Below are 71,028 nucleotides of genomic sequence, written 5' to 3' on the forward strand. Positions count from 1 at the left end.
CCCGGGGACGGGAGCCGCGATGGAGCCTTCGGCAGCGCGCCCTCGGCAGGTGTGTCTGACGGGAGGTACGCACCAGCGAGGAAGGAAAGCGCAGGGCCTCTGTGTGCAACGACCCAAAGCTGCTCGTGGAGAATCTCACTGTAAATCCGGGCTCGGCGGGGAAGTATTTCGGAAATGCATTGATGTGCCGGCTGTCCCCCCCCGTCCCGGAGGCCCCTCGCACACCGCCCGCCGCAGTGGGCGAAGGGGCGGGGGGCGGGCTGAGGGCCGGTAAGGCACGGGGACCAGGTGAAAGAAGGCCTTACTGTTCACGCTGTTCTGGCCCCAAGAGGGTGTGTGACCAGCAGGACACAGTCTCGAGAGCCAAGCTGTGCTGAGACAAGTGGTCTCACGAGGCAGGTCTGGCACTTTTCCCTGGCGGGGGGTGGGGGGGTGGGGTGGGTTTGTCACGTGGCTGACTTTGTACGGATATTACTCCAGCGATGAACAAATATGAACACTGAATCCCCCTTATAGCCCTAGGAAGTAAGTATCGCTGGTATCTTTGTTTTGAAGATAAAGAAACCGAAGTGCCCTGAGGGACAGAGCTGGTTCAGCAGAAGTCACGCCCCAGGCAGGGACTCAGCCTGGCGCAGAGCATCACGGGAGCAGTGCTCAGCCTGGCGGGTGGGCGTGGCCGGGGGCCTGGGCAGAGCAGACCTCCTTGGTGGCCGGATGCGCTGGACGGTCGAGGGAGGCTGGGCAAGAGGGGCTTCCGCTCACCTGCCAGCTCCAGCCCAAGCTCAAAGGAGCCTGCCCGGCCGAGCGCCCATGCCACCAGGGAGGGCCGGGCACCCGGCTTGGCAGAAGTTACTGCCTCACTGTCCCCTTAGGCTCCTGCCACATCCTCAGGTCCCGAACTGGCCTGCGGGGAACCCAGGCGGAGCCAACTTTGAGGACCAGCCCCCTTGGTGCTGACGGTGTGGCCTGCGACAGAGGCTGCAGTGCAGACAGCCCTGGCCTGGGGCCACTGGGAGGGTGTGATGAGTCTGGTCCCCGTGGAGGGTGGCTGACCCAAGGGGGCAGATGGTGCGAATTCAGGAGAACAGGCAGCCCCACAGGCCATAAGAGAGAGCCAGGGCCGGGGACAAGTAGAGGCAGCAGGGGGCTGGAGGGACCCGGGAAAGCCTGGCCCTGGCGAAGCCCGTCCCGGGAAGGCTGCTCGGGAGGGCCGGACAAGCAGAGGGGAACACTTTCCACCCTGGGGCCACAGAGAGGGTCATATGTCATCAGGGCTCAGTCAATAGAACTGGTGTAAGAACCGGGCAGGACTCAGCTACGCACATCGGGGCCCAGGTTCTGAAAGGGCCCAGCCTCAGGGCTGCCCTGTCCTGAGTCACTGAGCTCCTGACCTACGGCTCCTGCAGCCCCCCAGCCCGAGGTCAGACCTCAGGCTCAGACCTGCAGGGGATGTCAGGGGCAGCTCTAAGGGCTTGTGGAGGCAGTTAGGCCCTCCCCGGCCCACTCCCTGCCCTAGACTCTGACCTCCAGCCACCCCTCCCGCTGTGACACGTTTGCAGTCAGCTTTGCTCCACCTGTCTCTCGCCCGCCTGGCTTCCACGTGGCTGCCCTCTGGAAACGTTTTTCTTTCACTAATACATCCATCAGAGGTGCTGCTGTTTCCAGACTTTCTTATTATTGTAAACAATTTGAGGAATTCTTTTTTCTTTTCTTTTTTTTTTTTTATGGAACTGTTAAAAACAACAGTGTAGATTATAGATGACAGAGACTTGGAACCATCTCCAGCACATCTTGTGAGATGAAAATTCAAGTTGCAGGAAAATAGTTTTATCTAGCATGATTTCAATGCTATTATTTTTATGTTTGTCCGTGTAAAGATATATTTCTCTTTTGTTCGACATCTGTATGTATTTGGTATTTGTATGTATTGCGAAATGATCACCACGATAAGTCTAGTTAACACTCTTAGTCACACATTTTTTTCTTGGGATGAGAAACTTTCAAATGTGCTGTATTATTTATTAGCTATAGTCACCCTGCTGTACATCGTCATTTTGGCAAACTTTAGGGGTAATCTCTGTGGTGATTTCTTCCATGAAGGAAGTTCTGCTCTCACAAAAATGTATCTGAACGAGAAGAAAAATTCATGTTTTTCTTCCTTGTGAAAAGTGTCCCGTCATGGGGGCGGGGAGGGAGGGGCGCCTGTGAGCTGGGGACTGAGGGGCAGGAGGAAGGGTCCTCCCCACCGGGCCCCAGGGACCCTGAAACACCGCTGCTAAAATGTCCACATGTCCTGGTGGGCTATGTTTAAAAGTTTGTGACGAATGGTTTGGAATTGGGAAAGCATTTTTCTGTGGAAACAGTACCATCAGTGGAGGATTCACTTTTCAAACAAATCCACACAAATGCATTTAATCCACGTGGGCCTCGCTGGCTGTGTCCCATAGGGCGTTGGTGCGCGTCTGCCCATCTGCGAAGCCAGGGGTCCCGTCTCAGAGGGTCGCTGGGAGGAGTCCACGGGTTTCTAGCTGTAAAGTACTTGAGACAGTGACTGGCACATAACTAGGTATAGGTGTATATATACCTTACGTGGGTATACATATACCTATGTGTAGGTATATATATACTCCTGGGGGGACTCAGGGCCCGGAGTGGAGCCCTCAGAGGGGAGGGCTGGGGGCTGCACTCCCACTTAGGGTCCCACGGTGGTGCTGGGCAGGAACCACAGCTGAGGGGATGCGATGGAGGCAGCTGCTCTGCCAGGGGCCAGTGGTCGGCTGCGTCCCCGGCGCTGGGCCCGGAACTAGCGAGGTCGAGGACAGGATGCTCTATGACAGAAGGGTGCAGGGCTGTGGGGGAGAGCTGGTGGCAGGACGGGCTCTGAGCACAGGTGTGAGTCTGGGAGCCACTGGGGCACCTGGAAGGGGACTGTCCCCTGAGTTGGCCCAGGAGCCCCGTCCTGCCTTACAAGACCCTCGACTAAGATGCCCCCGACCCGTCCGTGGAAGAGTCTTCATCTCTGCGGGTTGCACTTTGTGGCAAACACCTCTGCCCAAGGCCACCAAGTGGCTGTTACAGAGGCCAGGCTTCCGGGTTCCTGAGCCCCTGGCCCCCTGAGCATCCCTTCCAGGGCCTCTGAGTCACAGAGCACCAAGGACTCGAGTGGGGATGGGAATGGGGGCCCTGGCTTCCCGGGGGGTGAGGCGTCTCAGGACCAGGGCCCGAGGGGCCGGGGGGCGGGGCTGCGCCCCACGGGGGCTGGAAGGGGGGCTGGGAGGAGGGTCAGGAGCACGTCGTCAGGCCCCAGTGCGGGGGTCCAGCTCGGGCTCCTGCACCTGGTCCTGCCTCCCAGGTGGTCCTCCTCCGACCCCATCTCAGCCCTCAGCCCCGGCCGAACGTTTCAGCGGAGCTCTGCTGTCTCATGTGGTTTACAGAGCTCAGCCTCACGTCCTCATCTGTGTAGATTTATATGTCCTAATACTTCGTATTCTTTCACACATGCACGCACTTCTACCCTACCGTCTGCACACATAGCAATTCACACTCATAAACACTATTTCCACGACGTTCTGGAAATGGGGTTGGCGTTGTTTCGAAGGGTTTTGAGTACTAACGGGCGAGGCCTCTGAGGTGAGGCTCCTTCTCAAAGCTCCTCCTGCAACGCTACTTCTTTCGCCCGCAGCTATGTATGAAGCATCCACTGGGTCATCCCCAGTTTCACAGAACCTGGCATCACTCCAGGTGACGTGGCATTTCCAGAATCACACAACTTGCTGTTGTACCTTTTCTCTGCGTCGGCTCCCAGCACTGTTAGTTTTTGTCTGTGGCAGGTGTTCTTTCGTAGAGGTGAGTGGTCGACTGTCATGACTTAGGACAGATGTCTCTCACTTCCTGTGACACCCAGCTTTCACCACCCCCCAAAGTCAGACGAACTTGCCTCGAGCCCCATCCACTATGGTGGTAAAGATCCAGGTGTCTGATGTGGGGGGACGGCAGGATGGAAGTCTGCGGGGGGTGCCGTGGGTACCACGGGGTCCCCGAAAACCTAGGCTGAAACCTCACCATGTGGGATGTTGGTTTTAGACCAGACGACACACCTCTCTCGTGGGTGCTGTCCTGTGCCTGAGACATGAAGACTCTCCCCTGCTTCCTAGGCCACACTTTTATCAGTCTGAATTGTCCTGCTGTGGGATGTCTAGCAGCATCCCTGGCCTCTGCCCACTGGGTGCCTGGAGCACCACCTGCAGTCATGACAACCAAAGATGTCTCCCGATTTTCCCAAGCTCCCTCCAGCTCCTTTGTAGTCAAGCCCTGTCCCAGCTCCTGGAAACTGCCGCTCTGTCTTCTGTTGCCATAGTTCTGCCTTTTCTAGAATGTCACCTACATGGGATTACACGGAACGTAATCTTTTGCATGCGGCTTTTGTTCTCTTAGCAGTTTCTTGAGATTCATCCATTGGCCTCCGTACTTCACGTGAGATGATGAACCGTCTTTAACGCTTCAGCTGCTGTCACGTGGGTTTTCCACGCCTTGAGGTTGACATCTCTCTTAACTGGTAATTGTACTGGATACCACTTTGGAAATTCCACTCATTGTTTGAGGTCCTCCTTAACACGATTCCTCTGTTTTGAATCCTTATGGCATTTTATATTCCACCCCACACCCCAGAGACAGCCGTATTCTTCTCTGTAATACAGTTAACTGTGCTCCGGTTTAATCGATCCTGGTATTTCCAATCCATTAGACGTTGGGCTTCTAAAGCCAGGAGCTATCTTACTTGACGGCAATACCTTCCCATCTACACACATCACCCTCTGCTGCTCTGATGTGTGAGAGCGTTGCCGTCTCTGCTCTGGTCATTCCGGCCTCCTCACTGCCCCGCGCGTGCCGTGCTCACTCCCGCTCGTGTCCTCAGGGGGGACAGCGGGCCGCAGTGTCCTCAGGCCTTCTGGTGGCATGTTCGTGACGGGTCAGAAGGCCAGGTGTCTGAGTCTGGGGACGGTCTCTGCCCGGCACGTCGCAGGACAGGCTGGCTCACAACGTGCTTCTCGGCAGAGGTGGCCACGGACCCTTTCGAATTCTCTTCTCCAGCTGTGGCCTCTCCAAGCTTTGTTTTGGACCCCTTAAGAAAACCGACAACTCAACCCATGTCCTGTGTGGCTATGCCATATGGAAGTGGGTCCCAAGCCGCCCCAGGACCCCCGAATGACTCTTGTTGCTCTGCTGCGGGACTTCTCAGAACCTTCAGGAAACCGTGAGCTTGGTGCGACCCCAACAGAAGGATGGTGTAGCCAGCCTTTCCCAAGTGCTTTTAACCACAGACCCTGCCCCATTTCAAAAATCTTCACTTGGAAATGATTCCAGGCTCTCAGCAAGCTGCAGAAATAGTCCAAAGAGGTCCTGGGTTTGCTCCCAGTTTTTATTTTTTGTTGCAGCAATCTGTCAGACTCCGAGACTTTTGGAAACTGCCTTTGAGAATTATGCGCTGCTTGTAACCTAAGGTCTCCTGTCAACAAAGACAGAGAGGATTAATGAGCTCCTGCAAGAAACCTGAGGGGTTTTCACATTTAGCCATGAACATATGTTTATTTGTGAACCGCACACACAACTGCTCTTTTCAAGCTTAGCTTCTATATTCCAAGGGCCAGACCCATAACATGTATGTTTCCATTTTTAGCAGAAGCTACAGGCAAATTAAAACCCAACCAAAATACTGTATTTTCAGAGTAGAATGTGTGTCAGATGGCTTATTCCTTCCTGAGAGTTCGTGGCTGACACTGGTCATCGGCAGAGGAAAGCAAGCCCTAATCACAGAGGGGCCAGGACGTGAGCCGTCGCAATGAGAGCCAGAGTCCAGCCACGCGCAGCCCCCTGCTGCCCTACAGATCGCCACTTGCTCGGGAGTAACTTCTACTCAAGGGCAGGCTAAAAGGATGGCACTCCTGACCCGGGTTTTAGGAACACCTCTCCTTCGAGCATTCCAAGCTCATCACAGATGCTCTGGCCTCACCCTGCCTTCGAGTGTTTCTCTTTCCCTGGTCCTCTCCGGCCCTCCCCACACCTCCCATCACATCAGACCTGGGCCTCCCCCCGGGTCAGCCCCGGCCGGCCGTACCTCTGCACGTGCCAGGCTGCTGCCTGGCCTGGCCCCCACCTCTCCCTGGAGACACCCTGCTACATCTTCAGCCTCAGCTGGACGCCTGACCGGGAAGGCCTCCCTAACGCCCCAGTGAGAACCAGTCCCGTCTCTCCCCTGCTTCCTTGGCCACATTTTTATCAGTCTGAATTGTCCTGCTAGGCCCGGAAACCCAACCCTGACTGACTTGTGCAAAAGAAGGCAATTTACCGATCTTGAAGCCAAACTGCAGGAAGAACAGAGGTGCCAGGAAGCAGAGCCTGGGCCGAGGTCGAAGCTCTCCTGGCCTCTCTCTGAGTGTCATCAGCCTGCGTCCCAGGCCCCGTCCACGGGAGACCCCACGGCGGCCGTGTTCCGACCCAAGGCCACAGCCTCACCCCCAGGAAGGAAGGGCTTTGTCCTCTCAGCAGCAGCTCAACAAGTCCCGGGGAGGAACCCTGGGATCCTCACTGGGGCTGGGGGCAGGAGGCATCTGGATGGGGCCAGGGCAGGTTGGGGGTGTCCGCGTCCATTCAAACCACTGACAGGGTGGGCGGGGGCAGGAGGCCCATGGTATTGGTAGAAGAACCGGGAAAGTGATGGGAGACGGAACAGTAGCCACCGGGAACAGGACAGTTCTGCTTCTATTAAGAGCAGATCGCATCTGAAACAGACTCACAGACGTAGAGAACAGACGGGTGGTTGCCAAGGGGGTGGTGGGGGAGGGCTGGAGGGGGAGTTTGGGATGAGCAAATGCAAACTAGTCTATACAGGACGGCTAAACAACAAGGTCCTACTGTAGAGCACAGGGAGCTGTATCAATATCCTGTGATAAACCATCATGGAGAAGAATATGAAAAAGAATATATGTATGTACAACTGAGTCACTTTGCTGTACAGCAGAAATTAACACAACATTGTAAATCAACTATACTTCGGTAAAAAAAAAAAAGAAAAAAAGAATAGATCACATCAGATACATCTGGACCCACAGGGAACCTCTGTGCTTTCACTCTGGTCTGAGAGCTCTTTGAGGGAAAACACCTGGTCTTTCTGATCTTTCTGGTCCCCTGAGAGCACCACAGTGCCATGCCTTACACTCAGGGGGCCCCAATAATGTCTGCTGAGTTGAATAGTCATTAATAAGGTTATTTTGCAGGGATGGACTTAATGTAACAGGATTCATGAAGTTTGTAAGATTTAGGATCTCTGCATATTTTCATTGAACCATGGGGGTCAAGGAGGAGGTTGAGTGAGCAGTTCCTCAAGGTCATCTTTCCCCCATAGCACACTTATATACCGGCCCAGAACCTGTCCTTAATTCTCTAATTAAAATTAAAAAAATAAAGCAAAGATCTACCGTCAAGCGGCTACTTTGTGAAATTATTATCTGTTAAAGATTACATTGTCTGATAGGGCTTTATTCTGGGTTAGTTCAGTCATGATAAAGATTAAGAAAAACACTTTCATAGATTTCAACTTGCCAAGTTCAATATTGCTATATTTTACATAAGTGGCTGGCCCCCTTTTGCGTCCTATGGCAGAATTAGATAAAGTAGTTAATATTCCAATAAACTAGTAACTCAAAAAAGAGGTGTTCATTTAGACATATTGTCCCAGGCTCTCCAGGACAAAAGGCCACTCACATTCATACAGGGTTGTTTTGGAAAAACATATAGTTTGCCTATTAGGTCCAGGAAATGCTAGGCCTGGTGTGTACATAAGGGTGCTTGGGGTGGGAAAGATGTCCCTCCCTCCCTCTCCGGAGAGATTATCTTGGGTCTTATCCCCTGTCTTTCTCCCTTTCTCTGTCCCCATTCTGCCCTGCAAATCCCACCCCCTCAACTTCACCAGGCTCTGTGTCCTTGTCTTTATCCTGATATGAGTGCCATCGTCTAGGTCTGCATTCTCTCCTCCGAGGCCAGGGACTGGCAAACTTTTTCTGTAAAGAGCCAGATAACAGACATTTAGGCCTTGTGGGTGTACAGTTTCTGTCCCAGCTTTTTAGCTCTGTCGCAGTAGAAACGGCCATAGACAGCGTGTCTGTGAATGGAGGTGGCCCTGGTCCAATAAACCCCAGGCTGCGGGCTGCGTGTGGCCCTCAGGCTGTAGTTTGCCAAGCCCCGGAAAGCATTCTCCAGCCACTTCATTCCGACGTCAGTGGCCTGTGTGTTTTTCGTCTTTATATCTCCAGGCTCTTACAGGGTGTCTGGTACCTAAGAGACATGCAATAAAAGTTTGTAGGGGGCCTCCCTGGTGGCGCAGTGGTTGAGAGTCCGCCTGCCGATGCAGGGGATACGGGTTCGTGCCCCGGTCCGGGAGGATCCCATATGCCGCGGAGCGGCTGGGCCCGTGAGCCATGGCCGCTGAGCCTGCGCATCCGGAGCCTGTGCTCCGCAACGGGAGAGGCCACAACAGTGAGAGGCCCGCGTACCGGAAAAAAAAAAAAAAAAAAAAAAAAGTTTGTAAGAAGAGTGCTGAGTGCCCCAGCCCGAGCATACAGGCCGAGGATGTCGGTCTGTTACCGAGCTGTTAAATATTATTTCAGTTTCAGTAACTGAAAAGACTTGGAGCTCTTTTTAGATTTACTAAAAATTAGAAATCTATTCCCCTTCTAACAACACAATTACATGTATATTGTTTTGTGAACAGTTGTTTCAGCAACATGGCATCCAGCACCTCTAATTATAAGCCTTTTAAAACGCATTCCTCTGGTGTTAAGTTTGACCAAGCCTTAGACAAGAGGCGTTTTGTTTTTTGTTTAAACAAGAGCATCTCAGACACAGGAGAATGATGAGATCTGCTAGCTGCCAGGAAGAATGTCTATCATTAAACTCATTGTTGGCTCAGGCGTGTTTTGCTTATCTTTAGGGTTAATCATTGTTGGAAGAAATTCCTCACCTTGTTCCTCTAAGTCACAGCAAAAAAGCTTTGCTCTAAGTGTTTGCTCTTAGGAGGAGGGGTCGCCGGGGGTCACGCAGCTTCTCGCTGCCCAAACACAACTCCATGCTGGGTGTGGGCGCGCCCCTGGGGCGGCCCGAAGCCATGTGTCCTGTGCTGGGCAGGCGCAGCCACCACCAGAAGGAAACCTTGTGTCAGAATGAGATTTGGGTAAATTATCCACCAGCCCCATCAGCAATCTCCTCCAAGGCATTGTGCTTTTGAGAAACTATTAGAGGATCACAGAGCCAAAATACCTCCCAAACAAAGCAGCTTTGGGGCTATAGACACCCTGTGATCTGCCCAGGAGCCAGGGAGGTGCTGCAGTCCCTTCCACAGCCCTTGAGAGCCAGGAAACGAAACTGAGTTATTTGTAGTGAGGTGGATGGACCTAGAGTCTGTCACACAGAGTGAAGTAAGTGAGAAAGAGAAAAACAAATACCGTATGCTAACACATATATATGGAATCTAAGAAAAAAAAAAAGGTCATGAAGAACCTAGGGGTAAGACGGGAATAAAGACACAGACCTACTAGAGAATGGACTTGAGGACACGGGGAGGGGGAAGGGTAAGCTGGGACAAAGTGAGAGAGTGGCATGGGCTTATATACACTACCAAATGTAAAATGGATAGCTAGTGGGAAGCAGCCGCATAGCACAGGGAGATCAGCTCGGTGCTCTGTGACCACCTAGAGGGGTGGGATAGGGAGGGTGGGAGGGAGGGAGACGCAAGAGGGAAGAGATATGGGAACATATGTATATGTATAACTGATTCACTTTGTTATAAAGCAGAAACTAACACACCATTGTAAAGCAATTATACTCCAATAAAGATGTTAAAAAAAAAGTTATCTCTTAAATTCCAGTGGGATGGGAGAATTCTCACGGTAGAATTTTAAGCAAAAAAGCAGGATTTAAAACTATATATAGAATATAAAGCATAAATCTAATTGTGTGTGAAGAAACACACATACACATATACACACACAAATACACACACACATCAACTAAATCAAGGTGTTAACAGAGTTGTTATCTATAGTTGTGGAATTCTGAGCAATTTTTAATTTTCAATTCATTCTTTTGGTTACTTTCAAAATTTTCTACAGTGTCCATATGTGCATATATTACTAAATTAATTTTTTAAATAGAAAACCCCATAAACACAATTAAAAGTGAAAAAGGGTACCAAAGAAAAATTTTGCAATATACGTGTGTCATAAAATTACTATCATTCATTTATAAAGAACTCACATGCATCAAATAGCAAAAGATGAACACTCTCATAGAAAAATGGGGTAAAGCCTATTGTGGTAGAGATTAGCTTTCCACCTAAATCCCTCACCCAGACCCCGAGGTCCTGGTTTCAATCTGGGTGCCTGCCCAGCTGCACTGCATGTTCCAGCATCCCTTGGAGGAAGGTGTGTGGTCTTGCGACCAGGTTCTCTCCAGAAGAGAATGATGAAAGTGGCATGTACCGATTTTATGACTGGCCCCACGACCCTGGGGGTCGTTTATAAAACAATAGAACCCCGTTTCTAAACTTAACGTATACTGAGCTATTAACGAGAGCTCAGCACTTCACACACATGATCTCATTCAATCCTATCAACAACCCCTTTGAGAAGTATTATTATTCTCCACACTTTAGAGATGAGAAAACTGATACCAGAGACTGTTTACACTGTGGCATGTGGTATATGTATGTACAGAAATGGCCTGAAGAGTATATTCAAACACTTTAGTGGCTTTTCTGGATGTTCAGATTGTAAGTACCATATGTTCATATTTTCTCAACCAACATATATTACTTGTATAATTTTTAAATGGTAGAAAACTTTTAAGTGACAATAATTCATTAGAATTTCATGGACAATAGACTGCACAGCTAAGACATTAGCCAAAGAGCTTTCAGAGGAGTATAAATTACCCTTCCTCTCTCTTTTTTTTTTAGTACATTCTCTGCACAAAAAACAATTTTCACTTCCACAATTGTAAACCAAATCTGAAAGCTTCAAAAGGAGGTCAGACGATCTAATAATTACTGTGACTTAAAAATGTACCTTGCCCCTCTGAGGGAGGGAGACCCTCTGAGTCACCATCATCTTATAATGATCATGACCTACAGCCTGGGTCATTGAGTTCATAAGAGATATACCAGCATTAATTAACATGCTTTAAACCAGGGTTTGGCATGCTTTTTCTGTAGAGAGTCAGATAGTAAATATTTTAGGCTTTCAGGTCATATGGTCTGTTATGACTACCCAGCTGGGCATGGCTGTGCCCCAATAAAACTATTTACAAAAATAGGCATCTGAGGGACTTCCCTGGTGGTCCAGTGGTAAAGAATCTGCCTTATGATGCAGGGGACACGTGGGTTCGATCCCTCATCAGGGAACTAAGATGCCACATGCGGTGGGTCAACTAAGCCCGTGAGCCTCAACGAGAGAGCCCGGGTGCTGCAGACTACAGAGCCCACGTGCCCTGGAGCCTGCGCACCACAACTAGAGAGAAAAAACGTGCACGCCACAGCTAGAGAGAAGCCCACGCGCCATAACAAAAAATCCTGTGGACCACAACAAAGATCCCATGTGCCACAACAAAGACCTGATGCAGCCAAAAAATTTTTTTTAAAAAAGCATCTGGCCTCTGAGCCACGCTTTGCCAAGCCCTGTTTCAGACTCGCTATTCAAAGTGTGGACAAGCAGAATTGCATCAGTGGAGAGCAGGTCAGAAATGCAGGGTCTCAGGCCCATCACAGACCTGCTCTTCTGAATTTGCATCTTTAGTAGGATGCCCTGGTGATTTGCATGTTCATTCAAGTTTAGAAGCTGATTCTCAAGCATGTCTGCTCACTGGTGTCACCTGGGGAGTTTCTGTAAAAAGCACCGATGCCCAGAGATTCTGATTTCTTTGATAGGAAATAGAGCCCAGGCATGGGGATCTTTAAAAGCTCCAAGTTGATTCTAATGTGCAGCCACAATTGCAGACCTATAGACCTGGTCATCTGAGCATTCCTAATCGTGACTCAAACCCAAAGGACACCGCCCATGAGAAAGACAGAACATTTAGCATCCCTGGCTCAGCTATTGAGAACGAAATGCGCCTTGTTTGCCCCTAACCCTGAGGATGAGCCCTGTGAGGACCCTTCCACCAAAAGGCAGAACTGCCACTGCTGGTTCTCGTCATCTCTAGCAGGTTCCTGCGTGGCTTTCACAGACTTGGCCACAGAGTATGCCGGGCCCTGGGAGCTGGGCCGGCCGCACTCAGCGAGAATCCGGCTGCCATGATTCAGCTCCAGGAGAACATGGAAATGCCTACATGTCACTAATCCAGAAAGGACGGATGACTGCGGGAGTCGGGAAGGATCACGTGATCAGAAAGCCTAACCTTAATTTCACTGCAGAACATATTTACAAGAAGAGCAAATGTAAAGATGCTGAATGCCAGATGGAGTCCTTCGGAAGTTTCTTGGGGGTGGGAAGGGGGCATGTGATAGCATGAGTTGCACTGCTTAGATCTGTTGGGAACCAACAAGGCAAGGCACCAGTGAGAGTTTACAGTTTATTAGAAAATTGGAAGCTGCTTGTGCAGAAACTCCAACTGGGTCAAGAACAGCAGTGCTACCTGGCAGTGATGCTCAAACCTGATCCACGGGACCTGAGACTGCATCCCTGTTTGGAACGAACCAACAGGCCAAGGTTCAAAGTCTCAGAACGATGCCTGCTGAGGTGTTCAGGGGCCAGGTGTCATAGGGGCTGCGACTTGGACTCAATAATTGAGTCTGGGTGCTGCAGCTACTCTTTCAACTCTTCTGTGTGCTAGTAAATTAATAAATAAAATGGGCGGAGTTTAAAAGTCTCTGTACTAGTTACCAGGAAAATGCAAATCAAAGCCACAACGAGATACCACCTCATACCTGTTAGGATGTCCACAATCAAAAATCAGAAAATAACTTGTGTTGGTGAGGATTTGGAGAAATTGTGACCCTTGTGCACTGCTGGTTGGGACACAAAATGGTGCAGCCACTTGGGATAACAGTATGGAGGTTCCTTAAAAAATAAGCAAAGGGCTTCCCTGGTGGCGCAATGGTTGAGAGTCTGTCTGCCAATGCAGGGGATACGGGTTCGTGCCCCAGTCCGGGAAGATCCCACATGCCACGGAGTGGCTGGGCCTGTGAGCCATGGCCGCTGAGCCTGAGCGTCCGGAGCCTGTGCTCCGCAACGGGAGAGGCCACAGCGGTGAGAGGCCCGCGTACCGCAAAAAAAAAAAAAAAAAAAAAAAAAGCAAAGAATTCCCGTATGATCCAGCAATTCCACTTTCAGGCATATGTCCCAAAGAAGTGGAAGCAGGGTCTTGAGTAGGTATTTGTGCACCAGTGTTCATGGCAGCGTCGTTCTCAACAGCTATAAAACACGACCCAACGACCTTGGCCCCCCGTCAGGTCGTGCTGTGTGAGGGAGGGCTGCCCCTCCACTTACCTGTGCGTGCAGGTGAGGGCATGTTCATTCATATTTGCACCTTCTACCTCTGTGCAGAGCTCCTGGATCAATTCAGCTGCTTGGAAGACATCTTAGACGGGAAGTGGTCAGGGAGTGAAGGGGACAGAAGCTTGGTTAACATCGATGCTGAAGGTCCCCACCGCGTCCCAGGAAGGCCACAGAGACTGCTATGCATTGCAAAGCTTCCAGACTGGCGGGTAATTAGCCGTGGGCCCCCTTGGTGCCCTGGCCTCCCTGGCCCCTCCCCTAGCACCACCAGATCTCTCCATAAGCTGCATCTAAGGGGTCACAGCTGAGAGCCTCTGGAACCCTCCTCAGCCAATGCCCAAGCTGACCCTTGGGTGCCCCTGCCTTGCATGTTGTGGTATATTTTGCGGTAAAAGTTCCATTTGTGTTCATGGTTTCAGGTAAGAACAAACAGAAGAGAAAATAATGACAGCTAGGAGATCCACAGGTGCAGAGTACGCTGGCCTGAGCCTCTCAGGGCCCTTCCACCACGACCCAGCGGAGCCCTGGGCCCCGGCAGATGAGTTTCAGATGCTCACCCGCCGTGCAGAAGTGAGACCACCCTGGCAATAAGCAAACAGGGGGCGGCAGCCTCCTGGCACGAAAGTGCTCTTGGCTCTGTGCCAGCGGGGTGAATCACACAGGGCTTTGGAAATCTTCCTGGCGAACATGCACCTAGGACGGATGGTTCGTGACAAGTGCCGGCTGGAACCGGAACAACCAAGCATTGGAGGGAGCCCACCGCTCGGCCAAGGGCAGGCTTGTCCCACCTGAGCGGACCCTGCAGAGCGGCAGCTCCATCGCCGCAGTGCACTTCAGGTCATACCAAAGTGGTGAGCACAAAAATGATGCATACTTCGCATTTTAAGAAGGAGAGCCATCGCTGTTTACCGTCAAATGCAGACTCCCGGAGTAACCTCAGGCTGGTTTGGACATGCAGGACGGGAGGCAAGAACCGTAAAGGTGGTTGACAGGATTAATTAGGACACAAATTAGTGCAGTTTTTCAGATACCGCAATACGGCCTTGCACAGCACGTTTCCCAGGGCAGAGGTGATGAGGGGCTGGAAACCATGGCTGGGATGAGGGGAACGTTGTACGGAAGATCCACTCCACACCCACCAGGGGACGCAGTCCTGGGCCTCGTACTGGTACCCAAAGCTCAGCTCGTCCAGCAGGACGGGGCTGCTGGCGTCCAGAGCTGTGGGCAGTGTGAGAGATAAAGTGTCTCGCATACACTCACACACACACCTAGACACACACACACACTCACATACACACTTACATACACACACTCACTGTGAGGCCACAAGAGGTTCATGCCTGGATGGCGTATAGAAATAATGAGTTAACGTGGATGTGGTTTCAAACATAGACGCCGATTTCAGTTATGAGTAAGGGATGCAAGTCGGCTGAACTGGGTTAACTCAGACTCAGACAGCCTTTCTGGTAAAGAAAGGCTCTATTTTCATGCCAAGCAGGCGGCCTGGGCAGGACAAGCTTCCGGAGGCTTTGGCGGCTCCCCCTACCCCTCCCACCCCCATGTCTGGCAGCGTCGAGCGGCGTGTACTCACACGTCTTGCTGACTCCACCTCATTCTGTTCTCTTAGAAGGAACTTCAAGCTGCTGCATGAAAATTACATGTTGGTGACGGGAAAATGAAGCTAAACCCCCAAAGCCACTTTCCCGACCAGCTTTCCGTGGTGGTGGTGGAGGGGGTCCTACGGGAGGCTGGGAGGCTGAGGAAGCTTTCTTCCTGCCCTGCTGGCAATCGTCACTTACTGATCTATTTACTTGGAGGAGAAAAGAGCTGACAAAAGAGGCTGTCTCCCGAATTCTGTGTTGAATAAATCAGCAGAGTGCACCCCTCCCGAGAAGAGGGGCGGCCCTCAGGGCATCAGGGCCATCACCCCCAGGCCCTTGAGGGAAGCTGCTGCTGGGGGGGCGGGTGCACCTCGAGGGCCCTGATGTGGGTCCCCCCGAGGCACAGAGCCGGAGAAACCCCAGCAGGCCCCGCAGGCGCTCACCCGCAGCCCCTGGGGGTCTTCAGGGCAGCTCGGCAGCTCTGCATCTTCCCTCACCTTCTCCGCCGGTTCAGGGTCCTGACTGCTCCCTTCATCACATCCCAAGGACAGTGAGCTGGCCCGACGGGGCCCCAGAGCCGGACACGCTGCCCTGGGCAGCTACCCCTCAGGCCCCTCCTGTTCCTCGCATTTTCCTCCCCGTCCCGTCCTCTCTCTTAGACGATGTCTTAACTAGTGTCTGGAGCTCCAATTTCCCTTGAGTTCGGCATCTCAGGCTCAACCAAGCCCCACCTGAGCTCAGGGGCTCTCCCATCCCCTTGGGTGCCCCTCCCCCATCAGAGGTGCCGTCAGGCAGGAGCACAGCTCACAGCGCTGCTCCCCTCCCCCAGGCCCCGCACCTGGTTGGCACCAAACCTGACATCAGTCCCTTTTCCACGGTCCCTCTCCCACCCCTTCCCTTCTGTTTCCAAGGGAACTTTCTGCCTCAACGGACTCCTACCCGCCCGCCCTGCCCCACCAGAGACTGTCCCCCAATAGTGTAGAGCACAGCTGCTACCGGGGGTCCCCCAGGATAGGTGTGCTCACGTCACACATGCTCTCCAACACACTTGCCTGGGCACGCACACACACGCACCACACGCCACTCACCCACACGCCATACACCCAACACACACATACACAACCACCCTCCCCCAACGCACGTGTACACACATGCGCGCACACACACGGCTCTTCATAACATTCAGAATTACACCTCTAAACGATGCCCAGCCTGGCATGCAAAGCTCCCACGTTAGCTCCAACCCACTTCCCCAGCCTCTTGTCCCACGAGCCCCCGATCCAAAGATGACACGTTTAGGCACTATTTGAAATGAGCCCATTCCTTGCAGTGGAAGAAGTTTTCCATGGGATACTTTGCGGTTGTTCGTCTGTTCTGTAGACAACAACAAAAGCTGTATATATACACACCCACGCAGGTACACATACACAGACATGCACAAAATAGACGTGTTATAGATATTTTAATGTATTCTATAGGTTTCTATCTAATATATCTGAATGTACGAAGAAGGTGAAATTGCTCAAATGCTGGCTTCCCACCCTTGTCACCCTTGGGACGGTGGCAGGGGTGAGGATGCTGTCGGCACCCCCGTCTCGGCTCTCAGCACAGTGGCTGTAACCCCTGGTCTGCTCCTCTGTCCCCGACTGGATGGAGGTTCTTGGGGCAGGGCCACAGCTTCATCTGCGTGTTGTCAGTGGTCAGTGTGAGGCTGGGCACAGAGCCAGCGCTCAGGAACGCGTGTGGGTGGAGCTTGCGTCTCCTATAAGACACTGTCCTCAAGCGGGACCTGGGGAGAACTCTGTACTGGCGGGGGTGGAGGGGACAGTGTGCTCAGTGATGTGGGCGTGGCCTCCAAACGCTGCATTTGCAAAGGTGTCATCTTTAACAGTAACTTGCAGGCAAGTTTCAAAACCCTTCAGGCAAAATGCTTTTTCGGGTGTGTGTGCTTTCCTCAAGCCGCTGTGGACTCCTTGAGGACACGGAGCATCGGGTGGAAGGCCGGGATCCTGATGGGGTTTCAGGCCTGAGGCCTAATTGCCCCTAAACTCCTTCCACCGCTAAGCCTGTCACAGTGTCCGATTCATCCCCTTGGGCGGCTGGCTCACAGCCACACGTTGGAATCACCTGCGGAGACTGGTCCTGACACTGGAAGCTTCCACCCAAGAGTCTGGTTAATGGGCTGCGCTGGGCCTGGGCACCCATTTTTTAAAAGTTGCCCCGATGACTCTGATGGGTGGTCGGGACCGAGAACCTCGCTGAGGTACCAGAGCCACAGAGCCTCCCGACCCCTTCCCGGGTGCCCAGGAGCGTCTCTGAACCTGTTCCGGAGGGTCGTGTCATGAACGTGCTGACAGCACCTGCTGCTCCTTTCGTTTTAAAATCATAAATGAACCACATAGCTATTCAGAGATTTCCCCTTTCCTACTGGACAGCTTGCAGCTCTGAGAACTGAGGAGGGAGGCCCCGTGGTGGGCGTGCAGGAGGGATGGGACTTTGTCCCCCAGTTCGCTGAGAACAGCTGGCCGCGCTGCCTCTCCTGACAGCATGTACGTGATTTCTTATCTTAGTTTTACACTGTGTAATTCATGCCCGCAATGGGCCATTGGTTAAATCAACAAAGCATTTGGAATACGGACATTTAAATCCAAGTTTATGAAGAAAATAACAATCATTCCTCACATAAGCTTCCCAAATTTTACCAGTTACGTTCAATAAATTGAAATTCTTACAGGATGTCAGTTCAGTATCTCCAGACCATTGTCTAAAAGAGAAAAAACAGTAATCATTGTATCCAATTGCTTTCCCATTTATTGAAATTAAAACTTAACAAAAGAAACACCCTCTCCCTTATCTTATCATTTTGAAACAAAATAGGAAAATTCTTTAAAAATTAAGTCCATGGTCCACTTTTGATGCCCTTAACGTGGTTAAATTTCAAGCTGCATTGTAATATTTGTTGTTTGCCCAAACCAAACACAATATAAAAATCATTTAAAAATTGGTTTGCCAAAAAACTGTATCCTTGTTTTTGTATAAAATTAAAGTATGTTACATATCACAAGCCACTCGTGAAGGGAGAAAAAGTAAAAATGCATCTTACAAATTATGATCATCATTAATATTACATTAGAAATACTTTTTGACATCCTTTGATATATTGATCTGAAATAAGATACTAAAATAAATGACTTTTGGCGAACATCATGTAAAAATTTCTTTTAATTTTGAAGGAGTTTTTTTTAATTTGAAGGTGTTTTCAGATTATATGTTACATGAAAGGGGTGCATGGGTCAAAACCTTTGGGGAAATGACATCTCTTCCCCAACTTGATTATTTATCAGAATTACACAAAGAAACTTCTGGGCCCCTGCCCACCCCCAGCTCCATGAATCAGAGTCTCCAAGAGATGCTGGGGCACCTCTATTCTTTGTGGGGGCACTTCTATTTTTAATAAGCACTCAGATGACTCTGGTGATGAGCCTGGTGTAGAAAACGCCCATTTGTCAGAAAGCAGGTCCCGAGGCAAAAAAAAGCCATAAGAGGAAGTGTCAGCTGGCAAAGCACATAGTTGGCAGAAGGAGGTCTGATGTGAGTGTGGTCTTGCCCTGGAAGGTCTTAGAAAACCGGCCTGAAGACACTGAAGGGATAGACCCAGTACTGGGTGACAGTTGAACCTGCACATATTCCTGCAAACCCACAGACCCGGTGACCCGACTCTGATCCGTCCCTTACCGTGGAACCTAGAGAAAGTCGTTTGCCCCCGGCCCCTCATCTGTATAATGAGGATTAAAAAAAAAAAAAAAAAAAACCAACCTCCAAGGATTGTGCTAAGGGTTAAACGAAATCATTTGGACAAAGCATTTGGTCCCAAAGCAGCTAACCCCAAGTGAGAATGCAAAGAAATGGAAATGACTTGGAAGAGTGATTTTGACTCTGCCTTTGACCTATCTCAGCGAAATTCTGGTGGTAGTTTTTGCAACTGCAACCTGTCTGTTGTCCTATACTTTTAGGGATGGACAGTTTCTTCATCGATCCCAGCTATCTGGGGTCCCACGCCGTTTCAGTCGGCTGGCACTTCAATCACTGCACTCTGTCTCCAAGGCTGCGAAATGGTTATTCTCTGGGCTGATCAAATGAAAGCGTCTCAGTGAAGGGGGCTAAACAATGCTGTATTAAGAGCGTAGTTCCTGCAAGGTTCTCTGGGCGAAGATGAATGTTCGAGAGAAAGGGGAGTTTATTCTCCAGCCTCCACTGAGCAAGCAGAGAAGTTGGGCTGGGGGTAGGGGGCCACTCATGCTGAGATCTTTGATTTATTCTCCCCACAAGGCATGCTTTCATTTACCATCTTTCAGAGATGAAAATGTAATCGTTAGCTCAGCTTACAAATTGGAGGTGTGGTTCTAAAGCCTGGAGAATAATTCAGTGGAAGCACACAGGCTGGTAATGAGATTAGAGGTGCAACTTTCAGACATCGCACAGAATAAAATGCATATTCAGGAAGCTGGAGGTGGGGTCCCATGCGGATCAAAACTATGTTATGCAAATACAGTGTGTCTGTATTCGTCAGGGAAGTGATGCAAAATAGAAAGAAAGCAATCTCGAGGTCTTTGTGTTCCTTAAAGAAAAGGTGTGGCTGCTCCAGAGCTGTCCCCCTGAGAGGATGCCTGGCTGTGCAGAACATGGACGGCTGGCTCTGGGGAGGCACCTGGGAAAGACCCCCGCCTGGCACTGAAGATGCAAACAAACGGCACATTAGGGTGAAAAGGGGGAAAGAAGGAGACGGTTATGTTCATCTTTATCCTCGTCGTTCTCACAGTTACTCTCAATCTATTGTGAGATCTGACTGTGTTCTCCTGTCTCTTTCTTTCAGACACAAGGCTCTTCACTGCTGAAAATTAGTAGTGCATTTCAGCAAAACTCCTACAGCAAAAGTTTACCATGTGGTGATCATTCTTTTCATCTGAAGATTGAAATTGGAAGTTTGGGAAATGCCTGTTCATAAAGTGACATATCCATAGCTTCTCTCCTTGATGAGTGTTTCCCCTAGTCAACAAGCTAACTAAATCCAGGACAAGACATGTGTATGTGAATTTTATAAAGAGAACAGGAGGTATTTGCTATGACAAATTGAATGTGCTGCTCTAAATTTACTACACAGGTCCCACAGGGGAGCCCCTAGAGATATCAATCTGTAATTGAGCTCATTACCACAGAGAAAGGTCCCTTAAAATGGGGGAGAAAAACTGGTGCAGAAATGAATGGTCTGATGTCTGGGTGTGCAGCAAATACCCCAAGCCTTATCTCCAGGGTGCATTCTAGAAAAGGAATAGACAGCACGGCCATCTACTAAAAATGAAACAGGGCTCTAAAGAGCTCACACTGATTACAGTCAGGGATGCGGCAGCTACTGCTTCCAGTCTGCCACAAATTTCTTCCACTTTGAAATTAAACCCTGGTGGCATTAAAAATTGATAGATAAACTCATCAGAGGTACCTGACCAGCTTCTAGAATATCATCTTCCCTCTCTCCCGGTCCTCAAGAGCCAGGAATTCCTGATCTCTTGGGCTAACAAATCTAAATTAAAAAAACATAAAGGAAGACTCACAGACATAGAGAACAGACTTGTGGTTGCCAAGGGGGTGGGGCTGGGGGAGGGAAGGACTGGGAGTTTGGGATGAGCAGATGCAAACTAGTATATATAAGATGGATAAACAACAAGGTCCTACTGTAGAGCACAGGGAACTATATTCAATATCCTGGGATAAACCATAATGGAAAAGAATATGAAAAAGAATATACATATATATGTATAACTGAGTCACTTTGCTGTACAGCAGAAATTAACACAACATTGTAAATCAACTACAGTTCAAGAAAATTTTTAAATAAATAAATAAATAAAAATAAAAAACATAAAGGAAAACCCAGACCACCTGGTTACTTCCCAAGATCCAGAGGGATTGTTTATCTTTTCTGAAGAAGCACCAAAAGTTCAGACAAACTCCTGCTCATTTTGGTGCTGTTCTCACTAGATTTATGACCCAGCAATAAAAAATCTGTTGAATCAGTGAAGGAGTGAGTGGTGAAAATAGATGGCCATGTGACAAGGAGGGACTTTTACAAGGAAAGGGAGATTGTGTTGATGAATATTTAAAAAAATTAAATTAGAGGGGTGAAAAAAATGACACGTGAAAAAAATAATTGCTTAATTGGGTAAAGAGTCATAAGCTTTGAACCTGGATTTATAATCAGTGAACTGAAAAGAAAAAAACAAAAAACCAAACAAACAAAACAAGCCTTCTCTTGAGATCACCAGTAAAGTCACAGAAGCTTTTAGGAGTTTCATTTCCTTAGGAAGTGTGCTCATTCATACCACGTTGTCATAGAAACATTTTTTAAAGTGTTTTCCGGCCATTTTGTTGTTTCACTAAAGAAGCAGGGGACCACCAAGCACTGGATTCAGAGGAGACAGAAAAGTTCCCTCCTGCCCACTCCCCACAACTGAAAGAATCCTGGACCAGTTCTTTGACTTAAGAGTTCCTGGAAGTGCCTTTTGTTTGAAAACACTGACTGTTCCTCCCAGCTGGGAGCCAATTCAGAGGAAAAGTTCAGCTATTAAGGAACAAACCTTGCAGGCAGAAGGAGGTGGACGGTGCAAGCTTCCTGTATGATGGAGCATCTAATGCGTGATCATTTGGAATATGTGTAAATATTTTTCCCCACCTTATTAAAACGCTTTTAATTCTAGATTTGTATATAACAGTTAAATGGTGTAAAAAATGGTCTAAATAACACACTTTAGGCCTATTTGTTTTCCTGTGAGCCTATGACTTAAACAGGGTATTCCCAGATTCCATGTCATTTTCCCCGGAGGGTCATCCTTCCTCATTTCTTATGCCTCTTGGGGTGCAATGAACAGCCAGAGCAATGGGAAAATGAGGTGATTTAGGTATGCTTGGTTTCTGCCCCAAATCCTTAGCTGTCAATTTCATTCTTTTATTCGTTGTTTTGGAAGCCACTTTGAACACTTTTTGGAATGAAGTTGTTATAATAAGTACTTGAACCCTTGGTATGTGTTTGTATTCCAGGAAGAATTGCATTTTTCTAACGTGGGACTTTAAATTGTTGGGATAAATTGGAAAACGGTCTCCTCGATTCCGTTTGCTCTCAGTTTGAAAGATACTGACTACATGTCAAAACCCGTTTCCCTGAAAGCGACCAAAAGCAGCAAAATTAATCACCAAGAGCTATTATCATGGAAGACTAGACAGTGCCTAATATCCAGGAGGTCACGGTTACAGGGGTGAAGTACGTGGAGATCACGCAGACCTTGGCCGTTTGCCTGGAACAGGTCCACACTGCCACCCAGGTAGACCAGTTCTCCCAGGGAGATGGCCTTTAATAAAACCATCCTGCAAGGGACAGTGCGGGCTCCACCACGGCAGCTGCTTTGGGCGGAGTCTGTCTTTCAAACGCGGTACACTAGCAAACCCAGAAAGCAATCTCACTTACTGTCAGACCGGGATCTGCTGACATTGAACTTGGAGGGTTAGGAGTATAATCAGACTCAAAGGAGGTGCCGGTGTGCTGAACTGTAAAGAGATGATTAACAAAGGGCAAAGCTTGGCAGAGCAGTCTGCAACTGCTCACCTTCTAGACTGCAGCTCAGCCCAGAGTTGGTCATCAGACTAGCACTGGTTTTCTAGAATATATGTGTGTGTGTGTATATATATATATATATATATATATATATATATATATATATATATATATATATATATATATATATGGGGAGGTGATGGTGGAGAGAAAGTCCCTCAAGCATAAACTTTCCACACAGACACTCTCTTCTCGCTTAGAGGGTCAATATAAGCAACCTAAACAATTTTAAGTAAGGAGGAAGCAAGCGTTCCACATATCCTGAGCTCATCTTCAATCACTGGCCCGAATCAGATGTTTTCGGAAAGCGGTGGTTCCTCCATCTCTTTAAAAATTTATTTACTTATTTTTTCGATCTTATGACTTCTGCTCTGGGCCAGCTGAGGCCAGGTCATTCGGAATGTTTGAGTTCAGGAGCACTTGGGAAAAGAAACTTCCATTATTTTCCTGTCTGGGTGAGTGTCAGAACAATTCATCATAACAACTAATACAAATGTACTTAACTTCTATAAAAGTCAACTCCTTGAACCGCGACATGGGCATTTGTGCCATTGCCCTGAGCCTTTTTTCTGGTTTCAGTTCACTGAATGCTTTGTGCCTGTTTAAGCCCCATTGGTGAGGTACTCACAGTCCTGAGATAACTGATAGCAGAAAGTTGACAATTAGCTGAAATACTTGGGATGCGCAAACAACCAAGTGAAGTCACTGGGGCTGCCACGTGGAAGTCAACATCCAGGCTGATCAGAGAGTCAGAGAGAAGACTAAAATCAGAGGCTCTGTGAACATGGCCTTGTCTGCACTGAGTCCATCTGGGAATGAAAATACAAATGTCCACAAAAGCTAAAGAGGAAATCAGGATGTGGGTATCAGCCTTAGAAAGGAGGGTCGGGCTTCCCTCGTGGCGCAGTGGTTGAGAGTCCGCCTGCCGATGCAGGGGACACCGGTTCGTGCCCCGGTCCAGGAGGATCCCACATGCCGCGGAGCGGCTGGCCCGTGAGCCATGGCCGCTGAGCCTGCGCGCCCGGAGCCTGTGCTCCGCAAGGGGAGAGGCCACAACAGTGAGAGGAACCACGTACCGCAAAAAAAAAACAAAGAAAGGAGGGTCACCTGTGACTCCTGTGTATGATAACTTCAAACATGATCTTGATGGACATTTCCTCTCATTTCCTTAGACTCACACTCAGGAAGAACTAGAATTGTTGTGTCAAGAAGGCAAAGAGAAACAAGGGTCTCCCACCCCAGAAGGATGCGCTTCCAAAAGGAAGGACACAGTGCGGCAGGAGAAAGAGTTTATGCCTTGGAAAGAGGGGAAAGGAAGAGGCTGTCACCTGGGGGCTGTGGCTGGGAGCGTGGCAGTAGGGATGCTCTGGAAGGTGGGTGCGAGGTGAAGTGGGAACCCGGAGGACACACGGCAGCCGTCACACGCCGCCCCGTGGAAGCCCCGCCACGCGGGGCTGCAGGTGGTGAGGACCTGCTCATTCTGTCGTCACCGGCTCAGGAGCCTCGTGGACCCCGGCCTGCCCTCTGCTGTGGACGGGACGCCCACCTCTCCAAACACCTGCTGAGCCCCAGAACTGCCCCATATTTCCTTTCTTAAGTGGCCCCAATCATATAATTTCCCCCCAAAGTAGGTCCTTGCTGCTCAGCCATGCCGTTGGGGACACATCAAGCCCCTCTATGTGGGTGAGACTGAGTGGCCAAATACATCCCCCCTTTACAAAGTTCTGCTCCTTTTAATCAAATTTATAGACACTTACTTAGTCCACATCTTTTCAGAAACATCTACTGCATAAAGTGAGGGGCAGTGGGATTCAGCCTTGGTCTTCTTTCCTAGGAATTCTCTCTCACCTCGTGCTAAGTGGCCAATGGTGTGAGTGGATATGGACGCTGCACAAAATCGACGGGAGGCTGGGGCATATAGACATGAGCGGATGTCAAAGGACATGAACATCGACCCAAACCTCCCCCCTTGATTTCTTGAACGAGCCGGAAGTACCTCCGTCTCCTTTTCATTCACTCATAGAATGAATTGTGCCCAGGGTACCAGTCTAGACTCTGGGTTGTGAGATGCAACCAGTGCAGATACATCCAGGACAATATCTCTACCCCCAGGAGCATGAATAACTTTACAACCAACATTCACTACAGTTAAGTGATCATTATTTACTGTAACGTAATGTTTTACACTATGTAAATGTAAAAGAAATTTTACACTGAAAACTGTAAAACTCCAGCAGCCCTTCCCAACAGGATTATTTCGTGCTGTGACTAAGACAGATAGTCTTAAACAGTCTTGGGTTTTCATTGAGTTTTTTCAGTATCACGTTATAAAATGGTGACTTAAGTTTATGTAAACACTTCAGCTGCAGCGGGGAAGTCTGTTACTCAGGACTTAAGCATCAAATTCCATCCTCAGAAAAGGGGTATCGTGGAATGGTATTCCAGGTGGCAAGAACCCACAGAGGTGAGGTCAGCGGGTATGAGATTAGGGTTCCTTGCAAGTAACAGGGATGAGAAGGAATACATGGATGAAAAGACGAACTCAGAGAGAATTCACATCCCAGTGAGGCTCAGTAGTCATCTGCAGCCCAACCTTACTTTATAGTCTGGAAACTGAGACACTGAGCACAGTGACTGATTACAGTACAGCCAGCTCAGCGTCTGTGGTGATAAAGCAGAAGTGACCAAGAGAGAATCTGCTTTTAAATTTCCTGTGAATTACTGCAGTAATGCTCGCTTATTGCATTAAATTTGGAAAACATGAAAAGTGCACAAAAGAAAATAAAAAGCCTGCAATCCCACTCCTAAGGGATGATCACCATGAACCCCTTTTAGATGGTTTGATGCATGGGATTTGGGTCTCCAGGAAAATATGGATTTGATGATAAGACTATGAAACCCTCCCAAATGTCTCATTGCTGGGAATCGGGGGACGGCGTCGTTTTGGTGGGAAGAACAGTGGTGGCTCAGCCATTCGTTTCCCTCCCTCACTTTATTCATTCAGCAGATATTTAGTGAGCATTTATCACGCGCCAGGCACTATGTTAGGCACTGGGTGTACCAGTATGAAGGAGACAGTCATTGTCCCTGTCCTCATGGAGATGACATTCCAGCCAGGAAAACATAATTAACACTTAGTCACAATCATGAACCGATGAGGACACCATGAAATGGTACAATGGGTTGCCTGACACCAGACTCGCTTTGTCTGGTTGAAGCTAGAATCAGCCTTGCTACTCAGAGCGGCCTGCAGAAAATGAGCTCTGGGGCCTCCTGGGAACTTGTCAGAGATGCAGACTCTCAGGCCCCACCCACTGAATCAGGATCTGCTTTTTTACAAGCTCCCAGGGGATTCACAGGCCTATTAGGGCTTGAGAATCACTGGTCTAAAGGATGTGGGACTCCTCAGTCCAGGGGGGCATTGGGGCAGGTAAGGCCTGCCAGGCCTGCGAGCCTGACACCCACCGTCCGCATGGGAGATACTTTGGAGCCAGCAGAGGAAGCCAGTGCGGCTGGGCCACAGCCAGAGGAGGCTGTGGGATCAGCCAGGAGGCCGGGGTCTGGGGCCAGCCCTGGGTCTGGGAGCACTTCAGCCCCTTTTGGAGCCCACTTCAGCCCCTTTTGGAGCCCCAGTTTCCTCATCTGCAGGGGCAGCTCTCCTCCCCACCCCTGAGGGCTGTCATGAGCGTCAGATCAGTCCCGTGCCGAAAACATTCACAGCGCTGAGGCCTCACCACTGCTCTTCATTTGAAGAGGGACGAAGAAGAGCTATGTTGGCAGGACCTTCACTGACCCGTCTCCCTGTGGGCGGAACTCAAAGTGAATTATTCCTCAGCCATAAAAAGGAATGAACTAATGCCTTTTGTAGCGACATGGACGGACCTAGAGATTGTCCTACTGAGTGGAGTAAGTCAGACAGAGAAAGACAGATGTATGATATCGCTTATATGTGGAGTCTTAAAAAATGGTACAAATGAACTTATTTGCAAGAGAAACAGAGTCACAGATGTAGAAGACAAACTTATGGTTACGGTGCGGGGAGAGATAAACTGGGAGATTGGGATTGACATATTCACACTGCTATATATAAAATAGATAACTAATAAGGACCCATTGAAGAGCACAGGGAACTCTACCCAACACTATGTAATGACCTATATGGGAAAAGAATCTAAAACAGAGTGGATATATGTATATGTATAACTGAGTGACTTTGCTGTAGGGCAGAAAGTAACACAACATTGTAAATCAACTATATTCCAATAAAAATTTTTTAAAAATCACGGTGCCCCTGTAACTAGGTTACCCAACTCATTGCAAGCACAGGCAGTGATGGAAAACACACTCTAGCTCTAACTTTGCATATGGCGGTGGTAGCATGGGGGGCGGGTGGTTACGAATTGTGGAACCAGTGGGGTTAGGGCCCCGCTGCGGCCAGGAACACCTCCCCAGCCCCATCTAATCTCCTGGCTTGAGCCCCCAGCTCCCTACCATGTTTTCCGATGAAGAACGAGGGGGATACGGAGGGTGACCTGGAGTGACCACCAACCCTTGCTCTTTCTTTTCTTAACTGTGAGGGTTAGGGAGCAAGGACAGAGCTTACAAAATAACCTAAGCCCAAACAAAACATCCACAGAAGAAAAGTAAACAGAAAAATGATCATCCCTTCCAAAGTAAAGGCCTTGAATTTCATGAAGTCTTTCTTTTATTCCCATTTGTTACTCTTAAGAATCAGATTAAAGTGTCTGGTTTCCCAAGCGCTTGCCTACAACCAGGGCTCCTCCTCGGACACGCCTTTGTAATTCTACCCACCTTGGCAGACAGGCAGGTGACACAGAGAGCTTTGTTCCCCGGTTTCACATTGTATTATGTAGCCTCAGGCACCGAGCTACCCAGTCAGCCCGATTTACAACCTGAAACCACTGGTCTTTTCCGTGTCTGTTCCTGACGTTTATGCAACACAGGTTCTCAGAGGTGTACCAGCACACTGCCTGCCCTCTATCATTTTATTTGTCCTCACAGCATACATGGGCTTCTTATATTTTTGTGTTCAATTCCTGATACATGGAGAGGCAAATCCAGGCAAAGAGAGTTCAGGTGCACCGTGTGAGATGATACATTGGACTTGGTGGCTGGGCTGGACCAGAAGTCAGAAGTTCTAGTACTTACGTCAGAGATTCTTTCATCATCATCATCTAATATTTAAGTAACAGAAAAAGCCTGAGAAGAAAAGCTCACTAGGACCTAATCCCACTTCCCAGAGTCAAGCACTGGGCACACTCTGGCTCTTTATTTCCAAACTCTCACAGCGCCGAGATACCCCTTTAAAACGTTACACAAGTAATACGTGCATCCATTTAATTCAGAAATGTACACAAGAACACTACAGATAAAGCAAAAGTCCCTGTTGACATCTTCCCATCTTGACTTTGTTCACTACCCCATAGGCACCTTGATGGATTTGGCAGGTATCTTTCCATTTATTTGTTTTGTCATAGATATCCATATAACTGTGCTGTACCCAGAGTCATTTTCATTGACAGTTTTTTTCCACTGACATTTTGTTTTTGAGATCTATCCATACTTTTAGGACTGATTCATCTTTTGTGGCTGTATAGTATTCTATCACATGTGCCGCTAATTTATTCATTCCACTTTTTTAAAGTATTTTTTAATTGAAGTATAGTTGATTTACAATGTTAATTTCTGCAGTACAGAAAAGTGACTCAGTTATACACACATATATACATTCTTTTTTATATTCTTTTCCATTATGGTTTATCCCAGGATATTGAATATAGTTCCCGTGCTACACACTAGGACCTTGTTGTTCATCCAGTCTACATTCCATTCCACTTTTGATGACCACTGAAGTCCTTTCCACTTTCTCACTGTGGCAAACACTGCGCATTTCTCTCAGTGCCCGTGTGGAAATGTTTCTCGGGACTTACTCCTAGAAGAGGAATTGTTGGGTCACAAGGGCTGTGCGCTTTCAGTTTCAACAACAACGGCCAAACTGCCTTCCAAAGAGCCTTTTCCAACCCAGATGCCCCGAATCAGTGCGCGAGGGTACGTGTCTCTCCATAAGCCGGCAAAAATTCCTGTTCTTGTCAGACTTCCCCAAGTATAATTTTCCAAAGTTAAATATGACTCTTAAATCTTTCTACAAATATGGCAGCACATGGGCCAAAAGTTTACACACCTCATTAACTAATGAGGACATTTGTAAGATGAAAAAGCTGATTCAAAGACCATTTGGGGAAATGGGTTTACAGAGTCCTTAACCTATATTAAAATAAGATTGCTAGGCTAGATATAAACATGGTTAATGTCCTACAGGGAAATAATTATAACCTTTGAAGTTACCTTTTCTTTGGAACAAAGATTATTTGCATCCCTACCAGGCACAAATCTACAAGTTGGTACATAACCTTATAGAGACTCAGCTTTTCATTAATAGTAAACAGCAACATCAAACAACAGTACATTCTCTTAGAAAAGTAAGTAATCCTCGGGCTTTTAAACAACGCTTCAATACGAGGTTGAAAGGAGCACTATCCTTTTGGTCTTATTTCCAGATTTTGGATAATTTCTCTTAATAGATTTTTTAAAATCTGTATCAATGCAATGGATTAAAAAGTGGCAGTTCATTGTGTTTTACTCGGAATTTCTATAATGATTAGTGACTTTGGGGCAGTTTTTATTTTTACTCTCTAGTTCCAGGTCTCTTTAACAAACAAATATTGCGGACAGGAAAAAGCTTCCTTCTCTTTAGTGACCAGAGTGCCTGGCACAACTGAAGAGCAGCCTCACAAAGTTAGGTCTCCTAGGCAACAGGGAAAAGAAGACCTGATTGCTCCTAGGACAGATTTATTGGATGCATAAAAACACCTTCACTGTGGTCGGAGAGGTTCTGCTCAGCCCAGTGGCAGTGGGAGAGGAGGTGTGTGCCCAGGGAGGATGCGGTGGGGGGAGACCTCAGTGGGGCTTTGTGGGGGACGGCAGAACTCAGCTCTGCCCGCTTCCTCAGCCTCTACCCTCAGGTCCCTCCTGCGGACGAGGTGGTGAGTCCATCAGTTACCAGCATTTACTGACTGTCGCCACGTTGGGGGGTCTCCAGGTTGGGGAAAACACCTTCTCTTCCCAGTTCACAAGGCAAACGGGAGGTAAAGATAAACTTCGATGAACTTTGAAGGTCTGATATGGGCAAGTCACTGGAGCAGTCTGAGTAAAACCTGGAGGCGGGGTGTGTGTGTGTGTGTGTGTGTGTGTGTGTGTGTGTGTGTGTGTGTGTGTGTGTGTGTGTGTGTGTGTGTGTGTGTGTGTGTGTGTGTGTGTGTGTGTAGCAGTGAGACACACCTCTCGGGCTGGACCGAGTCACGTGACCGACAACCTGCCCTCGGGCTGGACCGAGTCACGTGACCGACAACCCCCGGGTCTGGATCGAGTCACGTGACCGACAACCTGCCCTCGGTCCCCATCGTTTCTGCGCCCTAGCTGGGCTTTCGATACTTTCCTGGAGTGCAGAGCGCTTACGGGCCTCGCCCTGGCTCTGCCTCCCCAGCCTGGGGCGATGTGAGGTCACCCGAGACTCTCTAGAACCAACTTCCAATACTTGAACTAACCGGATTCTTTAACTATCGCTCGAAATTACCTCCCAATTAGGAGCAGCCTAAGGAGCAGGCGGCCGTGAATCCCGGTTCTCCACGGGGGCAGCTTCCCCGGGTCCACTTCGAAATCTCTCCGGCTCACCAAGCGCCCCAGCTCACGCGGGGACGCTCTTTCCGAGGGGACCCTTTCCCACCGCCGGCCCATCCCACTTCTTAGCAGGAGGTCCACTCTCCTTTTGGGGGGACCCTGTGGCTGGCTGGCCCGGGCCTGCCGCGTCGTCTGTCCCGCCGCGTCCCCATCTGTCCCCAGCCGCGCCCGCGCCGTGGCCGGGCGGTGGCGCGACTGGAATGCGCGGGGGACGCGGGGCGGGCGGCTTCGGCCTCCGGCCCGGCCCAGGGTGGCTGGGCGGGCGGCGCGCGGACGAGAACCTGGCCGACAGCACCGGCGCCGGGTCCCCGGAGCGGGTGCGCCCCGCCCTCGCCCCCCCTCCCTCGCCCCCCTCCCGGCACACGTGCAGCTTCCACCCCCGCGGCTCGGGTGGGGCGCGCAGCCCCCCGACCCAACAGTTTCCGAGGATCGAGAAACGGAAAGAGAGAAGTCTCCCCGGAGCCCGCCGAGAGCAGGCCAGCCCGCCCTCCCCGCCTAGTCTCGTCCGGCCCCGGCCTGCGGCTCGGGGCCCCGGAGGGGAGGGAGGGGGCGGGCGGGGCGGGGCGGGGGCACAGAGGCGGGGCCGGCGCCCGGGTTTCCGCCCCTCCAGGCAGCCTGGGGTCCCCGCGGCCCCAGCAGCGCGGGCTCGGGAGACGGCTCGGGGCGCTGAGGCCAGGCCCCCCCTCCTCCGCTTGGCGCGTCCTCTCGCCCGGAGGCGGGGAAGGCGGACGCGACCGCGGCCTCGACGTCGGCGACCGCGCCGCCCGCGAAGGGAAGCGCCTTATAAGCCGCCGCTCGGCCGGACCCGCGGCTCGTCGCCGCGCCATCCCGGAGAGCTCGCGGAGGACGGGCCGACCCGGACAGACCCCGACTCCGGACAGACCCCCGACCAGCGCCGGCTCCGGACAGATCCTGGATCTGTCCGACTCTGGACAGACCTCGGACGGACCCCGGCCCCGGACAGACACCCCGGCCCCGGGCAGACACCCCGGCTCCAGACCGATCCCGGCTCCGGACGGGCTCCCCGCGGACCCAGGCCCGGGCGGGCGCGCCCCCTGCCGGCCGGGGCATGCTCGGCCCGCGGCATGGCCTCGGCGGTGTTTGAGGGCACGTCGCTCGTGAACATGTTCGTGCGCGGCTGCTGGGTGAACGGCATCCGCCGGCTCATCGTCAGCCGGCGCGGCGACGAGGAGGAGTTCTTCGAGATCCGCACCGAGTGGTCGGACCGCAGCGTGCTCTACCTGCACCGCAGCCTGGCCGACCTGGGCCGCCTGTGGCAGCGCCTCCGCGACGCCTTCCCCGAGGACCGGCCCGAGCTGGCGCTCGCGCCGCTGCGCGAAGGTGGGCGCGGGCCCGGCCTGGGGCAGGGGGGCGGTGGGGCTCCTTTGAAGTGCAGGGAGGGGGCGCAGGGGCGGTTATTAAGCGGGGATCGCGACATCTCGGCCCCCGGCACGGGACAGGGACCCTCAGACCTCCGCCCGCCCCCGGGCGGTGAAGTGCAGTGGCGGTTGCGCAGGAGTCGGCGCACGGGGCCCGAGGCCGGCCAGACGGGCGTTCTGACCGTCCCCAAGGCGAGCCACCGGCCAGCGCCAGTGTTGGGCGGCCCCTGCGACCCCCGCCGCGGCCGCGGCTGGAGAGGCCGGGGGAACGTTTGGGAGGAGTTAAGGACAGCGTCCAGCCGGGGTCGCGTCGTGTCTGGCAGCCCCCTCCGAGGCCTCCCCCGGCAGGGCCGCGCCTCTTGTCCCCAGTGACCGACAGCCCGAGTGCGAGGTGCCACGCGGCCTCCTTCCCTCCTCGGGAGGGGCCACCAGGGTGGGTCCGCATTCGAGTTTGATGAGCCCAGAGGCCTCCTCCCGGGCCTTGTGACTTTCCTGGCTCGCAGGGACTGGGTGGCTTCCCGTTTCCTCTCCTCGGCCCACGGGCTGGCGTTTGGAGGCCGCGGAGAGGAAGCGAGAGGCCGAAGCCGAGGTGGGAGGACGGGGGCCCCCCCTGCCCCCTCCCCCACACACGCGTGACCACCTGCCCCCTCCCCCACACACGCGTGACCACCTGCCCCCTCCCCCCCACACGCGTGACCACCTGCAGCGCTGAGACTCTGGTGACACTTCCCAGCGCCTTCCTCTAAGCAGATCCCTGGGGCACTTTTGGGGGCACTTACTGAAGCTGCCCATCTGCCTGAGGTCTTGGGATAATCTCCACTCCGTCCCCCACTCCCCTCCCCGGGACAGCTCGCACCCCAGTGTGTGAATTATATGGGTAATTAGATCATTCTCATGACACATTCTGGGGCAGACGCGTCACTTGGAAGGGCTCCCAAAGCCAGCGCGTTTGCAGGCCCTGCTCGCCGGAGCCTCGCTTTGATGCTGTTCTGGAGGGAGTTTAGTATTATTTCCAGCATGGCAGCAGTTTACCTTGATCTACTGTTCGGGTGTGTGTGTTGTTATTTATCAAACGGATGCCCAAATCCGGAAAGTTTAGATGAAGGCACAGCTGTTTATTCAGTGACTTACATCCTTTCTGGAACAAGGCAGGCCATAAACAAACAGGAGTCCCTGAGAGCTGGTGGAGGGCCTGCCCTCCCCCCATACCCTCCCCCTGCCCTCCCCCATACCCTCCCCCTACCCTCCCCCTGCTCTCCCCCCATACCCTCCCCCTGCCCTCCCCTCTGCCCTCCGCCTGCCCTCCAGGTCTCACTCTGTCAGAGGACCCAGCTCAACTGTGACTCCAGGCTCCCCACTTGGCTCCGCCCCTGTAACATAGGACCTGACACTCACTTTTCTTGTGCGGATTGGAGTGCATGCTCAGTGTCCAGCAGTAGTAAGCCCTCCACAAATGTGGCTTTTGTTGTCACCCCCAGCGGCTTCTGGTGAGGGTCATAGAAGGTGGGGAGGAGGGCGGAGCTTCGGTCACCTTGGGATCTGGTGAGGAAACCACCTCACCCGGAGCAGAAGGGTTAGGGTGCGCTGTGCACACGCACGCCCTGGGCTCTGTCCCTGCGTGCAGGTTGTGCCTGGTTGGTTCTGGGTTTGTGAGGTGTCAGCGCACCGAGTGCCTCCACAGAGCGGGCCATCCGCGAGGAGACAGGAAGAGGGTGACCACCAGGGAGAAAGCAAGGCGCAGAAGGGGTATGATAGCTGCTTTCAAGTGTCTAAAGGGAGAAAAATCAGCAAGAAATGGGTATTAGGTTTGGTGGGGGACATGCAGGGCAGCAGTCAGACGAGGACCAGGTTGGGTGTGAAGGCCTCTCGAACAGCCCGCGATGGACTGTGGGAACGTCTTCTTGGCTGGAGTCCTGACCAGAGGGCCTCCTGCAAGGCCAGCTCGGCACCCCTGGAGGAGAGGAGGTGGAGGCCCGGGGCCGGAGGAGAGGCGACATGAACCCTCTGTCTGGTTCCTGGTTCTCTGCCTGGAGGCAAGCTGGCCCCTCCCCCAGCACTACCTGAGTTTGTTGTACACCCAAGGGAAGGACTTTTCCTTCCTTAGAAGGAAGGAAAGTCCAGGGAAGTTGTTTGCTAAGTAAAATACATGGCCATAATGCAAAAGAAGAGTTCACCTTATTTCCAGGTGGATTTACTATTTGAATAAACAGATCATCTGGACATACAAACCGTACACACAAAAGGCATCCAGATGTGTGTGCTGTTTTAGAGATGCCAGGTTTTCTCAGTGTAATTCCCCATCAGACCCCCTCAGTTTAAATTTATTGCATATTTCTGGGCTGGGTTACATTGGCCCGCTCATCTCTTTAAAAAGCTTTGCAAGTGTAGGTTTGAGAACTCGTGCTGGCAGCAGGCTGGTAGCTCTTGTAAATGTAGAACTGAACACCTCCAGAGGGTGGGAAAGCCTTGGGTCCGACTTGCATCTTTGATTCTGCGTGCAGTGAAGGGGATGCCGAGCCCTTTGTCTTGGTCCCTGGAGTACTGCAGTGGGAGAGTGCTTCTGTGCAGAGAGTACTTTTCCTTGATTCTGCACACACACTGGTGCTGGCCTTGGCTGTCTGTCCGTGGAACGCGTATCTTTCCTGGTGACACGTGCGCAGAGATATTTAAACCCCTGCGTGGAGTGGCGGCACGGGGCTCACTAGCCCACCTCTCTGGTCTTCTGTTTGGGCGAGGCTGCCCTCAGGGCTAGGCTTGCTTCTTCTAGCCTTTTCCTTGGCATCTTGGCCTCTCACCTTATGCTCTTCTGCGTCTGGATCTGATATACCCATCCTTCCTTTCTTGTCCCCCTGCCTGGGGGAGGGAGGTAGCTGCTTTCTGTGCATATTATCTCTGGGTGACCAAGGTGTCCCCTTCTGCGCTTTCCACACTCTGACACAGGTAGGGCCGAGTCTTTGACTTAAATCCCCTTTACATAATACTTACCATGGTTCAGGGCTCCTGACCAGATATGGCAAGGTCTCTTGCCTGTTACATCTCTCGTCTGGGAAGGTTCACACTTTAAAAGACAAGCGTGCAGAATTTCCCCAGTAACTGTTTGGGGCTCTTGGATTATTTTGATCCTTTTAAAAAAATAACACCTGTTTCAGGCCTTATGAAGTTATCACTGTAGAAACAGATTCTGTTTCCAAAGTAGTCAGGTGACCTTTGATTCCTGATTACTGTCAAATCCACACTTTGGTTTTATATTCACTCAGCAAGTCTCTACCAGATGCTTCCCCTGCACCAGCATCTTCTAGGTGCTGGGGATGCAGCAGTGAACGAAACAGACAAACCCTGCCCTCATGATTCTATAGTCGGGGTGGGGGAAACCCAATAATAAACCAGAGAAGTTAAAACAAATGTTAGACGGTTCTGCACCCTCAGAAGCAAAGAAAAGGGAGGAAGGAGAGGAGGTATGACTTGCAGGGGTGGGGAGGGGGTCACTTTCAGATGGGCTGGTCCGGGAGGGTTCAGAGGAAGTGACCTGTGAGGAGAGACCGGGAGGAAGTGGGGAGGAAGCGATGTGTGTGCCTGGGGAAGAGCTTCCAGCCAGTGGCCAGAGTAAGTGCAAAGGCCTTGGGGCCGGCATGTGCCCTGTGGCCCTGAGTCCTGGGGGGGCCGCTGTGGTTGGAGGCGAGAGAAGGGGGTGGAAGCATTGGGAGATCGGGGTAGGCAGTGGGCAGATGACGCTCAGCGTGGGGCCCTCGTGGGAGATGGAGAGCTCGGCACGGGAGCGACCTGACGTGAAGGGCGCTCTGGCTGCTGAGCCGAGCATGGCTGGAGAAGGGCCAGGGCGAGCCGGGGAGACGGGAGGCGTGAGAGGTGGTCAGACACGGACCGTCTGGGAGGCAGTGCAGGGCCTGTGGAGAGACCAGATGTGGGTGTGGGGAGCCTTGGGCGATGCAGGAAGCCCGCAGGGGGAGCTGACGGAGGGGCCCAGCTTTGAACACGGTATTTAGCGTTTTCTCCAAATAAGGCCCCTCCTTGGGATCCTGTGCATGGTGCCGGGGTAACGTCTGGTCACCCCTGTCACCGGGGACGTGGATCTGCCTGCGTCTTCATAGACCTTCTGTTAGGTGTGACATGGAGGAGCAGAAGCGGAGGCGTCCGGCGCCGACCAGAGAGGCCTGGGCGCGGGTCCGCCAGCCGGGACACGCCGCCTCCCCACGGCTCTAGGGCACAGCGCTGTGCTCCCAGGCCCTGCTCTCACGTGGATGGGGGGAAGCTCTGCGCTTCCCCGAAACAAGCGGGGGTAGATCGCCGTCTGGTCTGGGGGTGAACTGCAGAGCCCCGAGTTTCCTTTCTTAGTGAAAGTGGCTAAAAAAGAGCAGAGGCCGCCCACAGGTCGGGGCAGCAGATCAGGGGGACAGAGGCCGCCTCTGTCCGGCCTGACGGGCCCTGCAGTGGGCTGGGGTCCTGTCTTCCCCCCTCACAGCCCAGCCCCCATGCATGGCTTCCCTGGAGGGGGGGTCCTGCCCCTTCTAAGGGGGAGGGGGCAGTTTTCACTTCTCTGGGGCATTTTGGGCAATCTTTCTGATGCACAGACCTATTTTTGAATCTCTTCCATATATAGGGCTGCCGGGCTCTGCCGTCCCCCCGGGTCTGGTGCTGGCACCATCCTCCTCCTGGGAGCCGGCTGTCTCCTCTCTTCCTAAGGTTTTACGTTTCTTTCCCAGACCCGCACCCTGCTGTCGCTCAGGCTTTGTTCCGAATTCGGACTCTCCTTCCTCCGTAAGTGACGGTGTGCTCCGTAGTCCCATGGTCTCATCCGTCAGAGCTCAGGCCGTGCCATGGGCCCAGGTGACTCGGGCTAACTCCCAGTCAGAGAAGGAGCGGCCAGAAACTCACAGAGGTTGTTCATTCTGGAGCTTCTAGGCCTCGCTTACTTCCCACCAGATTTCCAAGGGGAAACTTGGTTCTGCATCTCAGCACTGGACCGGCTGGTAGCATCTGGCTGCCCTCAGGCTGGCCCCCAGGGACGCCGACCTTTTCTCTTTTTAAAACAAGTCTGGGCCTGGTGTGCCTCCACTGTGTGTGGTTGTTTTTTTTTTTTTTTTTTTGCGGTACACGGGCCTCTCACTGTTGTGGCCTCTCCCGTTGCGGAGCACAGGCTCCGGACGCGCAGGCTCAGCGGCCATGGCTCACGGGCCCAGCCGCTCCGCGGCATGTGGGATCTTCCCGGACCGGGGCACGAACCCGTGTCCCCTGCATCGGCAGGCAGACTCTCAACCACTGAGCCACCAGGGAAGCCCCACTGTGTGTTTTTATAAACACTTTTCCAAACGGCAGGAGGTGTTTCTGGTTGGGAGCTGTCAAAACTAGGGAAGACGGGCGTGCAGTGCTGTGAAAGGTGGCAGCAAAGCCTCCGAGGTACGAAGCAGGGTCGGGCCGGGGTGCCCGCTCCATGAGGCTCGGTGTGGGGCTGCAGGGCGGGGCTGCGGAGAGGCTGGCCAGGAGTGATGGGCCCCACAGGCGACCACGGGCGCCCCAGGCCCCGGCCCCTTGGTACAGGGCGTCCTGCAGGGGCAGCGGCCGTCAGCAGAGTAGATAGGGGACAGTGAGTGAGAACGTGGCGTTACCAGGGGTTGACGTTGTCCCACTGAAATCGTTTTTATTGGTGTTTTTGTTCACTTTCACTTCCTTGGGTGACAGTAGGCATCCACCAGCCCTTTCGGTCGTCACCACTGAAAAGATGGTCCCCATGTCCCTGAACTGGCCTGAGAAGCTTCCCCCACCACCCCGCCAGGCCCTGGATCCAAATCCTCCCCGTGACGGGGCCAGGGAGGGGGCTGAGGCGAAGGGCTGGGCGCCTTTCTTTTCTGGTCGGGCCTGGGCTCCCTGGAACCGTGGCAGCACAGACAAGACGTGTCCTGTGTCACATAGAAGCACAGGCCGTGTGCCGCGACGCTGTCCTCCAGGCAGGCCCCGCAGGGCCCCGCTCCTCCCGCCCCGACGTGGGTCCTGCTGCTGAGCACGACCACCCTGCTCCGTTGCCGACTTACACTGCAGGTCGTGCTGCACGTTTAAGAACAGGCACCTCCGTCGTCCTCTGCTGGTGTGTGACTTACAGTCAGTAGGAAACACGACAACAGTGTTTGGACGAGGGTGGGGGGAGGGAAGGAGCGGACGTGGGATTAAGGCTCTTACCACGGTGCCTGCGCACCACCAGGACACCCCTGCTTCCCGTAGGGGAAAATCCAGGCCCTACGAGACTGGCTGACCCGCCTGGGGACACGAGGTCACGGCTGGAGGGTCAGGGTCAGGATGTCCCGCCTGGGGACACGAGGTCACAGCGGGAGGGTCAGGGTCCGGATGTCCCGCCTGGGGACACGAGGTCACGGCTGGAGGGTCAGGGTCCGGATGTCCCTCCTGGGGACACGAGGTCAGGGCGGGAGGAGGCTGGGCTAAGCGGCCGAAAGCACCAAGCAGCAGCTCTGGGACCAGGCAGGTGAGGATGCAGTTTCGGGCTCTGTTTCCTGCACCCTCCCACGTGACTTGAGGCAGGTGGTTCAGCTCAAGCCACCGCTGCAGGCTTGATAAGATGGCAGGGGTGGCATCCGCATGGCTGGCCGCTGTGAGCGCTGAAGCCGCGACAGAGCCATGCTGGACGGGTGAGCACCACGTGAGGCGGAGCTTCTGCCCTTTGCTCTGGGTAGGCAGCGACCCCTCACCCAGAGCCCTCCCGGTGGGGGAATGGTGCCAGCCCCCAGGTGTGGCCTCCAGCCTCCCATCCTAGGGAGGTGGGGACAGCGATGGTGCCTGAGAGCCCGGGGAGTGGGTCACCCCGATACCTCAGTGGGGCCCCTACCAACCAGGCCTGGGGCTTTGCTGGTCCGGAAGTTGGGATTTGGTGCTGGGCGTGGGTCAGGCTCGGGGGCAGTTTTCCGGGGCAGATGCTTTCTGTGTATTTTCTATGAGAAATAGAGCTGCCACGGGGGCAGAGCCTGGGTGGAGAGCCGGCCCCCCTTGGCCCCCAGGGGTGTGGAAGGCTTGCCTCAGCCCTCCCACCCCGCCCCGCTCTCACCCCTGCACTGCTCCCTCCTTGGGCCTCCGGCCTGGAGAGGTTTTTCCTGGTGACACCTCCCTGCGGTCAATTTTGGCCTCGTGTCCATCATCCTGGCCAGCATGTAGGGGCAGGTCTTGTCACCCTGGTGCCCCCTTCGGGATCAAGTGCTTCCTGTTTTGAGAGCCTGGGACGGCTGGTGTTTATTCCCTAAATTCCTTCCAAGTTTTGAGACAGACTAAGGCGGAGTGAGTGACTCCTTAGCCGGGTTGAGTCTGAAGCTTAGTGAGGAATTCTGCCTGTGGTGGGAGAAGAACGAGGCGGCCGGAGGAGGAGGGACTGTGGGGGGGGATGTGGTGAGAGGCGGGCATCTCACAGGCCTGGGAAGAAGCGGAGGACAGAAGTCTTCCCGCAGCCCCTTCCCGGGGCCTCCGGACCTCTTATCTTTTTTTTTTTTTTTTTTTTTTTTGCGGTACGCGGGCCTCTCACTGCGGTGGCCTCTCCCGTTGCGGAGCACAGGCTCCGGACGCGCAGGCCCAGCGGCCATGGCTCCCGGGCCCAGCCGCTCCGCGGCATGTGGGATCCTCCCGGACCGGGGCACGAAGCCGTGTCCCCTGCATCGGCAGGCGGACTCTCAACCACTGCGCCACCAGGGAAGCCCGGACCTCTTACCTTGTCTCTGCTCGTCTCTCTCCTCCGCCTCCTTTCCCGGCCCTGCTTCTCGTCCTTGCAAAGACAGAGAGGAGATGTTCCTGTCCATCAGTGTTGCCTTGGGCATCACTGGGCCAGCGGAGGACGATGGGGGCAGGGGGACCGAGCCTTGTGTGCGGCAGGGTGGGCATGGGGGGCCGGGGGTGGGACCCCCATGGGTGGGGCCTGTGAGGTCAGAGGCGCCACGGCTTCCCGGGGAGCGAGGGCCGCATCGGGATGCTTGAGTTCAGCAGAGAAGAACCACCTTGGTTGCGCTCAAGCTCATCGCTGAGTGAGTCCCTGCTGGCTTTCTGTTGACTCCCTATTTAGAGGACGAGTATTTGCGAAGTAACCATTGAGAATTTTCCTGGAAATTTTAAAATAGTTTATTTCCAGAATTTGTATGATGCTCAGCCTTTAAAGAATACGTATCTCGTGACAGTGCCGTCCTCACCTCGCCCGAGCCGTCTGCTTCTCTGGGCTCTGCGTGGATGGACTTTTGAACCATGCCTCCTTTAGCTCAGTTGGAAAGTCCACATCACAGAAGATTTCCCTGGGGTCTGCCACGGGAGTCTCCTCTTAAGGGACGGGCATCCTCTGGGTAACGGACACTCCTTCCCAGTTGACCCGAGAAGCATCTGTCTTCACTCCCAGAATCACAGCGGCAGAAGGCGCTCAGCCAGATTCAGGCCTGAGTCTGTCCCTGGAGGCTGGGACAGTCCCCAGAGATGTTCAGTCGGAAGCCTCCACCCATGGAAGTAGGACGTGGGACCAGGTGTCTGAGGTTAGGACACTGGTCTGTGTCTGCTCTCTCAGCCAGATCTTTGTGCTGATACAGTTTGGGTTCCGAGAATGAGTCAGGTGTTTGTATTTGTAGAAAGACCTAACCCTGGAACTGACAGAAGCTCGCTTGGAGTTCTCTATTTTCAAGGGTAAACTGGTTTAGACAGAAGGGGAACCCTGGCTGCTCAAGGCTGAATTTCAACCCCCAGAGGGATGTGCAACTGACATACTGAAATGTACATAGTCGTGTTATCAATCTTACAGTTTCAGATGTTTTGACGGTTTGGGGCTATATCTGGATAAATTTCTCACATCACAAATTGTGTAAGTGAAATTTTTAAAAATTGAGATTGTATTAGTGATGATGCTTTATCAGAAATGAGAAATTTTCCTGGGGCTGTGAAGTCTTCTGAGTCAGTTTCCTTAGAACTTGGGTGTGGCGGGTGGACGCATCCCTTCCCGCCGGCCTCGCTGGACTGCGTCCCGCACCTTCCATGGACCGCTGGCGCCTCCTGCTGGCCGGCCCTGGAACGGCAGCCTCATAACCAAGGGGGGGGGTTTGAGTTTTTCTGTCCAACTGTGCAAATTTACAACCATTTTATCCGCTTGCATTTTTTAGAATCACGATCTCAGATAGTAGAACTGAGTCAAACAAGATCCCCACAGTTTTCGTTCAATCAGCAATATTTGGAATACAAAAGCTAAAAGTTCTAGATAATCCTAAATTATTGTACGTAAGCACATTTTTGAAAATGAAGTTTAAAATAGTTACTGTAAACAAGTGACATTTGGAAAAGCTCTGCCGGTCATCAAAAGCCAAAACTCTTGGGTCACAAAGGAAGAATACAGCAGGTAGAACAGAAAGCCCCCCGACTGCCTGTGCGTAGTTGGGGGTCTCCATACGCCGTCTGTCCTGGGCAGTGACACAGGCCCCAGATGTGGGCTCTGCTCACACCCCGCGCCTGGTGCTGTGTCATTTTGAGAATCGATCTAGATCTTGGGTGTTGCCAGCAGGTGTTTCGTCTTCCAGCAGTTGTGAACTTGAGAAACCTGATGGGGGCGGACCTCAGTGGGTTTTGAGACATGAAATTTTTTTTTTTTTTTTTTTTTTTTTGGTGGTACGCGGGCCTCTCACTGTTGTGGCCTCTCCCGTTGCGGAGCACAGGCTCCGGACACGCAGGCTCAGCGGCCATGGCTCACGGGCCCAGCCGCTCCGCGGCATGTGGGATCTTCCCGGATCGGGGCACGAACCTGCGTCCCCTGCATCGGCAAGCGGACTCTCAACCACTGCGCCACCAGGGAAGCCCGAGACATGAAATTTTAAAGGAAGATTTATTTCATTTCTGCACTATGGCCCCAAAGCACAGCTTTGGGTTTGTTTGTTTGTTTGTTTGAATGTTTTCCTTCCGCATTTAGTACACCTCCCTGTTTAATGGGAAACACCTTTAAAACAACTGAAGGAGGGTGATTTCCAGGCTCAGGAGAGGAGGGAAATGTGGGTGCTGGCCTTTGAAGAGGGACCAGGCCATTGGAAGCCCCGTAGCCAGTGGTGACCCCTTCCTGCCCTGATGTGGGGTGAGGGTGAGGGGCTCTGTGGGGGCCAGGTAGCCTTGGGGGCCGCCCGTAGATGGATGCCAGTTGGCCCAGCTGAATCCATAGCTTCACGAATCTCCACCTTTGATTCCCTCCCCAGGGAAGAGGTGAGCGTCCTTGTCATTCACGTGGATGGGTTTCCTTGGGGAAAAAGGAGGACGTACCGTGGGAACGCTGATCCCGATCGCCTTGGTTGTCACCCAGAAGCCGCTATGCCACGGGGAAATAAATTATGAAGAAGGGCCCCCAACCAAAAGCCAGAGCTTAAAGAACTATCCCCTGTCGCTCTGTTCTTGCAGGAGGGATTCCAGCATGTTCTTTCGCCATTGAAATGTTTTCAGCCCCTCTTGTTTTGAAGCATGTTTTCATTTCCGGAGAGCACCATTTGGCTTCTCCTCAGAAGCATAAACGCAGGCGAAAGGCAGCGATAAGGTTGCAGCTTCCACAGATAGAACCAAACCAGAGTGGGTGGCAACTCAGTGGGTTTGTTGCCACCTTGGTCTTGGGCAGCTCTCCTCTGAGGCCTGTGACCTTGAGCCTGCTGGCCGGGATCCGGCTGGGGTCAGTGACGCCGAGAAGCAAGAGATGCGGTTGGCACCTGTAAGCTGGTGGACACACACACATGATGACTTGTCCTTGACTCTGTTCTCTTGTGCAACTTTATTCCATCAACAAACGGCCAACGACCAGTGAATCCCCTGCGGGTGTCAGTGTCAGTGTCAGGCCCTGTGCTGATGGCTGACGACAGGAAGGGACCCTGGGTACCTCCTACACTCAGCTTCACAGGTGGGCTTGGGGAGGCCACTGGGCAGGGAGCAGGTCTGCTGCAGAGCGGTAAGTGCTGCAGAGGTGGGGTGGATGGAGCTCTCCCAGAGCTCAGAGCAGACCGAGTCCCGCCTGGTGGGTGGGGGGCTTCACAGAGCAGAAGGCGTGTCCCACGTGGCCTTTAAGGGATGGTGGGATTTTCCCACTCGAGCCTGGAGGTGGGGGAAGGCCAGTGGGAATGAGCTCCCCAGAGGCAGTGCTGTGTGGGCATGGGGGCCGTGTTCTGGTGGTTTGGACCCATTCCTCGGGGTTGGGATGAGGCTGTGGTAGCTGGTGAGGTTGGCGAGGCTCGGATCCTCAGGGTCTGTGCGCTGAGCCTAAACGCTTATGTGTTCCCAGAGGCCTGACCACGTACTTCTCGCCTTTCTCTGCTTCATTCTGGAAAGCAGGTCGCCAAGAAGATAGGGTTGCCAGGTAAAGTACAGGACACCAAGTAAGTTTGAGTTTCAGATAAACACTGAATAATTTTTTAGTGTGTCTATCCATGCTGTTGCATTATTCACTGTTTATCTGAAACACACCTTGAACTAGGTGTCCTGCTTTTTGCTCGCTAATTCTGGCAACCCTAAAAGAAGATCAGCATAGAGCAGAATGTGTTTATTTGACTGAATGGTACCCTTGGTGGTTATAAACCCAACCATGGGCTAAACATGCTTTACATCCTAGGAAATGGGTATAAATATGCCGTATGCATTGACCAGACAAGAGGCTGATCCTATAAATTGTCCTTACGGAATACAAAAACACAACTACTGTGTCATAAACTCGAGTGATTTAACACCAGTGTGCTAGATGTAATAAAAGTTGAAACATGACAGTAGTTTTGCTTGTCTTAGAATAAAGCAGCTTTTTGTGGGGATGATTTACATAATTGTCCTGTCTCTAAAAACAACTTTTCAGAGGATTTTTCAGTGTCCCTCTTTTCCTCTGTGGACTTGTCCATAGCAAGCAAGAGGTCACAGAGGGGTGTGTGTGCGTGTCTGCGTGTGTGCTTGTGTGTGTGTGTAATCCTAAACAAGAAACTCAGGGCTGAGACTCTGGCACCCTGGTGTTTTCCTTCTCCCTTCTCGCCGCCCCCAGCCTGCAGGGTGGTGGGTAGGTCAGGCAGCCTAGGTGAGAGGGGAGGAGGTGGCCCGGGCCCCTCTCTCCGGCGATGGCTGGGGAGTCGTGCTGAGGTTGCCAGCCCGGGCTGTGTGGACTGAGGCTTGGGGTCTTTGGCTGGCTGCCTGGGCCCGTGTGGCTTGAGGTGGGGTGGGCAGGACCAGATAGCCCACCGAGAAGCAGGCCCCCAGGTGGCCAGGTGAAGGTGCACCCAGCCTGTGCTCCAGGAAGTCCAGGGACTGACTCCTGGCCTTGACTGGACGTTCCTGACCCCAGCTAACGCGAGGGACGCCCTGCTCAGCCCAGGCCTTCAGAAGAGTCCTCGCCCTATGTCTCGGGCGCCCCTGGTTTCCATGGACCACGTGTTCTGGGGCCTCCTAATTTCAATCACGTAGTTTAGGAGGTTAATCTTAACACTATGTGGACTTGGTGAGCTGCCTGCAAAATGAACAAGCCTTTCGCCTGTAAAACAAAACCAGAACTTCTGAAAACTGGGATTCAGTGACTGCAAATAGTTCTGGGATTTCAGCCTCTGTGGTTTGGTCGTAGCTCACCGGGACCAACATCCTGGGGCACGTGAAATGTCCTTGGGAATCTGACTTGCTCCATCCCTGGGAAGCTGATGTGTAGAAGCTGTGCCGGGAAGGTCTGCGCTCTGCGCTGCTCAGAGGACGATGGAAACGCACCCCGAGTCTCTGTGCCACTAACTCTTGTGCTTTAGAGACAGAATACTGCGCTTTTTAGTAGCCAGTCGAGACTTCCGGTAACCGGAACGAGGGTAGAAGCCGATTCCTGGAAAGTGCTGTGAGTCATGCCCACGCTGGTTTTCTCTGGGTAAAGATGTGATTTTTTCCCTTCCAAAGCCAGTATCTAAATGACTTGTCTAAACATAGGCTCCGTTTCCACGGGGCCTGTGGTCATCTCAGCTGTGTCACTGGGGTCTGGTGGGTCCAGCCTCCCCCAGCTACGGCCACCGCGCTGGCAGGGGCTGAACTGTGGCCTTGTCCAGGGTGCGGCTGGAGAGTCCCGCTTGGAGACGCCTCTGATGGTGTCTCTGTGGCTTTCAGACGGACAGCGCCCACTGCAGCACACACGTTAATCACTCGTTGCGTCGCTGAAACTTAAAACGAGGTTGAGAGCCAGGCTTTCAGGGCTGGGCTGCACCCACGTGAGGCCGAGTAAACTTCCCAGATGTCTTTCGTGGAGGGTGATGCCAGGGAGGCGTCCCCATTGCGGGGTGCCTGTTGTTCTGTATTTAATTCGGGAGCACACTTCTTGGTGTGTTTTTCTAATGGAGGCATTTCTGTCTCAATCCCAGGGCTGGTCGCCATAAAGGATGCCCATGACATCGAGACCAGGCTTAACGAAGTGGAGAAGCTGCTCAAGGCCGTCATCAGCATGCCACGCAAGGTGGGTGCGCAAGGTGGGCGTGCAAGGTGGGTGCGGGCGGACGGGCGGGGCCGGGGTGTGCTTCCTGGAAGTGTCAGGTGGGGTTAGGTGTAAGCCCAGGGAAGGAAGGCTCCTTGGGCTCTGGGGGCTCCGGTGCTTTCTCCCTGGGGAGGAAGCGGAAGTGACGGGCTCGCGGTTTACTGGAAAGTGAGGGGAGATGGACGTGCGTGAACTCTGGTGCGGACCAGGCGCGAACTGTTCCCACTGTCCCCATCCTGTCCGTCCCTGGGCCTTGAGCCACCTGAGCACCTGACAGGTGAGTGGGGAGGCGGCCCCGTCCACGCTCAGTCCCGCAGTCTGAGCAGTGCGGGGCCACCAGTGTCAGACGGGCTGCCTTGCGGGAGGAAAATGTATAGGAATGAACGTGTTTCTTCCCAGTATTCCAGGTCAGAAGTTGTGCTCACCTTCTTTGAAAGATCTCCCCTGGATCAGGTGTTAAAAAATGACAACGTCCATAAAATTCAACCCAGCTTTCAAAGTCCGGTGAAAATATCAGGTGAGAGCCACAGGGCCACCAGAAACCTTCCCAGCCCACTGTCCACGTGCCGGACACACCTCCCCACCTTGGGATCCAGGAAGACAGCCCAACAGAAGGGCGGAAGCAGCAGGGGAGGGGCCGTTTCCCGATTGTTATGGAAGTGTGTGTTTCTACCTACTGACCTGCGGTTTACACCCTTCCTACCTCCAAAGCGAGCTATCTGGCATATAAATTGGAACGTACTTAAATAGTCTATGAAGAAAGCATCAGTGAAGCTTTTTTTTTTTTTTTTTTTTGCGGTACGTGGGCCTCTCACTGTTGTGGCCTCTCCCGTTGCGGAGCACAGACTCCGGACGCGCAGGCTCAGCAGCCATGGCTCATGGGCCTAGCTGCTCCGCGGTGTGTGGGATCTTCCCGGACCGGGGCACGAACCTGCATCCCCTGCATCAGCAGGCAGACTCTCAACCACTGCACCACCAGGGAAGCCCTCAGTGAGGCATTTTGAAGTGAATTACTAGAATGCGTCATCCAGCCTGCAAAAATAAGAATTCACCTAGTGCAACACTGACTTGGTTCTTGGCTTTAGGGCGGGGGGACAGAAAGGGACACACGGTGTAGGTCTCCTTAGCGTGGATGCTGGGTTGAGCCTTCTGGCAAATGTCAGCAGCGCTAAGAGGGGATGGTCAGCCGTCCTGCGGGTCAGAGGGGAGCGAGGGAAGCCTGGGTTCAGCCCGGTGGCCGCTTCCTCAGATCTGGGCCGCACGTGTTGCTACAACACTAGGCTCTGTCCTTGCAGTGCTGTTGGCAAGGCCTGTGAGGGGCATTTTGTGGGAGAAGAGGTCTGTCCTGGAAGTCTCAGGTACCAGGCTTCCCCAGGCAACTTGTCTGGCCTGAGTGAGGTTGTGTGGGCGTTTGCCGGGCGCAGAGGGGATACAGCTCGGCCAGCGGTGACATCCCACAGGGCACCTTGATGTGAGGGGAGGCGGGGGTGTCCAGCACTTGAGTTCTGAGTGGAAGGAAGGAAAGAGGAGGGAGTGGAGGAGGGGGACTCAGAGGGAGGTGATGGGGAAGCATCAGCAGGTGAGGGGACCTGAGCCCAGAGCCATGGCCTGAAAAGGAACTGGGTCCCAGTGATGGGAAGACGGAGGGGGCACATGGGGGTGACGGCTGACGCCACTGGTATAGAAGTGTCCTTACTGAGTGATGCACCACGGCACGGATGAGATTCCTTAATTGTGTGCTAGGGCGAGGCGGGCAGGGCTGGCAGGTTCTGGGAACCCAGGACGGAAAAGTTACTTCTTGCTCTGACCGTGTGTGAGCAGGACAGGGTCCAGCCTGGGTTTGCGTGTCTGCCACTCTTGTCACCTTCCCAGGAGAGCTTCGTGTGTGTCCTTAGGAAGATGAGCAGGGGGCTGGGGGCCTCTTCTTAGCTAACACCTAGCGTCCAGAACCTTCTCTACAGGAGAGTGAAAATGGCAGTCAGCCCTCCTGACCGGATGTCTGGGGACCCCAGTGTCCAAGGCTCAGAGAGGCTTCAGGGCGTGTCAGGCTCCGTGTGCTGTCACCTGGAGCGTGGGCACCTCTGTCCTTTAGTCTTGCACGGAAGAGCCCCAGCACTGGCATCTCCATTTTGCTTTATTTCTTTCTGTTTTGAGCCAACAGGAGAACCGAGAGCCTTTCAGGGCCTGGGGTCGGTGGCAGGCAGCAGGTTGACCCCAAAGGCCCCAGGGCGTAAGAGGGACAGGCCGGCGCTGCATGCAGGTGCTTCTGATGGCGACAACCTGGCGTCCCCGGCCCCTGTCTTAGTGCCTTGTCTTTATTGCTGATTCGGATAAACGCACGACCCAGGTTTACCCCAAAGCGCCGAAAGGAAGGAGACAGGATTGAATAGGGGTAGCGCTGGGGTCCCACGTCGAGGTTTTAACCACGTTCTTGTGTTGTTTCGAGGACTGAGGACAGAGGTTTGGGGTCCCTCCTGCCCACGAGCTCAGGAGGCCTGGCACGCATGTCTGGGAAGGCAGGGCCTTGGCCTCCCCGTGCAGGCCGGGAGCCTGGGTCCTGGGGACATCGCAGTGGGGGAGTCACTGCAGTCACTGCGGCTCAGCACGGAACACTTTGTGACACAGGGCTGCCTGACAGTGGGCTTGGGAAACAGCTATTGCGAGTCAGCTGCAGAGAGCCTGAAGCCTTGTGCCAAGACCACGGCCTGAAGGCAGCCCTGTGCGGGAAGCTGGCGGGGTCGCCCCTTCTGGAGCTGAGGCTCTCCCATGCCTGGGGGTCCCTCTTCCTCGTCCGCTCTCATCGCTGGCCCTTCCTCTGCCCGAGAGCGTGGCTGGGCGGGGGAGCTCCCACGCATGGCATGTGAGACGTGCTTTTGTTGTCCTCTGAGCGAGGAAGTAAGTGTGCTGAGACAAGGGTGTGGCAAATTCAGAAAAACTTCTCACGAAAACTGTTCCTTACAGTAGCCCTGCCGGCCCCAGAGGGCCTGGTCCCATGTGGGCAGCCCTGCTCGTCAGTCTGGGCCCACATTTGCGCTGCGTATGGACCTGGGAGTCCCCGGGCGCTGGGCCTCAGGACCCGGAGAGCCAGGCGCCCCGAGGGCCGCGCCTCCAGCATCCCAGCCTTTCCCCGGGGTGTGTCCTCAGCACCGACATCGGCCGCCCGGACCTGACTTCCTGGCTCATTCATTTAGGGATTTCCTGTCATCCCGGGCATGTCAGGCTGTGGTCACTCTGGCTTTCCACGTCACCGTCGACCCCTCTGGTCCAGGCCCTGGGCCTCCTGCTGGCTGGGCCCTGTCTCCTCCCCCCCACAAGCCCTGCCCGTCCACGTCCACTCCTGTCCAGCTAAATTCCACTCGTGCATGGAAACGGCCGTGCCCGCTGTCACCCCTCTCCCAGACTTCTCAGCACCCTCTCAAGCCTCTGATGTGGCATCCTGGGAGGTGGTGCCCTGGCGGACAGCCCTGACGTTGGCCCACTCTCAGGCCTCCTGCAGTGACCTCTAGGTTGACCGGCTAGGGGTCAGGAACTCCACTAGATGGCGCCAGGCGCCCATGGTGTGAGAACCAGCCGCCCCCGGGGCCAGGATTCCGCAGTGCTCTGGCCTCTTAGGTGATGCTTTGGACCAATGCAACCTTAAACATTCTTCATCCGTGTTAATCTAAAAGTTTATTTCCGAGTGTAGGAAAACTTAAATTTAGTTTTCTACACCATGGCTGTGTTTGTGCAGCTTAAAAGAAAGCATACACCTCAGCCTTGGTCTGGCTGCTTGGATTAATTGATATTGGCCTCAAAAATCATAGTACGCAGGTTTGGGAAGGCTGGAAATATAATTTCATTTTCTAGTAACCAGGCATCTGTACAGTCGCAACCTTAATTTTCACCACACGGGGAGAGTCCTGGTCTCCAATTAATGAAACGACATGGCTTTGGGTTTTGTTCGTTGCTAGAGACATTGAAAGTAGACTAGGAAAGGGAATCAGAGAGCGTGTGAATGCTTTCAGGGCTGAGACTGTCCACAGAAAAAAAAGAATAGATGAATTAATGAACTGAGTTATGGTGGCATATGGGGCATGTGAAGACAGGGCTGCAAGTAAAAAAATAGCAAATCACCACCAGCCGGACACTGGTCATCGTTGCAGGAATGTTCACTGGTAGATGCTGAGATTAGTGGGTGAAAGTTTGAGGAGAAGCAGGATTTGCACTTGCATCTCCACCAGGATAGTTCTTAACTACAAAGAGAGAGATGATATCCTCATTTTGGAGAAAACCTCCTGACCCGAGAGATCCAGACGACATCCCAGGAATAAGTAAGGCCCGTGGGCATCACACTCCTGATCTGATGCCCAAGGGAAGGCAGCGTCCCTGCAGGTTCCTGCCAGACCGTCCACCTCTGTCCAAGCATGGAAACACCAGGCAAATTGAGGCACAGTCAACGGAAGACTCACCAGTCTGCGTCCCAAGTGTTGCAGCCAGGAGAGATGAGGCAAGACCCAGGCCCTCGAGGCCATCAGGGGTCATAGGAGGCTGAACCACCGCATCTTCCTGCCCCGAGGGATCCAGGCCAGGCCCAGAACAGACAGAGGGACATGGGTGAAACTCAAGTGCAGGAGGTTTTAGTTTAGAGTATTGTTCAGATGTTCATTTCCTGGATTTGCTTGTCGTCCCATGGTTATGTGTAAAATGTTAACCAAAGGACGAGCTGCTGAGCAATCTGTGAAAGCTCTATACTGTTTTTGCAACTTTTCCGTAATTCTAAAATTAGCTCCAAAAAAGTTTTAAGAAATAAGAAATGGCAAAGCAGGACTCTTCTTCATGTGAAAAAAATTCTGTATGCAAAAAAATGGCTTGTAAAGGAACTATTTCATGGAACTGGCCATGTATGTGATTAAAGTCATTAAATGGACCAGTGATTTTGGCTGTAGGTACTAAGCTGACTTCTAAGAAATTCCCATTTTCAGGATATTTGAAGGTAGGCTTCAGATGCTGAAGTTTTTCAGTAAGCGTAACGTTTCCTTTGGTGCTTTTTATTTGGGTGACCCAACAGACATGAGGACATTTGGAACGATAGCAATAACTCCCATTTATGAGCCCCAGCATTGGTTAGATTCTTTATAAAGACCATCTCGTTTAATCCACACCTGTGCCCCTTAGGATAGCTGGATACTGTTATTCCCCTTTTACAGACTAAAACGCTAAGCAAGGAGTAACCTGCTTCCCACGCTTAAGTGGCAGAAGTGGAGTTTCCCGGAGGGCCCAGCTGGCCTTGCAGACAATTGGCTTCTCTGCACAGACAATTAAGGAAGGATTTGTAACAAATTTGTTTTGGGGGCTGGTTCCATTTTCTAGATTCCACTTTCTAGAGCTCCAAATCTCACATTTAAGAAAGATTAGGAAGTTCCTATACAAGGTGACTCCTGGCAACATTCACAAATGTTTTGCTGCACTGACGTTTGTTTTCACTTGTAGGGTCCTCCCCTCCAAATTCCCTTGGGAGGCGGTGGGAGGGAGGATCTGGGGGCTGTCAGCTGGCTGTCCTGAGGTCCCTGAGGTTTTATGTGCTTCCTGGGACAGGTTGGAGTCAGTTAATAAAAGCAGTAAAGCAAGTGGTTCTGTGCTGTTGTGCGTTTTAAATTGTGACGCAGGGGCATCTTAATCTCTCTTGTCGGGGTGTCGTCCTCTGCAGCGTCTGTCTCCTCACTCAGGCTTTGGTCAACATCTTCGTGCTCTTTTTGCACCTGGTGGTGTAGTTGACCCCAGAGGTCCCAAGCACTGACTTTTCCCTGGTTTTCAGCTCCTTCTCATGACTTATGGGCTGTCCGAGGCGGGTGGGCTCTGGGTGGGCTCAGCCGGGGAGAGGAGGTCGGGAAAGAGCCACGTGCTAATGCCACGTGGAGTGTGACCGACCTCGAAAGGCCAGTGAAACGAGTGCTGTCACTTCTCCAGAAAGTCAATTGGAAATTTTAGCAATTACTTGGCAAATCCGATGGATGGATAGTCATTTTATCCTGGGGGGCAGAGGTAAGGAGGAAATCTACTTTTTTTTCTTCTTTTTTTTTGTGTAGTTTCCCTAAGTGTCTTCATATGGAGGGAAATTCAAAGAACTGAGAATCAAATACCCAGAAAGATGAAAAGTAAATAGGAAGTTACAATTTCACTTATTAAAGAAAAGCACATCTGTACATGGGGATAAAATAATCTAAATTATGGAAAGATGTAAGAAATAAAACAATCCCACAAACAACAATAGCATCAGATGCCCAATAAGACGGGGCAGCACTGGACATCCTTGTGGCCTGTGCCAGGGCCAGAGGAAGGGCTATTCTGAGCTGTTTCCGTGCATCAGGCCCTGAGTGGGAAGATGATGATCATTGGATTTGAGAACCCGGCAGGAGTTTCGAGTCTGTTTGAAGCACGTTTTTAAGGTGAGGTAAGTGAAGGCCCTGATTTGATGGGACAAACAAGGCCCCGAGCGCAGAGCTTGATGACCAGGGGCTGAGGTTGGGGATGAGCCAGCACGTGGGGAGCTGGAGCCCTGGTGACCCCCCAGGTCTATCCTTGGAGAGTCTGTGATCCACTGAGGGAAGGGAAGGACACACAGTTCCCAGGAAGTGTCAACAAGAGCTTCCCCAGGTCGGAGAAGGGAGTCAAGTGCACTTATGTTTAAATGGACCAGATGACGTGATGGAGCCTGGGAGCTAATAGGCTCTTAGAGTTGGAAGGGTCCTTGGAGAGCCTCCAGGACAATTTTGAAATTTCCAGTTAGGACACTGCGTCCAGTGTCTCGGGGTTCCTTGCTGGGCTGCGCCGTGGAGTCCCAGCTCCCAGGCCGGTGCTGTTTCAGCTGCCCACGCCTCTGCAAACACACACACACAACCCCGCCACCACCGATGCTCGGGCTTCCCCATCCCCGCTCCCCTTCTAGAGCTGGGTGAGCACCAGACTTTGCACTTGGAATCTAACTGCACAGCCATTGTAGACACACAAAGACGATCTCTTTGTTGCCCTTTTAAAATTACCACAAGGGCTTCCCTGGTGGCGCAGTGGTTGAGAGTCCACCTGCCGATGCAGGGGACACGGGTTCGTGCCCCGGTCTGGGAAGATCCCACATGCCGCGGAGCGGCTGGGCCCGTGAGCCATGGCCGCTGAGCCTGCGCGTCCGGAGCCTGTGCTCCGCAACGGGAGAGGCCACAACAGTGAGAGGCCCGCGTACTGCAAAAAAAAATAATAATAAAAATAAATAAAAAATAAAGTTACCCCAAATTGTGCTTGTTGGTGAGAAGCCAGTTTATATATAGGATTATATAAAGTAAAAGGTGAAGTCACCCATTTGGTTGAAAATGCACAGGGATTGCGCTGGATCCTCACGGCGACCCTGGGCCATGTTATCCTCACCTGAGACACAGGTGAGAGCTTAGAGAGATCGGGGGACCTGGGCAGAGCTCACGTTGTGTGCAGTCGTCTTGGCCTGAAACCCATCCTTGTTCTGCTCCAGCTTCAAACCCACAGGGCAGGCACGTGGCGAGAGCGCTCGGACTGCCAGAGCGCCTTTCTGCGGCGGGAGAGAGGCCCCTCTTGACTGGTGTCGGGTCAGCAGGTGTGGCCCCTGAGTCTGGGTGGCGGAGCGTTCTCTAAAGTGTGGGGAAGGAGGGAGCACAGTAGGAGGAGGGGGATGTGGGGAGATCAGTGTGAGCCCCGACTTCAAAACTTCAAAATCGGATCCCCTTCTGAATATTTCCCTCACTGCTTTCACTTTCAGAAATCATGAGGTCCAATGGATTTTGCTTAGCAAATACCGAAACAATCGTTATTGACCACAGTATACCCAACGGAAAAGACCAGCACGCAGCTGTGGACCCCTCGGAGCACCTGTAAGTGCACTGATTCGAGTGTCATTTTATTTTATTTTTTTTTTGCGGTACGCGGGCCTCTCACTGCTGTGGCCTCTCCCGCTGCGGAGCACAGGCTCCGGACGCGCAGGCTCAGCGGCCATGGCTCACGGGCCCAGGCGCTCCGCGGCATGTGGGATCCTCCCGGACCGGGGCACGAACCCGCGTCCCCTGCATCGGCAGGCGGACTCTCAACCACTGCGCCACCAGGGAAGCCCTTGAGTGTCATTTTACACACGAGGTCCCGAGCCGTCAGCCCGGGCCAGGTTCCCCACCCACTCGGGGCTCTAGGAAGGGGACAGAGTGTGACCATGCGGCTGGCAGTGGGGAGGGGGGACATTCAGGAGGAGTTGCCTGGCTTCACGTCTGGGCTGTGCTGGGCCCTGGAGGGTCCGGGGCCGCAAGCCTCCTCGTGGGGCCCTAGTCTCCTGGCGGGGGGGCGTCAGCTGCATGTTGGCCTCTCGTCGCCTCCCAGGTGGCTTCTGTGTGGCTCACGGGCCTGCCCTGTGCGGAGGGCTTAGAGAAGGCGGGCAGCTAAAGACCCCCTGCCCTCCGTCCTTCCTTCCTCGGGTGATAGAACTTGGACCGTGATGGGGGCTCTAGGAAAGCCACCTTGGGTGCCGCCAGCCGTCTCGGGATTATCGGGCAGGACCTGGCTCTGGTGACTGTCAAGGCCACGCCCGGGGCTCTCCCTGCTCAGGAGCTCAGGGAGTTCGTTCCCGTCTCCTGGCTCCTGTTCTCTCCGGGTGGGACCGCTGTGCTCGCGCAGGGTCTCCTGAAGGCTCAGGTGACGAGCGTGGACGCCTGACACTGGGACCCCCAGGCAGCTCTGGAAGCTCAGGGTCTCCCGCGGGCACTTGACCGGCACAAGCCCGGAACCAGGGGGCCTCTCAGAGTCCGGGGGTCCCTCCGCACTCCATCAGCCCCATGTGAAAGCGGACCAGGACTGACCCAACTGCTGCCATGCCTCGCGCTCAGCCGGGACCACGCATATAGTACGCACCGTGTGTGCACAGACAGCTCCCAGCCCGAGGGTCCCCCGAGCCAACTTGGAGCTGGCATCGTGGGTCCGAGGCTGACGTGGATTACACGGTGACGGAAGGAGGGCCTGCTTCATGGGAGGAGCTTCTGGCCGGGCTTGTCCTGGTGGAGTGGTTGGTGGGCCACCAGGGGCTGCAGGGTCCTGGCTCTGGCTCTGCAAGGGTCCCAGGGACCCTTTCTGTCTCTGAGAGGCCCCGAGAGGCCCTCTGACCCTGGCATGAGGCCAGCTCTGAGAAGGAAGTTCAACCATGGATCGTTTTGGAGGAGAAGCATGGAGAGAAAGCAAGGTCTGTAATGTAACTTTTCCAGCCAGCTCGGGGCTCTGCGTGGACAGGGCGACCCATCCTCAACCTGCAGCGCCGGGCTGGTGGGAGAGAAAGATCGCGGGGAAACGTCTGCGATCCCAGGATAGCTTAACAAGGAGATGTCGGCCTCTGAGCGGCCCGGGAGCATCTCCAGGGAACTTGGGCTTGCCGGGCATTTCTCCAGGTGCCTGACCTCGTGCAACCCTGCAGTGATGGTCTGCTGCCGTCTGTCTCGGGAGGGTCTGTCTGAACGCTCCAGGGGCCAGGAGGTCACAGAGAGAAGGCTCTCCCCTCAGTGGTCCTCGACAGCGACTGTGTGGCCCCAAGGCTGTGGATCAACGCTGCCGGGCCTGCTGTTAGGACCTGTTGGTCCCCACACTGTCCCTGGGGGAGAGTAGCTACAGTACTCAGACCAGAGACCCCCCTGCACTCAGGGACCAAGCGTGTGTGCCTGGTGGGGACGTGTGTGAGAGCGGGATGGCTGGGCCTCTGCCTCGTGACCACCCCGGTTGGCTGGAGGGGTTGCCAGGCTCCGGGAGATTCTGCCCAGGCCTGGGGCGAGCCCTGACCCTGTCTGCACTGGTTAGAAGCAGGGGGTTTTCCAGGCCTGCTGAGGACCACGGGGGCTGATGAGGACCCCGGACTCTACTGAGCATCCCAGGTCCACTTCCTTCCCCAGTTCTCAGGGGATCTGAGGGCAGGAGGGGTCGCAGGGGCAGGAAGCTGCTGGGCAGGGCTGTGTCGTGGCCGCCACCGGGCCCGTCCCTCGCCTGCCCAGAGCCTTTCCCTGCACCTAAGGGCCCCCTCTTGGCCTCACTGCCTGCACGGACGCAGGGCTCCACGCATCTCCACACACGCCCGTCAGCATGGACTTAGAGGGAAACCCACCTCCATGCCTTTCCTGTCTGATCTCGAAGCTGCCATCGCCGCCTCCTCCGCTTCTCCCTTGCAACTTAGAGGCAGCAGGCCTCCCTGGGACCCCGTCCACCCCACATGCCCCGGATGCTGGGGAGGTTGGTGGGGCACCTCTCCGCCCTCCCCCTCCCCCATCCCGGCTGGCTCCCCAGCCAGTGTAGCCAAGCCGGCGGCTTTGTGGTTTGGACGCCTTGTGCCCTGCCCGTCGCTGCCCGGCTTTCCGCTGTAGTTGAACTCCTGTGAGGTCTCAGTCACCGGGAGTCAGAGCAGGGACAATGTGGACAGTGTGCTCGGTGGCCCCAGGCCCTCTCCGCTGCCCTGGGCAGGGCCTGCATCCGCCCGCCTCTGCCACTCCCCTTTGTTTGGACTGGTTCTTAGCTGGGGAACAACGGAAAAGGTACAGGCAGCATCTGTTTCCCTTCCTGGGGAGAAGGTCCTCCGTGCACTGTTTTCTCTGTGAAGCATCTTTTAAAATTTGTCGTCCTTTTTTTCCAGCTTAAGCAAGTGTGCTTAAGCCGAGACTGGGTTAGGCAGGGCGTGGAAATGGTTTCCATTCCTGGGGAATCCACGTTGAGAGGGTATTCAGGTCACCTCACATTTGGAGCACAAATCCTTCCTTGAGCCCTTCCCGTGCCCCATGTAATGCCCCACATTGAATGCAGGGCCCAAATGCAGGGCCCCTCCCTCCGCTAACCTCCTCTGCCCTCACCCAGCTCCTCCCTGGACTCCTCCTGCCTCCTTGGTCGTGTGTGCAAGTGGCCCAGGAAGCAGTCAGGCTTGGAGCTGGGACCACACGGCCTTCTTTACCCGTCTTTGCCATGGTCCACCGGCCCAGCACATGGCAGGTTCCTGTGCCTGGTCCACTCTGTGTCCCCAGCGCCTGACCCAGAATAATCCCCAGATGGAGAGAGAAATACTCACTGAGTGAGTGGATGGATGGATGGATGAATGGATAGATGGGTGGATGGATGGATGGATGGACGGATGGATGGATGGATGGATGGACGGATGGATGGGTGGATGGATGGATGGATTGATGCATAAATGGATGGATGGATGGATGGATGGATGGATGGACGGATGGATGGGTGGCTGGCTGGATGGACTGATGCATAAATGGATGGATGGTTGGATGGATGGATGGATGGCTGGCAGGCTGGCTGGATGGATGGACGGATGGATGGATGGATGGATGGATAGATGCCTCAATATTGGTCAGTGAGAGTAAATCACAGTCTCTAAGGCAGTGAAAACCAAAGCTGTGATGGCTCTGGAGTCGGGCCCATGTGACTGATCAATTTGCAGTCACGGTTCCTTCCACACTCTCTCCACACGCAGCCTGGTGGTGGATGGGCCGGTGTCATGGAGAGCCCTTCCGTGCTGTTTGATCCAAAGACCCTCCTGCCAGTGACCGTCTGCCCTTTGTCCACTTCAGCGGGGCTGGGGGCCAGCGAGCCAGCCCTGGCCTCACCTCTGCTTTCCCGTTTCAGGTTTGAGAACGGCGGTGAGTTTGCCTCCGAGCTGGAGGATGGGGATGACCCAGCAGCTTATGTCACCAACCTGTCCTATTACCACCTGGTGCCTTTCGAGACGGACATTCTGGACTGAGTCTCCACGGGGCCCCTCCTCCCCCAGCCGGTGACCGTGGCTCCGCTGAAGTCCATCATGCCAGGGACCAGGCCTACCCAGCCGCCCGCGCCCACGGAGACCCTCAGTCTCCGACAGCCAGGAGTCGGGTTACGGGGGTCCGGTGCCCCTGCTGCTTTTAGGGGTCTTCCTGGCCCGTGTATGCATCCCTGGGACACGCCCCCTCCACGCCTGGAGGGGCCACAAGTGCCTGCAGGACATCCCGGGCCGGGTCTAGACACCGGCTCCTCCCCCCACGTTTCCTCCCTCCACAAGCGCACAGAACGTTCTGCGTCGCATCTCGGTGAGTCACCAAGTCCTGGACAGCACAGGCGGGTGTGTTCTGTCATCCGGATTTCCCTGGAAACCAGGACGTGCAGCTTCCATTCCTGTTTTTTATCTTCTATCCAGAAACTGGGGGCTTCATGCCAGCCAAGGGAGTGTTTGCGGAAGGTTGGTCGTGAACGGGGTTTTGGCCGCGGGCACAGGGGGACCACTGACTGGTGCCCATGTGATGAACTCTGAGTGGTGACGATTCTCCCGAGAGGAAGGAGTCCCCACCTGGGGACACCCCACCCCACGAGGGGTGACAGTGCAGTGACCCCTGGGCGGCCGAGGGTCCCCCTTCCTGCTGGTCGCCAAGATCTCAGTGACACACTTGCCATATCAGCCTGAGCGGATGGGGATCAGGGGGTCACCGAGCGCCCCCGACGCGTCTCCCTTGGCCTTCGGGGTGGGGGGTCTGTGCTCTTCGTGTCCGTCGCTTCACAGAGAATACTAACGACCAGAATCTCTTGTGTAAATAATAGTAAATTATTGAGAATCCTAATTCTTTTACACAGTCTGTTTTTTAATCTATTTTAATTAAATAAAACACATTACTCTACTTTTATTGGTTTAAGGTGTGGCTCTTGTTACGCCTCCCTCGCACGCTGCGCCTCCGGGCTGCCCCCAGCGCTCCCGTCTCATTGTCCTTTAGGAAATGTGCTGTTCTCACCCTGGGGAATGATCTGTCCAAACTGGAAAGTAAACAGAGTGTTCTCTTGAGTTAGGGCTTCCCCTTTCTCCATGTTCCGTGCTGGCAGCCACGGGAAGCCTCCTGGAACCCAGCTGCGCAGCAGATGGGCTTCCCGTGGCTTTTGCATCTCCCTCTGCTTCCAGCTGTGCTTGGTTGGGTGCAGCCTGCTTCCAAACAGGCTGTCAGGCAGCCAGTGGGGTCGACCAGTTGCCTTCTTCTCTTGGGGGTAAAATTCAGGTCTGTAGAGGACGGGGCCTCTTACCTGGCAGGGTCCAAGTTCCAATCATTGATTCCTGGGTTTTCCTCGTTATCCACATTCTGCAGGGGACTTCTCCCCAGCTCTGGGGCCACAGTGATGGCAGCCCCCTGAGCTCATCTGCTCACGGGGGCTGTGTTACCCCCTCACGGCCCAGCTTGGCTCCCCAAGACCCGCCCCCCCCCAGCTTTCATGCAAGAAGCTTCACTGTTTCCAGTCAATGCACAATGAGATCTCAGATGTTTGGATATTTGTTTTCCTATAAAACACATCAGAGTGTTCTCTGGCTTCTTTTTTTTTTTTTTTTTCCTGGAAAAGCATGATCTTCTAGACCCATTTGTTATGTCCCCGCATTTGAAAGATGTTGCCAAGTTGTCTTCCAGAGAAGTCATACCCACCACCAGTGGCTGTGCCCTGGCTTCTATTGATAGAAATTGAGGTCGTTTCAACTATTTCACAAAACAAGAAGCAAAGGATGTGTCTGAACACACACAAATCTCCTCATGAATAAGAATGAATTTGTAGAATAAGGTGACTATTGATTTGTGGGAGTTTTTTTAGATGTGAAAGATACGTAGCTCTTTTCATGAAGGAAATTGGCCTTTATGTCACTTAGCTTCTGCAGCCTAATACAAGCTCCAAACTTAGTGACTGAACAGTTCTGGGGTCGGCAGTGTGGATTGGGCTTAACCAGGTGGTTCTGCTATTGGGGCTCAGGCCTGGTGATGCTGGCCGGGCTCACTGAGGGAGAGCTGGTGTAGGAGGGCCTGGCGGGCTGGACCGTCATCTCTGCATCCCCTGCCCTCTATCCTCCAGTTGGGTAGCTCGGGTTTTTCACACTGCGACTCACCATTCCAGGGCAGACAGAGGCCACGCCCCAAAGTGCAGGTCTTTTCAAGTCTGTTTCCATCCCATTTGTTACCTTCCCAGAGGCTTAAGCCCGGAGTCGGTGTGGGAAGTCAGTGGGTACAGGGAGGTATCGACAAGTTGGGGCCATGTTGCAATCAACTCACTTCACCCCATAAAGGCCTGATCTTAAGTCTCTGCTTTAAGAATCTGGGCTTATCCCTCTAGTCCCTCTTGGTGGTAAAGCCAGGTGCAGTGTAGGATGGGGGTAGGTGAGTTACGGTCTCCAGGCCCCCGGTTGGGTTTGGGGCAGCTGGTCACACAGTTTCAGGTCTAGAATACAAGCTTCTTTCCACTAAAGTTCATTTTTTCTGAAGAGAAGTAGCTCTGGCTTGAGCGATGGGGCCCTTGAGACCCAGGGACAGGGCTGCTGCTGAATGCAGGACACACCTCCTTTTGGTGGTTTTGAAAATATATTTTTATTTTCTGAACAGTCTGCTTTCCTTCTCTTTAAGGGAGCTTAATGACCAGGTATCCCTCTGGTGTTCCACCCCACCCAGCAGGAAGGGTTTGATTTTTGCCTATTTCAGCTGCAAATGTGTTTAATGGAAACAGACGACATCAAAACAGGGGTTTTGAGAAACTGTAACAGCCGGATGAGGGGATGAAAAAGCCCTCCAGTGACTTGAAATGTTGACTCATTGACAGCAGTCTGGTTGACCCTTATCCTCCACCCACTGTATTTTTTTTTTTTTTTTTCATTTCGTGAGTGGAGTTGACTTGATTGAGTCAGCCCGGGAGCCTGCTGTTTTGGGGAGAGGAGCCTGCAATAAAATCCATGACATTAGGGCTTCCCTGGTGGCACAGTGGTTGAGAGTCCGCCTGCCGATGCAGGGACACGGGTTCGTGCCCTGGTCCGGGAAGATCCCACATGCCGCGGAGCGGCTGGGCCCGTGAGCCATGACCGCTGAGCCTGCGCGTCCGGAGCCTGTGCTCCGCAGCGGGAGAGGCCACAACGGTGAGAGGCCTGCGTACTGCAAAAAAAAAAAATCCACGACATTAGTCTTCTGAGCACTTAGGCAGAGCTGCCATGACTTCCCAGCCCTAAGGCAGGAGTGTTGCTGGGATGGGACTGGTGTCACCAGTCCCCAAGCCTGGAGACCAGGCACGGGAAGAAGGAGGGGGAGAAGGAAGAGAAGTGACACTCGCCGAGCATCCCCGACGCCCCAGGTACTATGAGGTGCGACACATGTACAGGCGTGTGTGCGGGGCCGTCTCGGTTCTGAGCAGACGTCAGCCAGCAGGTGGAAACACACAAACAGAGTGTGACGGTCCTCTTGGACTCTGCGGACAGGAGGCCTGACTGCTTCAGTCTCTGGGGAGCTTCACAATGCAGTCAGCTTCCAGGACAGTCTAAGTCCACTCCAATTTGGGGGGCAGGTTGCCATCCAGTCTGGTCCCAGCTCAGACTTGAGTTAGAGCTGCTTTCTTCAGAGCTGGACTCCCCAGGCCTGGGCTCAGCCTCCAGACACGAGCTGAGCAGTTTGTGGGGACCAGGAGTTCCTCCAGGGCCCCTGGAATCTGGTCGGATGAGCTCAGAGACCTGGCATGGCATGGTCACCCCTGTCATCCCAGCCCCACAAAGACGCCGCACAGGGCCTCTGTCTCCCCAGTGGCTGGACAGGTTAGTACCGTCCCCCCGGCACCCCCGGGCTGGGCAGTATTCACTCTCTTCAGGAACCTGGCTCCACTGGATGGTCGGGTGCAGGGTGGTCATGGGGGATGCTTGTACCAGTCCCTCCCCGGAAAGAAAATAAGAAAAAAATGAGGACGTGTAATTGACGGTTCGTGTTTGACACAAAGGGAGACAGTCGGGCCAGGGCCCTGGTGTCCTCAGGGGTCTCGCTCCCCGGGGTCCCCGTGCTCCCCGGGGTCCCTGGGGATGGGTCTTCCGGCTTCCTGGGTCACCAGCAGCAAGGGGGACGTTTGGATTCGGAAGATCCCAGTTCTTCGGTGGGGGACAGCCGGATTTGGGGGAGTCCTCCCCACGGCAGGTGGGTTGCCATCTGGGTGCCCACGTTGCTTCTGGCTTTGCCCTTGCCACATTTGCTCGCAGAGGAGCCTGGGTTGAGTCTGGGCTTGCTGCAGCTCCCAGGCTCCTGGCAGGCAGGCCTTTCCCCATCCTGCCCGTTCTGCGTGGAGCCTTCCTCCGGCAGGGCCCCGCTCCCACCGTCCACCTACAGCTGGAGCCCCGGCCGCTCCCGGCCCCAGGCGCACGGCCCGTCCTCCACCATCACCGTGAAGGGCTTCCGGTTACCAGCGGACTCATTACCTCTGGGTTCTGTTTACAGACCTGCGTCTCCCCAGCCCCCAAACACTCGGCTCAGAGCCCACATAATCCATCGTGTGTGGCTGGCTCTGCACAGGGAGATAAAAACCAGTTCGGGGGTGAATTGGACAGAACATTCCAGAAAGTTCTCTTTTCACAAATCTTTTCCAAAAATCTAAGGAGCCTGATTAGACGTCACCATTTAGTTTAGTATCTCCTCGGTGATCAGTTTGAAAAATTGACTCTGACCAGGGCCAGGATTATGCTGGTCTTGGGAGGTCTGCAAGCGGCCTGATGCTGGGGGATCACCTGTCCTTTCTGGGGCCTGGCTGTTTCCTCCTCATACACAAAGTAGCCAAGCCTGCTCATGGTTTCTTACTGTCACCCTCTGTCCTGATTATCCACCTAGAGTAGGTTCAAGTGCTATTACTGTTGTTAATCACTGTTCATAATAGTTATTACACATTACGAGTGAAATGGTTCAGGCTGTAATTCTCCTCTTACAGCTGTGTATTAGTGATGAGGGTCAAAGCTGCTGTGATAAATCACTAGGCAGCGCAGACCGTAGTAGCTGTACTGTCTTTGGAGCCAGATGGACGGAGGTTCAGATCTCGGCTACACCACTGAATGGGTAGCTCTCAGCCGGTCACATGACCTCTCTGCCCCTCAGTTTACTCAGCTGGAAACAGGAGAGATCAGAAGTCCTTCACAGTCTGTTATGAGGATTAAATGAAAGAAGGGATGGGAAACACTTGGCAATGTCTGGAAAATAATACGGTCAATAGGTGATAGATTCTGGTACAGGACATCCATTTTTGGAGCAAGTTATAGTAGAATTTGGTCTAGAACAACTGATTTGTTTCCTTAAAGACAAAGCAGGCTGTTCGTGTTCATATTCACAGGTACAAGTTTCTGTTCTGAATGAGGACAAAGCGGGTTGGAACGATTTGCAGTTGGCGTGTCCGAGGCTGGTTTCAGAGGGAAGCTTAACCAACAGGCACAGGGCATCGCCGGGCTCTGTGCTGGTGGCCGTGAGCTGGACGGATCGCTGGCCTGACCAGTGGGCATTTCTTATGTTTTCATGGATAATTCAGATGAAGGTGCCCAGTACGTGTGTGAGGAATACACTCGAGGAACAGGACAGGGAGAAATAAGGTGAGAAAAGGGTGGAGGGCATTTTGCCTTGATTAAATCAACTTTGTTCATCACTATTCAAACCCACAGAAGCGCGGCCTTCGGGGTGGTGCAGGGCTGCAAACTCACACGCAGGTAAACGTTGGTTGCGCCGTCTCTCCATCTGGCGGTGCACCTGCTGTGTGACCCCCCCAGGCCCCCCCAAACATTCTCACGGGCAGAGTCAGTCTCCCATCAAACCTTCCCAGCTTTCCTTTGCCTCATGAAACCTGCCACCAGACTGCTTCCTTACCCCGAAGCCTCATGACAGTATAAAGAGACATCCCTTCCCTGAGTACTGGAAATGTTACCAGGCATCAAAACCTCAACCCCAGGGAAGGGGCTCTAATGGTCGAATTCCAGAGCTCGGCTGTGGGCGGGAGAAGGATGGGACTTAGTGTCAGGATAGCACCCAGAAGCTGCCCTGAGTTGGAGTGTTGAGTGCAGACCCTGACTGCTCTCAGCAAAGCTGTGATGGGGTGCCAGGCTCTGCCTCAGGGCCCATGAGATGGGGGCAAGTGGGCTAGGAGAGCCCTCACTCTGCTTCATCCCCAGCTCACAGCTCTGGGAAGTTTCAGGACACTAAGATTTGGTTTTATGTAAAGCCATCGGTATAAGCCGTGGTCACGACCTCAAAAGTCCTCCGTCTTCCCCTCCTTTCCTTCTGCTGCAGTTTTTTTTTGTTTTTTGTTTTTTTGTTTTTTTGTTTTTGGCTGTGTTGGGTCTTCATTTCTGTGCGAGGGCTTTCTCTAGTTGTGGCAAGCGGGGGCCACTCTTCATCGTGGTGCGCGGGCCTCTCACTGTCGTGGCCTCTCTTGTTGCGGAGCACAGGCTCCAGACACACAGGCTCAGTAGTTGTGGCTCACGGGCCCAGTTGCTCCGCGGCATGTGGGATCTTCCCAGACCAGGGCTTGAACCCGTGTCCCCTGCATTAGCAGGCAGATTCTCAACCACTGCGCCACCAGGGAAGCCCCCTTCTGCTGCAGTTTGAAGGAAAGTGTTTGGGCTTTGGAGGCTGACAGATGTGGGTTGAAATCCTCAGAGCTGCATGCATGGGGTCAGCCACCCAGTACCATGCCCGGGGGTCTGGAGGGAGGGGGTGCAGGGAACAGCAGCCCAGGAGAGGGAACAGCATTGCAAAGCCCTTGAGCAGAAGGATCTTGGCCTTGAGCGACCGGGTACTTCAGTTGACCAGCTTCTCCCCCAAATTGTCCAAGAGCAATGAGGGAAAGGAGACAGTGAGACCCCACCATGCTGGCACAGGGCAGGTTCGCCCCTTTCCAAGGCCATGGATGCCCATCTTATGAAAGCCCTAGAAAATCTTGCTCCCCTCACAAAAAGGGAATGTTCTGGAACTTAGAAGGTTTTGCAGCAACAGGGATCCAGGAAGCCAGAAGCCCCGCACAGCAGGAGGGGCCACCCACCCCAGGACTGGCCTGCGACAGAAGGGGGAAGTGCTGTCCTGCAGCCGGGGGCAGGCAGCAGGGGCAGGGACGGCCTCACCTGGTCCCTGCAGGGCCAGCTCCCTGGGGGGGGTTCCTGCTCAGTCCCTGCTTTGTCACACAGGGTGAGAAAGTCGAAGGACTATAGGATTTCTTCGCCGTAGGTCCCAGCTGAGCCTGAATTATTCATACGTGCTGGATCAATTATTCAGGACGACGGATTGGCGTGTGCGTTGCAGGCTTGCTAGTAAACAAGAGGCCTGAGCAGCATCGGGCAGGAGAGACAGGCCCCGCCGGCCCCTTGCTGATGGCATCCGTGTCTTGCCCTGACTTCAGGGCTCCTGCTGGAGTGATCAGTGACCCCACAGGCACTCCCCAGACAGGTCCGGGGCTGGCAGTGTGGCTGGACCCTGTCCCTAGGCCTGGCTCCTGCCATCAGGCTGTATCTGATCTCAGGTTGGCCGTAGCTCTGCCAAGACTTCTTATGTGTCTGCATTCTCCACCATTCGTTGTGGAATGTCTTCGTGAGCCGTCGTGAAACAGATCTTTGGCACGAATCCTTGTCCCAGCGTGGAGGATGTGAGGCTGAAAAGCCACACAGCTCAGGCCCCAGGTGAATGTGGACCCCTCGGCCGGCGAGGTGGCGGGGACTTTCTGAGCCATCCCACTGGGATGGCCGGAGCCTCCCGTCCCGGCCCCTGTGCCTGTCCGGGCTGCCCCCCTGCCCCCCACATATTCTCTCTTGATCTCACATCCTCCTCTGGCTTCACGTGCCCAGAGCAGCCTCCTCTCTCCTTCTCCAAACCCACTCTTCCCAGCAATCTCCATCCGGAAACTCGGGAACTGTTCTTGACACTCCCCACCCCTTGTACCCCCCCATTCGGGCCATTGTGAAATCCCACCTCCAAATCACCTGTCACCTCCATCCCCACTGCCACCTCCCAGCTGCCACCCCCAGTCCACCAGATCGCAGGGTTTGAGCTCAGCCCCAGCCAGGCCTCTGCGTCCACAAACTGGCTCATACTGGGTGGACACCCCCTCCAATCACGGCAGGAGTCCATCACGAGGCCAAGGGCAGGGGCTGGGAGTGGGCACCTGGGTCCATTCTGGCCTTGAAAGCCCCTCAGTAGAGCAGATTTTCTTTGCTGGGTATCTGTGGATTATTGTACCTGAATCAAGTCAGGTTTTTAACCCAGTGCCTCCAGACTCACTTCTCTTGATCTGAACGACTGGCTGTCTGGGGCTTTGGCCCTCCAGGGGTACAGGGGAGCGGCAAAGAGGAAGTTACTTGGGGGTCAGTTTCCAGAACTATGTGGGTGAAAGGAGAGACCCCCCTCTGAAGGGTGGATTAACCCCAGGCTGCAGGGCTTGCCCCGGTTGTCAAGTCACCCCCAACACGGGTGTGTTAGTGCCTGGGGTCTCCAGAGATGGGGACTTCAGGGACAGCTGGAGGGGAGTGTGTCCAAGTAGGTGATTTCTGTCCCTGCTCATTCTTCCAACACACACAGACGGACACTGACACTCACACAGACGCTCAGCACCTGGACATCTGTGTGTGTGTGTGTGTGTGTGTATGTGTTTTGTTGTTCTGGTTTTGTTTTTTTTAATTCACAAAAATGACCTGGTGCTGGAGGGAGCTCTCACAGCAGCTGGAGGCCCGGGACAGGAAGAGCTTATCTGACTCCACCTGGGGTTTGCGTCTGGCAGACCTTGGAGTCCTCACTGCCCTCATGCTGTGATCCCTGGCAGGACAGTCCCTGAAGACAGGACAGCAGGCACTGGGCTCCATCCCTTCCCGGGACAGCCTGGTGCTCAGGTGGGGACAGCCTCCGCCAGGAGCGCGGGCCATCCCAGCCAGCTTGGGCTGTGGAATGTTCCAGCCCTCTAACCACGTGGTTGGTCTTTTTGGTGACCAGATCCCAACCTGAAGCTCTCTAGGGACCCTCCAGGGCCACCTCATTAGCATAACAGAACCCCTCCCCTCACTAAAGGAAATTCCAAAGGGTTTTAAAACTCAGTGGGAACCTGGGACAGACTGAATATAGTTTTCATTCTATCACTGTTTGTGGAGCGCTTTCCATGACTGAAATTGATTATTTATGCAATTCAGTGCTTACTGTTTGTTCCTCCCATTAGACTGTAAGCTCTGTGCAGGCAGGGATCTGGTTGTTCCTGTTCGGATCCGTAACCTTAGCCCGAGGTCGATGCCTGGCCCCCAGATCTGCTCGCTAGACGGTTACAAAGCACGTGAGCAGTGGGGAATGAGACACTATGGGACCAGATTGCAGGCCTCCTGTGGTCCGTGGCCCAAATACTTCCAGGCTTTCTCACACTTCATTTCAGTAACTGCTGGGAAAACAGTGCCAGGAAGGTTTGTAAAGTCACCCAGGGTCCTGCTCCATGGAAGCCCCTTTGCAACAGGGTCCTATGAAGTCTTGGTTGGGGGGAGGGCTGGGAGGAACGGGTGACTCAAGGCTTCATTGCAGTGAGGGGTGTGACTTAGCTCTAAGTCGGGGAAAAGGGCCAAAAATACAAAAGGTGGAAAGATATGTCTCTCTCATGTTTCACAGCCTGAGAAGTGGTAATAAAAAAAAAAAACAAGAAGGAAAATTAAAAGTAGAGAATATGTCTCTCTCATGTTTCACAGCCTGAGAAGTGGTAATTAAAAAAAAAAAAAAAAGAAGGAAAATTGGAAGTAGAGAAGGAGGAAGACAGAAAGTGCTGGGGCCCCACATGGGGAGTCGCAGGACAAGCCTGGCACCTGCTAAGCAACACTGGCCATTAGGAGGGGGGAGGAGAGACTGCGGGGAGTGATCCAGGTCCTCCAAGGGGGTCTGATGGCGGCTTAGGTCACGGGCTTCCAGCATCTCCTGTTGACAGCCAAGCCAAACCTGGAGATGCACTGAAAATATATAAATATGTAAGAAACATATCGATGTCTATTGATGAAAATAGCAAACAGAGCAGTGGAGCCTGATGACGTCATGGCGTGGAGATGGGCTCCTGGTTTACTGCACCCTCTTTCCAGAGCAGAATCGAGGGCCTTTTCATATTCAGACAAAGGCCTCCAGCCTTCACTTGATCTGCTCAGCTAAGGTTGGCCCTCTCTTCAGCTCCATCATACTTTTATTTCACACGAAAACAGAAGCTTTTAGTACCATAATCAAACATGAACATTCTTATGTGGTCGAAAATAAAAATATAGTATTCAAGTTTTTTAAGCCCATAAACTTAGAGGCACATTTTTAAAATTAATTTTTATTAGCATATAGTTGATTTACAATGTCGTGTTACTTTTCTGCTGTGCAGCAAAGTGACTCAGTTGTACATATACATATATCCAGACTTTTTTAGATTCTTTCCCATATAGGTCATTACAGAGTGCTGGTTAGAGTTCCCTGTGCTCTACAGTGGGTCCTTATTAGTTATCTATTTTGTATATAGTAGTGTGTATGTGTCAATCCCAGTCTCCCAGTTTATCCCTCCCAACCCCCAGCTTTCCCCCCTGGTAACCATAAGTTTGTTTTCTACGTCTGTGACTCTATTTCTGTTTTGCAAAGAGGTTCATTTGTACCCTTTTTTTTAGATTCCACATGTAAACGACATCATACGATACTTGTCTTTCTCTGTCTAACTTACTTCCCTCAGTCTGATCATCTCTAGGTCTATCCGTGTTGCTGCAAATGGCATGAGTTCATTCTTTTGTATGGCTGAGTAATAAGAGGCACACTGTAAAGAGAATAAACATTAAGCTATAAAAAGAAAGTCCCACCACCCCAAAGAGGCCACGTGGGGGTGGAAAAGAGCAATAAAGGAGGAAGGAAAGGAAGAGAAGCACGTTCCTTCCGGGAAAGCCAGAGCAAGTGACTCGGAAGATCTCTCCAGGGCAGGGTGAGGCGGGAGAACAAAGGCCTTGACAAAGTATGATTGGTCATTGCTAACATCTAGATGACCACGTAGGCTTTTCAAGGTAACTGTTTATATTTTAGTGTTCAAATCTTTTAAAATCTTGCTCTAAATTGAATACTCTGTAATTTCTTTCTGGAAGTCATTACTCTGCATTTGGGCGGCTAGCAACATCTTAACCATACACAGAAGTGGCTGCCAGCCTTGCTCATGTATTATGCTAAGACCGAACTAAATGTATCCCAACCTAGCTTCCCTCAGAGACTGCCACCAATGCCGCAGCATCCTGCCCGCCCCGCAGGAGCGGGTGGGGGAGCAATTAGGATGGAAAGAGGCAGGGCCTTAACTGACCGGCAGCTACAACACGTCTTTGGACAAGTTAAACACACAGATTTGTTTTCTTTTCTTTCTTTTTGTTTTTTGATATGCTTGACATACCTTAAGCAGTTTATTTTTTACTGTAAGTTTTGTCTTAGGTTGAGTTTATAATTTTATCATCTTAATATCTAATAAAGGCATTATAAGTTTGAAAAAAGCTAAACAGAATAAAATACTGTACTTGGCAAATTTCACAGGAACATGTGAGTTTCTGAACACCCTGCTGGAGCCCTTCCCAGGGCCTTGGAAGGGGCCAGTGTGAGTCCGGGGCTTGAGGCTTTAGCATCACGGTAACCCCCTCAGGCCACAGACAGGGTTCAGGCAGAGAGAAAACCCTTCTTGAAAATGCCTGTGATCTGGGCCAAGTCTTTGGTTTCACACTCATGGTGAGTGCGACCCAGAGAAAGGGTCATGTCCAGTCTTTCCAGTCTCCACCAAGAAACCTAAGTGGGGGAGGAAGGTGACCACACACCAAGAATGTCTCCTGTCCCCAAACAACCTCCTCCTCATTGCTTCCTTGATAAATTCCCTCAGTCACTCCTGAAGTCATGCCCGCGTTATACAAATATTTGCTGAGCATTTGCTGCACGCCTGGCATCTTGCCAGAAGTGCTCCAATTGGTGGCTCATTCTGTGGCTTAAGGCTGAAAGCTTTGTTTGTTGTTCTCTGTTCTGATGATACTGCCCGTATGGGATGGATCACCTCATGGACAGAAGGTTGGTGTCCTGGACACCACTCAACCCTCCAGTGCAGGCGACCCAGGGCTGTGGTCTCGAGACATGGATACGGGTCCCAGCTCTGGACTAATGAGGTGCATCCCTTGGGCACTCAGCCTCCCTGAGCTTTATTTCTTTATCTGTAAAGCCCAGCACTTGGTGCTGAAGAATTTATTAAAACTCAGATGGATGTAAGCTTGGGGAGAGAAAACACATTAGCAAGCTGCAAGCAGCCCCTAGGAGGTGGAGGCTTTGGGGATGGAATGTCCCTTTATTTTCTGCCGAAAATGTCCAGGGAGTGAAGATGCTTAGGCTGTAAAGCATACACGGGCCATCTGTGCTCTGGAAGGTCCTGATCCTGGAGGTGGCCCTGTTGTCCCATCTGTGTTCTGTGGTCCTGCCCCTCTGGCCATGGCCGACTAACCTGCAGTATCTCTGGCACAGGCAGAGCCCATCCTGTGGTCTCTCCCAGGAATTTGAAACTGTTCAGGGACTCAGACAGGGAGGATCATTGGATCAGGGCTGTGCTTGGAGCCATTTTCCTGATCTCCCACGCTGGGGGTTCGGGCAGCTGGTTCTCTCTCTTCCCAAGGCTCGAGTTTCCGGTTCTTGGACTCCACGAGCTGCACCAATGTTCTTTCCAAACATCCTTCTTGTGCACCAGTTAGTTGGAAAAGGTTTTTGTTGGAACCAAAAAAATTTACTGAATACAAATGCATAATGCACAGGGCTGCTTGATTAAACAAGATAATATATGTGAAAGCTCTTCACAAGCCGAAGTTTATAGTATACACTTGGTTATTCAGTGTGTCTTTGCTTCTGAAGGACCTGGGATTTGCTGGAATCAGAGCACCCATCCTCACTCGTTTGTTGGATCTTGACTCAGACCTATGACCTTGGACAAGATAACTCCCCAGTCTTAGTTCCTCCATCTGCAAAATAGGGTAGCAAACCCGAGCTCATAGGGCTGTTATGAGCATAGAGTAAGATTCATGTAAAGTGTGTAGCCAGCCCCTCGCATATAATCAGTGCTTGATAAATATTAAATATTATAATTTGGCGAGCACTAATGAGCAAACCCTGCAGGCTTACCATAAAAAGCCACTCTGAATGCTTGAATCTGAATATTTCTCAATTGTAGATTTTGGACCCCACCTGCCAAACTGTGCGTTCATCCCATTCACCCACCTGGGGCCAATTTTCTGCATCATTTTTGCTATGAAAATAAAGGGAATTTGTTCTTACTGTCCTTGAACCACGTTCCAAGGGAGAACTTAAGTCCTGGCCAAATGTCTCCTCCTTTGCAGGAGTTTCTTAATACTGCTTAACTAGCCTTGCCAGCAATAATTCAATATCCCAGTAATACCTCAATCTTTGGGACTGACATATACACATTTCTAGGTATAAAAAAGATAACTAATGAGAACCTACTGTATAGCACAGGGAACTCTACTCAGTGCTCTGTGGTGACCTAAATGGGAAGGAAATCTAAAAAAGCGGAGATATATGTATATGTGTGACTGATTCACTTTGCCATATAGCAGAAACTAACACAAGATTGTAAAGCAACTATACTCCAGTAAAAATTAGTTTTAAAAAATCTCAATCTTTTTGTGCTTTTCAAGTAACTGTATCCATTTTGACATGATAGCTAAAAAATGAATATTATGCCCCTGATTATATTGTTTCCCCTCATTATTATTTTCATCCTTATTGTATGATTACTCAACTTATTCTCTAAGATTAGTGCCCAGACTCTGGGTGTGAAGGTCTTAGAG

General features: G+C 52.8%; 1 protein-coding gene across 1 annotated transcript; it reads left to right on the forward strand.

Annotated features, from left to right (window-relative positions):
- Window positions 1-31,651: 31,651 nt before the first annotated feature.
- On the forward strand, window positions 31,652-57,168 carry PXDC1 (PX domain containing 1; the record flags this gene model as incomplete). The annotated part of the gene is made up of 5 exons (XM_079712779.1): window positions 31,652-31,907; window positions 45,301-45,392; window positions 45,810-45,927; window positions 53,170-53,281; window positions 57,051-57,168. 5 exons carry the CDS (start codon window positions 31,652-31,654, stop codon window positions 57,166-57,168), a joined length of 696 nt encoding a protein of 231 aa, XP_079568905.1.
- Window positions 57,169-71,028: the final 13,860 nt, after the last annotated feature.

The sequence above is a fragment of the Hyperoodon ampullatus genome (assembly GCF_949752795.1).
Source record: "Hyperoodon ampullatus genome assembly, chromosome: 10".
Classification (NCBI taxonomy): Eukaryota; Metazoa; Chordata; class Mammalia; order Artiodactyla; family Ziphiidae; genus Hyperoodon; species Hyperoodon ampullatus.